This window comes from Quercus lobata, chromosome 7, assembly GCF_001633185.2.
Source record: "Quercus lobata isolate SW786 chromosome 7, ValleyOak3.0 Primary Assembly, whole genome shotgun sequence".
Lineage (NCBI taxonomy): Eukaryota > Viridiplantae > Streptophyta > Magnoliopsida > Fagales > Fagaceae > Quercus > Quercus lobata.
Window position 1 is genome coordinate 43,302,876 of NC_044910.1, and position 72,089 is coordinate 43,374,964.

The 72,089-nt window shown below is 35.3% G+C and overlaps 4 protein-coding genes across 5 annotated transcripts in view; all 4 read left to right on the top strand.

Moving 5' to 3' along the window:
- The first annotated feature begins 25,485 nt into the window (after window positions 1–25,485).
- LOC115951282 lies at window positions 25,486–28,585 on the top strand. Of its 2 annotated transcripts, none has more exons than XM_031068467.1 (2): window positions 25,486–25,889; window positions 28,119–28,585. In XM_031068467.1, exons 1-2 carry the CDS (start codon window positions 25,542–25,544, stop codon window positions 28,383–28,385), a joined length of 615 nt encoding a protein of 204 aa, XP_030924327.1. In that variant the 5' UTR covers window positions 25,486–25,541; the 3' UTR covers window positions 28,386–28,585. The 2 variants fall into 2 exon arrangements, with proteins under 2 accessions (XP_030924327.1, XP_030924326.1); XM_031068466.1 differs by lacking the exon at window positions 25,486–25,889 and adding an exon at window positions 26,887–27,368 and having other exon boundaries at window positions 28,119–28,451.
- Window positions 28,586–29,889: 1,304 nt separating this feature from the next.
- Window positions 29,890–30,345, top strand: LOC115952087. The gene has a single exon (XM_031069170.1). The coding sequence runs from the start codon at window positions 29,890–29,892 to the stop codon at window positions 30,343–30,345; it is 456 nt and encodes a 151-aa protein (XP_030925030.1).
- A 23,200-nt stretch (window positions 30,346–53,545) lies between these two features.
- On the top strand, window positions 53,546–57,039 carry LOC115952088 (putative disease resistance protein RGA4). The gene is made up of 2 exons (XM_031069171.1): window positions 53,546–56,811; window positions 56,907–57,039. The coding sequence occupies exons 1-2, from the start codon at window positions 53,546–53,548 to the stop codon at window positions 57,037–57,039; spliced, it is 3,399 nt and encodes a 1,132-aa protein (XP_030925031.1).
- A 58-nt stretch (window positions 57,040–57,097) lies between these two features.
- LOC115954115 (putative disease resistance protein RGA4) overlaps window positions 57,098–72,089 on the top strand; it is a 33,928-nt gene continuing 18,936 nt past the window's right edge. Inside the window, exons 1-3 of the transcript XR_004083828.1 lie at window positions 57,098–57,187; window positions 57,315–57,393; window positions 57,518–57,562. The gene's annotated coding sequence lies outside the window, so the exon portion shown is untranslated. The remainder of the gene's footprint in view (window positions 57,188–57,314; window positions 57,394–57,517; window positions 57,563–72,089) is intronic.

Below are 72,089 nucleotides of genomic sequence, written 5' to 3' on the forward strand. Positions count from 1 at the left end.
ACTGTTTGGTTAACTTTTTAATGGTATAATTAGATACAAACAAGTTAGCGAGCAGGTGGAAAGCATAATGCCAAAAACTAGCTATGTCATGAAAGAGGCCTTCCAAGTTTAAGAAACATTACTTAAAGTTGAAAAAGCAATTTCTTGTACCTTTTCCCTGTTTAGCAGCAACTTTAAAGAAATCAAGAAAGAAGCCATGTATTTTGTATTTGATTGTAACCCATGAATTGAATGAAAGAAGTTTTACGTTAACGATGATCATAGATTTAGCTTATGACTGTAGCTACATTCTTTACAACTCCGATATTTCACAACAATTATATTTTTGAGATCAGAACAACATCCTTATCACGTATAGATGCATTGATGATATTATTTTATTATGTACCAATCTCAGTGAGATATATCAAAAGTTATGTCTCTGTAATTATTGAATCCTTTTTATCCTTACACAATCATCCCGAATGTCACTATTATATACACTCAAAATGAGATATATCAAAAGTTATGTTTTTATAATTATTGAACTCTCTTTATCCTTACACAATCATCCAGAATGTCACTGTTATGCACACTCAAACTGCTCTTTAGCAATCCTTTTGCTAAAGTTTAAAAGATCAAATCTAGGCAAAGTAAAAAGCAAAAGTTTAAATCTTTTTTTGCTGGAGAGAAAAACAAAAATTGAGAAGATTCTAGGAAGGATGGTAACTTGGCAAATTAGTGCCAAAAATTGATGCTACAGTCAAAGATTATAAAGATTCAGTCATAAAAGAACACAACTCTTGTGACATCAGAAGACAAATAGTTTCTTTCTGGGGGAGCAACTATGCCTATGATCTTTTGGATTGGGAAAATAGAAACAACAATTTGATGACACCAAATCCACACTATATATAATCCTTTTCTACTTGGGTAGTGAAGATCTAGAAAATTCTTGGAAACTGACTGCCCATAACTTAGCTCACTGGATTAATTGCAGGTTTCAATGTATGTGGTCATATATTTCCCTTGGCTTGTTGCTTTCCTTTGTCTTTATTGACAGCTGATATATGGGGGGAGGTCTTTTCAGTTCCCTAACTTTTTGTTTTTTGAGAGATTCATCAGTTCCCTAACTTTGCAGCCTGTTTGTTTTTATATATTTGGCAATTGCTTCACAGAAAGGGAACTATAAACTTTGCAAAAAAGAATAAAGAATGTATATGTATACGATTCTCTTTGTAAACAGTAATTTGTTTAGTACGTAAAAGTGAAGGTTTATGGATATAGTAGTTGTACACAATACAAATTGAAAAAGACTCTAAAAGATCATCATTAGTGCTATATTTTTATCAAGGAAAAAAAAAAAAAATCTTTTGTCTTATATTAGCGATTGAGTTTCTTTTAATGGTTTATTTTGCATAAAAAAACATTCTCAAAAAAAATTTGCATAAAAAAATAATAAAAATATATATAATGAAGTTCTAAAAAATCGTACATAAATCAATTAAGTCAAACAATTTCATACTAATTTTGGAGTTATGGTTTAATTTCTTTATTTGTAAATAATAAAAAATCACACAAATATGTTGTTTATTAGTGTCCCAAAATTTATTTTACTTATATATATATATATATATTTGAGTCCTACAAGTTTAGAAAAATATTAGGGTTTGTTTGGATACTGTTTATTACTGAAAACTGAAAACACTGTAACAAAATAATTTTTAATTGTATGAATAGTATCGTGAGACTCAATTTTAATGAAAATTTTGCTAAAAAAACACTTGCGAGTCTTGTGAATAGTATACAGGACCCACCATCCAAAAACACACCGTTGAAAAATGCGCTTCCCAAATGGGCACTTAAGTTCTTTAATTATTTCGGAAGAAAGAATAGAAGGGTGCATCCAATCATTTTTTTTAGGATAAAAACCACAAAAATGTCAGCAGATTGCTTGCATCATCTTATGCTTGGTTAATAGCGACTTATAATTGATCGATTAAAGTCTATGATTATGACGGGTGATAAGGAAATTATAATGACCCCCTCTCTTTCAAACCCCCTACCAGTAAAAATTATGTCAAATATATTAACGCAAATGCATAGAGACGTGCAAGAGTGCAAATGTGCAATGCTTAAAAATTCACCTGAATAAAATCTTGAAACCCAGGTACATGTATGTTATAATGAAGCTATAATCAACCTCTTGACTCTTAAAAGATCTTTCTTTTCTTTTCTTTTCCTCTTTCTTTCTTTCATTCTAACCCTTAAGAAGAAAATTCATTATAAAGAATTTTGAGAAATTCTATCCCGCGTCACGTTGAGATAGAGAGACAGGCAGAGGCGGCGCCAAGTACTAATGAGGGTAGTCACAGGACTACCCTGAAGTTTTTATTTATTTATTTTTTAATATGCCTTAAAAAATTTTGAGTTTAAAATAATTTTGGGTCTTTTGACCACCCTAGGAAAAAAAAATTTTGACCACCATTAAAAAAAAAAAAAAAAAAAAAAAACTTGAACACCCTTAATAACAATTGATCCTATTAAAAATAAAATTCAACCTCTCCAAAATTATGGTCCATTGAAAGTTGAACAAAAAAATTGCAAATGCAATATTCACAATATTTTCGTAACAAATCCTAAATAACAAGTTGTTACTGGTGTGGTGGGCTTTTTTGATTAAAGTGGGTTGGGCTGCCTCCTGCAGTATGGGGCCCGAGTGTTCTAGGTATGAAAGTTAAGACCGGTCCAACTGCAACTCAACTTGGTCCGACTTGTGCACAAACTATACCTCATCTGCTAGGAACACACTTACAGTGGGCAGAATTGCTTCAAGTGAGTTACGGCAGGCAGACATGATAATAATAATAAAATCAAATACTTTGAGATCTTTATTAAGGTGAATAGATAAACCTTACTTAAGAAAAAAGATAATCACAATTTTAACAACAATCATTTTATAAGAAAAGTGAAAGGGAACAAGTGGGTAGTATGTGAGCTGATTGAGAGAGTAAACATATTAGATCAAGTTTGATCCGCAAGATCGAAACTAGAGAGGGAAGAACATACCTTCTCAAAGTGAATAATCTCTCAGGGAGATCCTGCCGTAGAAATTAATCACTTTGAGGGAAGTGGACCTGAATGGTTGGTACCTAAGAACACCTTTCGTTTCCGGCAGAGAGCAGGATTTTGAGACGGAGAGAGGGAATCAACTTATTGGTGCATGCTTGCCGTTCTTACTCTCTATCTTTTTTCTCTCCTTCTTTTCTAATATTCCCCTTTTTCTTATCTTTTTTCTTTTCTTAATCCTTGTTTCTATTTTCTGATTTTCAAGTTTTCAATACCATAATGCTTACTGTTTTTTTTTTTTTTGGTACACAGCAAGGGCCTCTTTATAGTGCCTATCATGATCGGATTTTACTCTTTTAGTCTTTAACCACCTTTGTCTAGTCTGGATGTACCTGCCAACCACCATTGGTCCGACTATGAGCCACTCCCGATCGCCAGACAAAAGAAAGTTATTTTGTTTGTTTGTCTGTCGTGGCACCATTGCCTACTACAGTATGGGTGTCTTCTCTCTCTCTATCCCTCATGGCATACACCTAGTGGTTCCAGGTCAGTTTTGCCCGTTTGGGTGGTATGTCATCTCAGCAGAACACTTCCCCCAAAAGAGCCCTAGCAGGAACCTCAAAATAGATTTTCCCCTTTCCCCACCACCAAACCATGCCCTCTTACCTTTAACCCATGACCTCACCGTGTCCTATATTGGCTGGGTACAGGCTGGTGAGGTCTGGGCCTTGCACGTGCCTCTCTTCCATGTATGTCCAAAATCTGCTTGTTGCTCATGCGTCTGCCGTGGTTGGTCTGCACAGTCTGTCGTCCGTTCCTGACCATTTTCTGGTTTCCCTTTCCTTTATGGCTTGCCTTATTCGGGGCTAGGCCTTGCTTGTTGATGGGATTTGCTTTTTCCTCAACCTACCCTTCTTCCTGCTACTATCTCTTACCATATCACTCTATCATTCTTGCTGCAAAGTTGTTTTGTTTCAATCTGGCTAGGCCCCTTTGGGCCTGCCGTTTATTATTCCCCTAATGGCCTAGCAAGACCATTGGTTCTTGTGTTACATTACTAGCGGGCTCCTGTGTTCCATTTGTTTTCCCTTAGGTGTCTTGGGCCCATTTGCTTTCCTTGGGTTTCCTCGGCCATTTTCCTAACTTTGCATTACCATGGATTTTTACTGAATTCTTTGGGTTTTCCCGACCCAATTACGCTATTTCTCATCCTTGGGGTTCATGGGCTTGCCATCAACCCTTTACTTTCTTTGCTTTCATTACTTTGGGCCTGCCGCGGCCCATTCTCACTTTTCCACATCATATACTGCCCATGGTTTGCTTTTTCTCTCTTTTCGGACTTCTTTAAGCTCATTTACCTCTTCAAGACCCATTTGTTTATCTCATGAGCCTGTGATCCATTATTCCTGCCGCTTGGGCTTAATGAGTTTTCTATCCGTTTGCCAACTCCTTTCTGTCCGTGTTGCTGGGCTTCTCCCTTCCACTTGGGTTTCCAAAATGGCCATCACCAACTGGTAAAGAAAAAAATAATTCCAATGGTAAGTTCAAATTAGAATCAGTAAAAACTTAGCACTTAGGCTTTCTTGTGAAAGTATTGCAAAAATGTTGTAAATATAACACTTCTCAAAAATTGTCCAAATAAAAAAATTAGCCTAAAATCTCAAATCAAACGTTTAGTTGTGAATTTTTAAATTATGTTTTCAAATGGCATATTTTAAAATCGCTATTTTTTTATATAAAAAAATGCACACTTTTTAAATCGCTAGTCTGTTAGTGGTTACTTTAGTTTTTAGCCCAATTTGTTGGATTTATGTGATATATTTTTTCAAAAAGATAATGTATTTTGTTTATATTAGTACTTATTTAGGCAATATGTTAGTAATTGAATGAAAGATCAGTAGCTTAATAATTACTTGATTTTATACATTGAAAAAGATGTAGCTAATAATATTGGTAGTGAAACTATCATATCACACAATGATTTCAAAATATGAAAACTTGTGAAAGGAAATTTTAAAACTTTATATATTTGCATATGTTTTTATTTGGTGATGTTAATATATTCAAGTTTTATTATTATTAAATTTTTTTAATTTAATTGTTTTTAATGACCACCCTGAAAAGAATTTCTAGAGCTGCCACTAGAGACTGGATATTTCATGTATATAGAAACTATTACATTATGTATATTGTCTATTTAGGGTGCGTCTCGTATAAGCTTTTGTGAAATGTAGTTTTGGTTTTAAAGTGAGTATTTGTAAAAAAAAATTATGAGGAGTTCTTGTTGCAAAATGACGTTTTGGATTTTAAAAACACGTTTTTAAACTCCTAAATAGCCTAATCAAATGGACTCTTAGATGGATATGTACAAATTAAAGGAAAAAAAAAAGGGAGCAAATCATACTTAACAGCCATTAGACTTGCCATAAAAAATTAGGAAAGCTACTTATGGATATTTGAATTGTGCTGGTGCTGGTTGTCTGCCTCCTAGAATTAAGGTGGTTTAGAAGTATTTTCTTCCTGATTACTCTCCTTAATTTCAGCACTTGAACATTAAACAGAGCCAAGAGAAAAACAAAGATCCAACTCCAAAACCCAGTGCAGCTTTGTGGGAAAGGAAGCAAGCACACCAGTGTGCGATTGACAACATTGCTCACTTAATTAACAATGACTGTCGTATTATTTGCCTCCCACATGACTACAAAAAAATTACAAACTTCAAAATCTTTCATAGCATTTTAATAAAATCAGAAACGGTTAAGCATGCCTAGCTAGAATCTTTAGGGAGACAATCAACACAAATTTTAGAATCACCTTCAATTTTAATTCATGATCTGAGAGGTCCAAACCAAATGTAGACCTATATATTTGTCAAATAAAGAAACTAACCTTGAGTTATAGTCTTTAGTTAATTCTATTGTTAAGTGAACTAACCCTGAGTCTACTGCAACTCAATAAGTAAACTATTCATTTTGTTGATTTTGAGGGTATTTTAATTGTTTTGGAGGTTCAAGGAATATTTTGGTTAGTTTAAAATTTTTTGGTGTTTTGACTGTTTATAATTACAAATGTGAGTGTAATCACTAATATTGGATAAATGGGCAGGTGGGGTTCCACCCAAGATTTTTGAAGCTCCAGCAGCAAATCAATGGATTCAATTCCCCATATTGATTAAAACATTACTATCTTGTTTAGCAAGAAAAATATTTCACATTCTGGATAATAAGCTCAATAGGGTGGAGAATCATAGAAAAATTCTTCCGGCCATATCAAGCATTTTCTAAAAACAAAATGATTATTTCATGTGAATTAGCTTATGGTGGTGAAACAAATTATGAGGCACAAAACCTAATTAATCTATCTTATAAAGCCAAAGAAATAAAGGAATCGACTTTCAATAAATTTATTGTATCTAGCGGTAAAAGGCTATTTGTTATTCAAATAGCAATCAAATACATGCAAAATGTAGAGTAAATTAATAAATATTAAAAAAAACTAAGGATTTGCTAGAAGACTTGACCACAAGAAAAATAATGATATGTTGTACGACTTATCTCTACTAGGAGATAATATATAAATCCTACATCTAATTGATGATAGTTGGAGTCCAATCTCTTCTTTATCACTAGACGACGAAAAATATCACAACTTTATCAACAAGATAGAAAAATGACAATAGTATGCGAGAAGCTTGATGGACATTTGCAAATAATTAAAGACAACTTATTAGGCCAACTCATGTTTTTGTAGAAAATCGCTTTAAAAAAGTTTGTACAATTTTGCTATTAGTGGATTTATCATCTTGTAACACTAAGAGATGGTCTCCTTTTTTATTTCTTATCTTCTTTTTTTAATATGTCATTTTTTACTTTTCTTTTGCTATGTAAGGAGTGTAATTGTTGTGTCAGAAAACAACTAATGCATTAGCTTTCATATAGTTTATAAATAGTGAGTTTCTTGTGGGCTTTATTTATTTTAAGGGAGTTTCTTGTTGGTTGTTTTTCTTTTTTGTAACTAGTGTGAGAGTCTACTACCTATCTAAATAATACAAATTTCTTTGCTTTAATTATTTGTAAATAAGTGTGAAACATTTTATCTACTATTCTTAAGGGTTTGTTAGGTAATTTTGTATCATATTTTAAGTGAGTTTGTCTATATAAATCTTTCTTAAGACTTTCCAAATACAAATACCAAAGAAATTTTTTTTCTCAAGTCCTACTAATATTGAATGCAGATCAGGATTAAACTTCTATGTAAAATATTTGGCTTTGGGATTACAAATAGGATTATCTTCATAAAACCCGTACTTTCATAGTTATGATGGTTACTCAAATGGGTGATAGGTAAAGAAAAAAGGGGAAGAAAAAAACCCTATAACATGTAAAATACATTGTACTATTGTTAGCATTAATTTTATTTTTTTAATACGTAAATAGGGGGAAGGGGAAGGTGGAATTTAAACTATAAATACGAGACACCATGAAAAATAATACTACTACTAAACTATCCTTGAACTCCAAATGTATTATTATTATTTTTTTTCTTTTTGTTTTTTGATAGGAAGATGGAATTTTATTCATTACGAAAAGTAGAAAGTACATCATGAAGAAGAGTTTGTTTAATAAAAGGGTAAATTACAAATTTGGTCATTATTTTTTACACCATATTTAGTCCCTTACCTTTCAATTATGTCAATTTCGTCCCTAACATTTATAGTGCCGTGTCAATTTAGTTATTACCGTTATTGCTTAGATGAAAAAAGCTGATTTGTCAAACGATGATATTTAAATATTAACATTTATGCCAACTAGGATGCCATATATATTGCCAGATTAATTAAAAATATAAGGAAAAAGAAAAACTCAAAAAATAAAGAAATTTAAGATGTTTTGTTCCCATCCAAATTCTAGGTTTTGATGGGTATAGGGAAAGCAAATGCTACCTAGGGACGCTGATTTGAGTGAGTATAGGCCAAGTTTATCAGCAATCTCAAAAGCACTGGCATTGCGTAGTTCAAACTGCAAAATAACAAACACATCCTCTTCACCATTACTTGTTGTCCAACTCCTTAGAAAAACGTGAGTTCACAAGAAAACTTTTCTTCCTCACGGTGTTGAGAGATGGATGGTAGCAAAATTCTTCCTCACAACGACGGCGGCGTTGAATTTTCAAAATCGTTGGCAATGGGTCAAAGATCTAATTTTGTTGGTGGAAGATTGGAAACCTTTCCTTTCTCTCTCTTCTTTGGTTGTCGTTGTTTCGTTGGTTACATTGAAATTTAGATTTAAAATTTCAGTGGCTATCTCAAAAACAAAACAAAAAAAGTGGTTGAGTTTATGGGTCCAAAACCCAGATTAAATTTATTTACTTTTTAATTGATATTTAGGGTCTGTTTGGATTGAACTTATTTTTGTTGAAACTGAAAACACTGTAGCAAAATAATTTTTAAATATGTGAATAGTACCGTGGGACCCATTTTTTATTTTTTTTAATAAAGTGGTTGTGAGTCCCATGAACAGTGCGTAAACAGTATCGAAACAGTGCGTGAACAGTGACATTTGTCTCATGAATAGTAAATTTTGTCTCCTCCCTGAAACGCGTGAACAAAAAAAAAAAAAAAAAAAAAAAACGCAACGCAAGATTTAGCAGAAACGTTGAATCCAAACGGCATCTTAGTTGTAAAAAAAATCTTGGAATTGGACATGGAAAATCCCTGTGATCTCATTGGTGTAGATGTAGTACACCATACTAACCATCTACCTTTCCTTAAAATAGGATAATGGCTGTTGAGGGCCATTTGTGAGAAAGAAAGCCCAATAATAAGGGCAACAAAGAATTGACAAAGTAGACAGCAAAACCATTAGGCCCAAGCGGCAGGAATAATGGATTACAGGCCCAAGAAATAAACAAATGGGTCTTGAAGAGGCAAGTGAGCTCAAAGAAGCCCGAAAAAAAAAGAAGTAGCATCCCATGGGCAGTGTATGAGGTAGAAAAGCGAGAAAGGGCCGCCGCAGACCCAAGGTAATGCAAACTAAGAAAGTAAGGGGTTTATGGCAGGCCCATAAAGTCCAAGGATGAGAATAAAGTTATTGGGTTAGGGAAGCCTAATGAAGTTAGTAAAAAACCTATGGGAGTGTGGAATTGGCAAAAGGGCCGAGAAAGCCCAAAGAAAGCAAACTGGCCAAGGATGCCCAAAGGAAAGCCCAAAGGGACATAGGAGCCCATAAGTAAAAGCAAAACAATGACCATGCCAAGCCACTGAGAGAAGGAATAAACGGTTGGCCCAAAAGAGGCCCAACATGATTAAGTTATTACAGCAGGAATAACAGTACGACATTGTAAGAAATAAAAGAAACCAATGAATGGACCAAAGAAATGTAAGGCCCATCATCAGACAAAGCCCAGCTCTTGAATGGAGCGGGAAAAACAAAGAACAACCCACATAAGAGGTCAAAAAATACGGACGGCGAGCCTCCAAACCACGACAGACGAATGGGCAATAGGCAAGTTTTGGACACATATGGAATGAAGGCACGAGTAAGGTCCAGGCACCACCAGCCTGTACCCAGCCAATACAGAGCATGGTGAGGTCGGGGAGTCAGAGGATCAGAGGGCATGGTTTGGTGGTGGGGAGAGGGGAAAAATCTATTTTTATGGTTTCGGCTTAAGCTCTTTCGAGGAAGTGTCCTGCTAGGATGGCTTACTACCCAAAAGAGGCAAGCTGAGTTGGAACCATTAGGTGCATGCCATGAGGGATAGGGAGAGAGAAATAACCCAGACCGTGGCAGGAAGGGTGCCACGGCAGACTAGCAAACAAAATACTCTTCCTTGTCTGGCGATGGGAGGGTGACACACAGACGGAACAGTGATGGTCGGCCAGTACACCCAGACCAGACAAAGGGAATTAAGGGTTAAAACAGTAAAATTGGGTCACGGCAGGCACTATAAAAGGAGGATCTTGCCGTGAACAGAAAGGAAGGGAGAGGAACAACGGAACTTAGAGAAGGAAATAGAAAACTTAAAAGAAATAGCAAAGAACACAAAGTGAGAAGAAAGAAAAAGAAACAGTGAGAATTAGAAAGGTGGGCATGCACCGGTAGATTAATCCCTTCTTTCCCTCATGAAATCCGGCCCTCTGTAACAGAAAAAACTCAAAAACACCTACGCAAAAAACCACTCAGGCCCGTTTCCCTCAGAGTTTTTAACCTCTACGGCAGAACTCTTTCCTGAGAGATTGACGGCTTTGAGGAGGGACGTTCTCCCCTTTGTGGCTCTGCTCCCGCAGATTGAATTTCCGGTCGATTACTCTAGTATTCTGATCAACCCATGATTATAAACATTTGATGTTTCTCTGTTATTCTTTCTTTCTCTTCCGCAAAAAAAAAAAAAAAAAGTATTGTTATTATAATTGATGTTAAGGGCTATTTGGTCAATTCCCCATCTAAGTGGCTAGATATTTTATGTTTATTCTATTATTATTATGTCTGCCTGCCACAATTTGTTTGAAACAGTTCCACCTGCTGTGAACACGTTTCTTGCAGACTTAGCCTAGTTTGCGCACAAGCCGGACCACCTTAAGTTGAAGCTGGACCGGTCCCGACTCTCTTATCCAGAAAACTTGGGCTTAGTGCAGCAGGAGGCAGTCCAATACCACTAGCACAACCCACCCCCTTACAATGGCTTTATTTCGCCCAACCAAACAGCATAATCTGTGAGAAATTGAGGAGCAAACAAGATCGACTTCGAACAAGTAGGCAAAGTAACTTTCCTGTCTGCAACTTTAGGGATTTTAGGGATGGAGATTAAGAAGAAGAGATGGAGTACTAATTTTAGAGATTTTAGAGCGTATTAGTTTCCCCAAACTTATCTCACATGTACATATTTTAATTTAGGCTGTGTTTGTATTCTTTGAATTGATGTGGTTGTATAGTTAGCAGATGATGTGGTATGAAAAATAATTTTTTGTTATTCCGTTTTACACGTTAGTTTTTTCCATCCAAGAAATAACGACAGAGACTAAATTGACATGTCACTAAAAGGTTAGGGACTAAACTGATACAATTGAAAGAATATTGACCAAATTGAAATATGATGTAAAAGATAAGGACCAATTTTGTAATTTACCCTCAATAAAATAAGGACTCTCTTCAATCCAAGTTGAGTAATCATCAATGCCTGGGACACGTTTAGTTAAAAAATGAGCAAATTTATTACCTTGCCTACAAACATGAGATATATATGACGATAAACTTGCACGGAGGACGTACAACACGCGATGGATAATAAAGAAATACTGCGTTCACAACATTTTCACAGTAAATTTTAAGTGGCAGGTTGTTATTGGTAGGAAAAAAAGTAATTTCAGTAATAGGTTCAAATTAGAATAAAAAACAACTTACCATTTTTAATTTATTATAAAATAAAAATATTACAAAAATATTGTGAATATAACACTTATCCGAGATAATAGGGTCAACAGAGGAGGAAGAATGAGATTCACGATTTATCTGCTAGCTAGTGCGTGATGAGATGAGACATGATCAATGTGTCATTTCTTATTAGTGGAGTAGTTCTTTTTCCTTTCCACTAATTTATTTTCCTCGTGACTTTACAACACCGTTTTACACATGTAGTCGTGAAAAATATGATGATAAGAAAATTCCTGAAAGCCGCAAAATTCTCTAATGCTCATCATTCACATAACGATGAGACCTAACATATATATAAATATTGCTGCGGGATTCCACGTCACCGCCTACGTGATGCATGGACCATATGTGAATTAAAAAAAAAAAAAAAAGATAGTCTTTTTTTTTTTTTTTTTTGGTTGAGAAAACGGCATGTTTATAATCGGATTAGTATATATAATGAGGTCATAGATGTACCCAACAAAGCATGGGCGGCGCCACCTTAAGGCCAGGTGGTCCTAGGACCACCCTGACCTAATTTTTTTTTTTTTAATATATATATAATAATTTAGAAGTTTTTATTTGTCTACCTTTCAAAAAAAATTTAGGAATACTCTCAGTTTTTTTTTATGCCAATAAAATTAAAATTTGCTCCATAATTTGTTCTACATCAGTGGATGAATGATTACTTGGTTGTGTACATTGAAAGAGACGTAACTTGTAGCATTGATAATGAGACTATCATGCACTAATTTCAAAATATGAAAACTCGTAGACAGCAATTGTAAACTTTATGTATTTGCGTGTTTTTTTATTATTGTTATTGTCAATATATGAATTTCTTTTTTTATTAAATTGTATAATTTATGGTTTTTAAAGAACAACCTAAAAAAAATTTATGGAGCCACCACTGCAACAAAGCCCACTTCACTAAATTAATATTAAAATAATAATAATAATAAACAAAATGACATCCTCAAAACACTGTTAGCCACAAAAACACTTGAGAATGACTCCATGAGAATTTGTTTTCTTTTGCCGAAGGCACATATGCAATTGAGAAAGTATTTAAAATAGTGGCCGTGTGCACTATCTGACCTAACTAGTTTGGTTGAAGAAGATAGGATAAGACTTCTAGAGAGCAAACAAACTACATCATAATTTTAATTATTAAAACAAAATAATGAAAAACTTGATTGCATGAATTTGTATAACTTAGTTGTAAGCAAATAAAGATGTCAACCTCGCCGTAGAACACTCTGGGTTCGATTGATGCGTGACTTATTTATACTGGGGCTACATGCCAATGAGAGAATCTCGTAATATATTCTACCCGATAAGACATAATGCTATCCACTGTGAGATGAAAACCAAATGTTACCCAACAAACACTATTGAGGCATAGTTTTTTTTTGGTCATTATTCCATGGTGACCTATGAGTGTGGCTTATCTTAATTGTGAAAAACCTTTTCGTTGACTAATACATCCCCTGCACGTTTGGTGTACTAAAATTGTTTCGTTCAAGTATTCACAGCTTTTACAAATCAAGGGCAATCCTGAATTCACATTTTTGAAAATTTTGATCTTCAAAAGTTTCGAGAAGTATCAAGCAATGCTTGAATAGTCTTTGGGAAACACTCAAAATGGGTGTGTGAATCACATTTAAAAGTAAACAAATAAACCAGCAAATTCGAAAACACTACGTGCTCCAAGACATGCATGGTATCGATAAGAATTAATAAACTAAACAGTACATTAAAAAAAAAAAAAAAAAAAGTCACTCTTTCATGGAATAGTACTGAAAAACTTTTTATTGTACTGTGTTTTGCTCTCACTATTAAAGGCAATGAATAAATTTAACAAGTTGTGATTGTGAATGTTGTGATTAAGAATGTTTAAATATTGCTTTCTTATGGTCTGTTTCAGCCTGCAAATTGCAACTTGCAAGCACGATTCTTCCACAATCTCATGCCACATATTGTGATTGGGCAACTTTGTGAATGGACTGAAATATATTTTACTGCTATATTGTTTTTTTAGTGATTGAGCAACTTTGTTATTATCTTGGCTTATTAATAATCTTAATTTTTCAATTTTTAATGGATCAATTGCAAATTTTAAAATTTGTGGGATGAAATTGACAATGACACCATTGGAGGGGAAAAAATATATATATTTTAGCTATTATCTTGTATTATCCTTCTTCCTTTATCCTGTTTGTTTTGTTTCATTTGATTTTGTTTGCTTAATCTTTTTCTCCTTTTATCTTTCAATAATGTGTTTTTGTTTTGGTATTGTGGTCACTATGTATGAACCTGATTGATACTGCCATTTCTTCATATTTGTCTGTATGGAATATATGATGCAATTGAGTGTCAGACAGACCATCAATGGAGTAAGAAGTCAAAGAGTTATTTAACCCAAGTTTTTAATTGGTTTGAACTTTGAATTTGTTTATGCAAATAAGGTAGGACATAATTAATTAGACCTTGTAATATGCGAAGAGAAGGGACCTGCGTTGTCTTATTATTTAGTAAACTACAACAATAACCTACATGGAATTACAGTGACATCGATCCCTTTGCTAAGTCTTAAACAATACATCATATTAAAAAAAAACAATACTAGTAACGTTGAGATTGATGAATTGATATCTTATTGGTGAATTCCCCAATGGCAATTACTTTTGTTCCATTCACGTCATTGCAAGTATATAAGCTCCATCAATGGTGACTCGGTGAATTAAAAGCAAAGAGAAAACCCATTTTAGTGAGAATGAAGCCCCGTCAGCATTGAATTTAGAAAGAGAAAATCAGAACAATCGAGGGAGAAAAGTGAGTCATGTTTAATGAAGGTCTCAATTTCTGACTCAGCCATGACTATGACCCAAAAAAGTGTCGGCTTTTTTTTAATTATTTGTTATTTAAATGCAAAAATTTTAAGACCACATAAAATGTTACAATTTATACTACAATTGTTCACTTGTAAACTATAAACAATGAATGAAAAAAAAAAAAAAACAAATAAACAAACAAATAAACGGTGGATTTATATAAGAGTGACAAACAGTCAATCACAGTCTGACATGCAAGATAGTCGTGATAAAAGTTATGGCATTTTATGATGAACTAAAACTATTCATTTGAATGTGGCACTTTGCATGGTAGAGATTGATGGGCATGGATGAGCATGGGTATAATAACATACATGATGGGTATTGGGTTTGGCAATTTGCAACAATGTGAGAGTAAATGGTGGTGAGTTTGAAAGAGGTTTGGGTTTTAGGGAAGGTGTTGGTGTTGGTGGGTCACAGAATAATGTAGAACCACGGACGGTTGATGAAGTTAGCCACCAGACATGGATGGGAACTTCGGGGGCCCAATCCACGTCATTCACACTTGGCTCTACGTTGGAGTTTGAATTTGCACGCCATTAACATGAGTAGGCTTTCCACTCTTTCATGTTTTAAAATACCATTGGAAACTCCCTCAAACTCAACTAATGTTCAACAAAGAAGAAAGAAGAAAAAAAAAAAACCCCCTTTAATATTAAGTTGTACAAATATACTAGCTCATTAGTATAAGGTCAAGCCCAATATTACGTATAAGTTAAGCCTTATTCTTCTACTATAAACTTATTAACCATAACTAACGTATAGTTAGTTTATGGTTTAACTTATTATATACATTTATGTTGGGTTTATTGTAATACAAGAATTTGTACCAAACTTATATATCAAAGATTTAATTTTTAAGGGTTTTTTCTGTAGACGTTAGCCGTCAGAGTAACCTTCATGTTTTTATGTCTATTTTATACTTTCAATTTCGCACATATTTTAGCATATTTAGCCGCCAAGAAATAAATAAAGAGTTGAAACTTTTTTATTTAATTGTATATTAAAGGCGGTGCAGTTTATAGTTTGAAGTCCACAAATTTGAAAGGGAATGCAAAAGAAAAAGACAAAGGTGGTGGACCGGTGGTTGCCGGATAAGGATATGAAAAATTAAGAGCTACATTTGGAGGATATTCAATTATAGTTGTCTAATTAATCATGAATAGAGTTATTTACTACTCTCAACAAATTAACTTTCAGTTTTAAAGTAAATAGTATATTCTAATGATTATATTGATTTTCATTTTTCTCAGAATGATGATTTTATTCTTAGATTAGTCTTAATACATGATTTTAAATGCGTTACCATTAATTCAATATGGAAGGCATCTATTAAGTATTTATATTTTATAGACATTTTTGTTCATAGAGAAAGAAGAGAATTAATGCTAAGCAATGATCTAACTCTCTTGAAAGTTGAAACTCCATTTTTTTCCAATTGTTTTAAGTTTTGATATAAAATGTTGAAAATCCATTCTTATTTCTTTTCTAACGTGAGTTATGACTCATACTGACATAACACTTATTTTTTATTCTATTGATTTTAATTAATTTTTTTTATAACAAATTATACACGCGCGTCTTTATTTTTTTAATCCAAAATTTGTTAATAATAAGAGAAGAAAATGTAGACGTAAAGCACATGAATGTCATGTAGCATGCAAAACAGTACCTAATTTATGTCATTTATTTCTTCTCTTTTCCGCTAAAAGATTTGTATTATATGTTAACATACCCCACAAGGTTGATTCTCTAATCATGCCACTAATTCTCAAATCCTCAGAAGTTGAGGAAATAATACACAAAATTGACTTCAAAAACCATTGCCCAATGCCATTGTGGTTTTTACTTTATATTCCACGCAGCCATTGAGTCCCTCTTTCACAGCCCATAGTCTTTTGTTTGAATTGATCTTATCTCTCTCCTATAAAATGTTTAATTTGACAAAGTACAAAAGCAAAACTCGGAATATAAGGATTTTACATATTATAAAACATAAAAAGTCTAAAAGTGGAACCTTGAAAAAAAAAAAAAAGGGCAAGACTGTTCTTATTCATAGTCCACGTGCGTCCATGTTCTTCCTCTTCCATTTGTCATCATTAACATTCAACCCTACGCTTTCAAAGACATACTAATTAAATTTGGTTAACACTTTGAATATTTCGGAAAGTTTGTTTGAAATTTTTGAGTAAATTTGACCTTATAGGCATTCCAACATTAGGAAGCAAAGACCATGTCTTGTTTCATTCTGATTTTGACTTTTGGGATCACATTGTGGATAAGCTTTTGAAGGTTGCTTGCACAACTTGCTTTCTCTTGGTCCCTTTTAAATAAATGCCTCACAAAATGTGTATCCACTTGGTCTCCAATTTGGATTATAGGACCATAGATTCACTGCTTGGGGTCTAGCCTAACAATTTTAGGCCTGGAGGTGCGGCCCAATAGCAGCCCACGAATTTGGCATATGAATTATGAACAATTAGAAATGTTTATTTGTGCTTCATAATATTCATGACATCTTGGGTTGAAATTTGTTGTCAACATCTCAGAACTACCTTCAAGGGATTCTTCCATATAATAACTTTGTGTGTGTAGGATGAAAACTTTACATACCCGAGAAAATAGTCAAAAATTCAAAGAAGTTTAGATACTATTATTTGTATTAAAAAAGAAAAAAATGTTTATTTTAAATAGTTATATGAACCATAATTTTTTTTTCCATGACATAGGTTTTAGCAAAAAAACTGGATGAATACAAGTCCGTATTAAAGAAAAAGGAAAAAGCAAAATAAAACTTATTGTAACAAAATAGTGGAAGAAGCAAATCGGGCCACGTGAGAGGGAGGGACACTAACACTATCCCAGTATTGTCACTATTTGAATTTCACATATGAATTATGAACAATTAGAAAGGTTTATTTGGACTCATGATATTTACGAGATTTTAAGTTTCGAAATTTTTTGTCAATATTTTAGTGTTACTATCAAGGAATTCTTCTGTATAATAACATGGTGTGTGTGGGACGAAAAACAGTACAAATCTAAGACAATAGTCAAATACTCAAAAATGTTTGAATACTCTCGTTTGTAAATTTATATAAAAAAAATATTTGAAATATCTATATGAACCACATATATATATATATATATATATATTTTACGGCATATATATAACGTAGGTTAATTACCAAATCAACCTAAAATGGTTCACAACACAGTGAAAAATAAAATGATACAAAAATCAACCGTCCAATCCAATACAAAATATAACCATCCAAAATAATTAAAGATACCATTAGCTACATAATCATAACCCTCATTATGCAGTTTGGGCAGAAAAATGTATTAGAAAATTTTGTATAGCTTTTTAGATCGGTGAGTTTCAATGAGCTCAGTTGGTAAAACCCTTTATAATCATCATGAAACAGATTTTATAGGTTGAATTATCAATCAAACAAAAAAATCAAAAAAAAGTTATTTAGAATGTCAAAATCATATAAATCACGTTTTCTTAGTCCTTCGATCCAATAAGAATAAAGACTCATTCATAGAAATAACAATGACATTTGAGTTGTTTTCAAATTTCTAGTAATATTATTTGTTGTTGTTGGATTGAGTAAATTGAGAAGTAACAATGACATTGAGTTGTTTTCAGATTTCTAATAATCTTATTCGTTGTTGGATTGAAAAAATTGATACAATTAGCGTCTTTATTCTTGAAAATAATAATGACATTGAGTTGTTTTCAAATTTCATATAATATTTTTTTGTTGTTGGATTGAATAAGTCGATACAATTAGTATTCTTCATCTCTGTCATCTCCCTCTCTCTCTATTTCACTGTAATTGGAAACTTACTGGGATTGTATGAACATTGTTGAGGTTGAGGCCTGAGGGGCATTGGAATAGGGCTCGTCTCTGGTCTTTAAATTGAGGTTAAAAGCCTGTTTATTTTTTTTGGTTGGGCCTTGATTTCTAGGTCCAAGGTCTATTATGATTTTCTTTAGGAGAAAATCGGTTGGGGCTTCAGAGTCTCCACATATGCTAGTTTTGTAGGCCAGAATATTTGTAGAGAACAGCTATTCAACTGTGGCTAGCCTAAGCATATGACTAATTGGCATTGCAATCCATCTCATCTCTCAACTAAGTTTTTCTGAAGCCCTGAGTTGATCTCCTACGTATCTCTGTTTTGTCTTCAATGAATTGATTTACATTTAACCAAAAAAAAACCTGTAACCTTTGCCCTAGCCTTTCCAAATGTAGCTCCAAAAGGATCAATATTTAAGAAGGAGACTAAAAATATACCCACATACTCATATAAAAGAGCTAGAAGGCCTAGAACTTTCTCTTTTTTTCAATGTGTAAATAGGATAGAATTTAAAGTGATGTCAATGATGAACCATGTAAAAATCAATAACAATTTGTCATCTCAATAGATTGTAAAAAGGCAATGTCCTCCCCTTATCCCTTTGGATCATCCCTAGGCATTTTTAGGTATTTTTTGGCATATCAAACGTAGCTTTATATTGTTATACATGAATGAACTGTAAATCAAGGACAAGTAATTATACATGAATGAACTGTAAATCAAGGACAAGTAGCTCAATAGAAATTAGTCATTAGATTAAATTTGGATTAACTTTTTGTTAAGAGTTGGTGGAAGTATAATTGTACATTAAAAAAAAGGTTAAGGTTTTAAAAAGCTTGATAAAGTATCAAACATCACATGATCAACTCAGGATAAGGATGGTTCAACAAAATACCAATGATGATGATAATAATATTACTCAAGGGGGCACCGATGTGATGCTTACTTAAGTTTCTCTAATGTTTAAGTCAACGTTCACAGTATTTTTGACGGTAGGAATTTTATGACTGTGAATTTCTCATACCTTGGCTAGATGAGGAAGGGTTGCTTTTATAAGGTTCTTAGGCGCCTTGATTATAGCCATTACCAACGTTATGAGTTTCATGCCTATAATGGCGAAAATTATATGTTGTACCCAAAATATATGCTGGGTCTCTCACACATAGGCGGGCCCCATAGTGTGTGGGACTTGCCAGTGTGTGAGTGACCCGGCATATATGCCGAGTACACCATATACCAGCTCCTATAATGGAGTTTATAAGTGTCGTATGAGGAGATCACAATTGCTAAGGACACAATTTTTGGTGCTTATCTTGTAATTGTTTGATACCCAAAAAGTATGGGGCGAATCAAACTTATTCTGTATGATGAATAAATGATGGCTGAATGTATATATTTTTTAAAATATTTTTTGGTTTATTGAAATAACAAAACACTTAAATATTAAAATGATAAATAAGTTCACAAACAAAGCAGACCCAAAGGAATACATATATCACCTCCCAAAGAAATTTAGCTAAGAATACATAATTGAATTGACTCAGCACAGTGGGATACAGAATATCACCACCCAAAGAGATACAAAAACTGAACTTGTCACCCGAGGATAAGAGTTAATTAGAAGAAAGCACAAAGGCTAATTTTTTTAAAACACTATCTTTTTATCTTATTCATTTCAGCCAAATGGGTTATATAATGCATAGAACGACCCTCTAAGCCTAAGAAAACAAAATTACAATTTAATTCATCCGCTTGAAGAAGTCACATTAGCAACAATGGCGACAGAGTGAAGTGGAAGATTACGTGGCAGCCATGTAGGCAACATGTGTCATCTATGTTATGTATCCAAACATCCTTATATTCAATCAAGAGTAATGTTACAGTTACAAACTATTTTACAATATTTTTACAAACTATTGATGTGGCAAATTCTTATTAGTTTTAATATGAGTTCACTACTAATATCACATTTATGTTTACCAATAATTATTTGAAAATTACTAAAACCACATTAGTAGTTTGTAAAAATGTTATAAATTAGTTTGTGTTTATAGCATTACTCATTCATTCAAAGCTATCTATGGAGTCTTATTGGCAGTTGTTTCAACTATTATAGTCCAGCAGCCAAAGAAGAGACAGTCTTTTATTTTGTTTTTACCGGGTCATAGTCAATGATTGATGTGTAATTCAAGATTTGATAAATGTAGACCATTTCACGTAATCGTCCAAGCAATTTTGGCAAGCCACGATCTTTTACCCTATCAAAATTGTATATAAACAAATAAACTAAAAAAAATTTAAAAAATGTATTTAAAAAAAAAAAATTTATTCGACAACAAGAGATTTGACTAGTTGAACAAATTGAAACCAAAAAAAAAAAAAAAAAAACCATGGCACTTACATTTTGATTTTGAGAGTTTATAAGGAATTAAATGAAATAAACAAGTAAATTATAATGGAATGAAATGGAATAGAAATGAAACATAAAATTGGACACCACACTTTCTATTAATTTATGCTACTTTGCGACCTTGGGGTGGGTGTCTATTGATCAAGCATTTCATCTGCCCCGCTTTAGCGCTTAGGTTTGAGTAGTGCAGGATGTATTAGTACTTGGGTTAGAGAGGTCATCTAACACCATGGTTTAACTCGTTACGGTGAAAAGTGATTGCTTCCAAGATTCCACATTTTTTATATATATTAAAATCCATGCTTCCTCGCTAAAAAAGAAACTGCTTCGGCAGCAATAGTCTTCACTTTCCAGCAACCTCAAGAAAAATGAACACTGATATTATCAGAAGTAAAAGTCTGCCCAATTAAATGGCGTCAACAATTCCACAACCACTAATAAGGCCACTGTTTAGTCATCACAGAACAACAACAACCAGATTCCTCATATCTCGGAACCAAGCACATAAATGGATCACCACAAACAACAACGTAATCATAATCTTCGTCATGTGATTTGGCAGACAACTGTTTTAGAAAATTTTGATTAGTTAGAAAATTTTGATTAGTTTTTAGATTAATGAGTTCGAGTGAGCTCAATTGGTAAAACCTCTTACAATCATGGTGAATGTCATAGGTTGAAATATCTACCAAACAAAAAAACAAAAAAAAGTTATTTAGAATGTCAGAATCATATAAATCATGTTTTGTTAATCCTTCGGTCCAATAAGAATAAAGACTTATTCGTAGAAATAACAATGACATTAAGTTGTTTTCAAAATTCTAATAATATTATTTGTTCTTGGATTGAATAAATTGAGAAGTAATAATGACATTAAGCTGTTTTCAGATTTCTAATAATATTATTCGTTGTTGGATTGAATAAATTGATAAAATTAACATTCTTGATCTCTGTCATCTCTCTCTCACACTGTAATTGGATACGAACTGGGATGGTATGAACATTTTTGAATTTGAGGTTGAGGCCTGATGGGCATTGGATCAGGGCTCGTCTCTGGTCTTTGATTTGAGGGTAAAAGCCTTTTTTTTTGTTGGGCCTTGGTTTCTAGGTCCAAGGTCTGTTATGATTTTCTTTTGTGGGCTAAGCGGCCTAATCAGAAAATCGGTTGGGGCTTCAGAGTTTCCACACATGCTAGTTTTGTAGGCCAGAATATTATTAGAGAACAACAGCAACTCATCTGGGCCTAGCCTAAGCCCATGACTAATTGGCATTGAAATTCATATGAGTCTCAACTAAGTGCAAGCAAATGTATTTTGAGAGGTGCTTGTTCAACTGGATTCTAAGGGAAGTAAATGTAAGCAGGTCATGAAATTGTTACAAAAATATTGCAGTTCATTTCTTGTCTTTCCAAATGTAGCTCTAAAAGGATCAGTATTTAAGAAAGGGACTAAAAATGTACCCTCATACTCATATAAAAGAGCCAGAACAGTAATTTTTTTAAAGTGTAAATATGATAGACTTTAAAGTGATGTTAGTGATGAATCATATAAAAATAAGTAACAATCTATCGCCTCAATGGATCGTAAAAAAGTTGTGACTTTCCCTTATCCCTCCCTGGGTAATTTGTGGCATATCAAACATAGCCTTATACATTAATGAACTACAAATCTAGGACCAAGCAGCTCAATAAATATTAATCATTAGTGTGAATTTGGATTAACTTTTTGTTGAAAACTTATTTGTTGAAAGTTGGTTAAAGTATGATTATGCATTAAAAAATAGGTTTTAGAAAGCTTGATAAAGTATCGATGATCACATGATCAACTCAGGATAAGGACAATTTAACAAAATACTTACAATGATGAGAATCATATTACTTACGGAGCACCAGTGTGATGCCTACCTAAGCTTCTAAGTTAGTGCTCATGGTATTCTTGACTGCAGGAATATTATGACAGTGAATTTCTCATACCTTGGCTAGATGAGGAGGGGTTGCTTTTATGAGTCTCTTAGGCGCCTTGATTCTAACCATCACCGATGATATGAGTTTCAGGGCTATAATGAGGTTTGTAGGTGTCATATGTGGATATCACATTTGTTAAGGACATGATTTTAGGCGCTCATCCTATAAATGTTTGATATCGAAAAAGTATGGGGTAATCAAACTTATCCAATATAATGTAAAGGAATGGCTAGATGTGTATATATGTATATATTTTTGGTTTATTGGAATAAGAAAACACTCAAGTATTAAAATGATAGATAAGCTCACCATCAAAGCAAACTCAAAAGGATACAAATATCATTGCCCAAAAAAATTTAAACAAGGATACAAAACTGAATTGGCTCACCACTCAATAAGATACAAAATATCACCATAAAAAAGATACAGAAACCGAACTTGCCACCCAAAAATAAGAGTTAATTAGAAGAAAGCACAAAGGTTAATTTTTTGAAAACACTATCTTTTCATCTTATTCATTTCAGTCAAATGGCTTATATAATGCATAGAACAACCTCTAAGCATAGGAAAACAAATTCACAATTTTAATTCATTAGATTTTCAAGACTAGAGTCATAGTCCAATTTGACTCATAGAAAGTTAGAAACTAGAAACAAAATAAAAGACGTGTCTTCTTTGGCTATTGGACTAAAATGGCTGAAACAACTACCAATAAGACTTTGTAAATAGCTTTGATTGAATATAAAGACATTTGGACGTATAAAATAGATGATACATGACACCTACATAGCTGCCATGTAATCTACCACTTTTCTCCGACATCATTGTTACCAATGCGAATTCTTCAAACCATCCATCAGGTTGTAAGTCGATGATTGACGTGTAATTCAAGATTTGATATACGTAGACCATTTTACATGATCATCCAAGCAATCTTGGCAAGTCATAATCTTTTATCTTATTAAAATTGTATATAAATAAATAAACTAAAAAAAAATTGGTAATTTTTATTTTATTTATTCAACAATAACAGTTTTACTGGTTGAACAAATTGAAATCCAAAAAAGAGGAAGAAAAATCTGGCAGTTACATTTTGATTTTGTGAGTTCATAAAAGAATTGAATGGAATGGGTAAGTTAATCATAAAGGAAATAAGATAGAATGGAAATGAAACATAAAAGGGAAATGTTAACGAAAACACTATGAACATTTGTTTATGAACTATTTTTAAAAACATTTTATGAAAAAATGATAAAGTAACTAGTAATATCTTTGACAATTTTTTATATCTATATCTACAAATATAGATATATATATATATATATATATATATAGGTAAAGCGTGGCGTTTAATGTTGTTGCGCTCCTATTGAGCTACATTGACACCACATCATCAACTTATTTTTATTATTTTCTCTCTCATTTTTAATTATTTTTCTCCTTATTAATTTTTCACTTTACAATTACACTTTCTCCAACATTTGCTTATTTTTACCTTTTTATCTCCCCACTACTCTATACTTTAACCTTACAATTTTTCCATCCCTTCATCTTCCTTTTATTTTGACTCTTCTTCTCTCCATTTTTTTAACTATAAAAATTTGTTATTTTCTCTTCCATTCAATCTATATTTTTCTCACACAAAAGGTGAATACTCTCTCTCTCTCTCTCTCTCTCTCTCTCTCTCTCTCTCTCTCTCTATATATATATATATATTCTTTCTCTTGATGGATTTTTAATTCTTTTAGACTGATGATTTTTTATGATTAACTCTACTTTAGGTTAATATGATTTGGTTATATTTTAATTTTTTTATCTTTTTTATTTTATTTTTGTTGTTTGTTACATGCTATCCGATAAAATTATAGAATGATTCAATGTTATTCTAATACATAACATGACTTGGATAATTTGGTGTTTATAACTATACATTTTCTTTTGAATATTCTTTTACTCATCTTCTTTTATATAATTTTGTTATTGTCTCACATTCTCTTCAAAACAAAGGGTGATTTTTTTTTTCACTCTCTCTCTCTTATTAATTATTTCTTGCAACTCTACTTTGAATTGATGATTTTTTGTTTTTTTTTTTGTCTCTACTTTTGGATGATACACTTTGGTGGTGTGTTTTTTGAGTTATTTATCACATGTACACTCTATCCCTCTTATAGTTTTGATTTGAGTTAATTTTTAGATATTTTAGAAGTAGGAATTTGAGTTTATATCAAAACACAATTTACATGATTATATATTTGAATGTATCTATAAATTATTTGAGTAATATTAATTGTAAATTTGTGATGAGGTTTGGTAATCATGATAATCTTCTTAAGAGAATGAAAAATTCAAATGATTAGTTGTGGAACTTAAATTGTAAAAAAATAAAAATAAAAAAACCATAACAAACTATAAAAAAGTTTGAATAATATAGATCACTTGAAAAAAAGAATAGCATTTCTATCTTTTATCAAAAAAAAAAAAAAAATAATATCAATCAAATTAATGCACCTAAGTTTTTCCCCAAAAAAAAAAAAAAATTTAATTTTAGAATCAATAGAATGATACATTTGTAAGGATAAATCCTACATTATACTAGGTTACAAAAGTTGTATATTCACAAACATCACGTGATTTTGTAACTATTTTTCAATAAAATTGGTGTAAAATCGTAAAATCGGACACCTCACTACTAAAAAGAAGCTAGGTAGGCAGCAATAGTCTGCACTTTCCAGATTAAAATTGGTGTCAAATCGTAAAATCGGACACCTCACTACTAAAAAGAAACTAGGTAGGCAGCACTAATCTGCACTTTCCAGATTAAATTGGTGTCAAATCGTAAAATCGGACACCTCACTGCTAAAAAGAAACTATGTAGGCAGCAATAGTCTGCACTTTCCAGAAACCTCAAGAAAAAATGTTACAGCATCGGAAGTAAAAGTTGGCCCAATCGAATGGCGCCAACAATTCCACAAACACTAAGGCCACTGTTAAGCCAGCACAGAACAACCACAGCAACAGCCAAATTCCTCATATCTCGCAACCCAGCACATAAATGGACCAACACAAACAACAACAACAACAATGCTCTCAGTTCTCCTAGACTCACCTATTTCCATCGTCCTCATCCTCACCTTATTCCTGATCATCTTCCTCTTTCGCTTTGCCATCGTTTTCTTCTTCTTCGTCATCCTCTTCGTCTTCTCCGTCGGCTTTGTTCACCTCCTTTTAGAATTTCTCTGACCCTTATGACCACTTCTCAGGCCACCGCGTCAGACTCCACACAGCCCTCAAACAAAACGGTATCCCATTTCTCTATCTATATAGCTTTATAATATTCATCTGTGAGTAATGGTTCTCTCAAGCTTTGCATAAATTTTTGTGATAATTGGCTATCTCTCTAGAATGTCAACCAAATATGAGGTTTGTTAATCATGATAATTTTATTGAAAGAATGAAAAATTTAAATAATTAATTATAGAACAAATTCATCATATATATATTTATATGAAATTCTAACTGTTAAATTAAATTATATGTTCTTATCACATATTTACAAAATTTCAAGAAAATTAAAGATTAATTATTATGTCATCAAATAAATGTTATAATTTTAAATTTTTGTAATCTAAAGTTATATAAAAAAATTAAGTTAATTAATTAAATAGTAATAATATCTGATTTGAATAAATGTTATAATTTAAAATTTTTGTAATCTAAAGTTTTATAAAAAAATTAAGTTAATTGATCAAATAGTAAATAATATCTTATTTGAATGAAATTTGATGTGTATATTAAAAACATAAAAAAATATGAAATTTAACGGTTAGATTTTCAAAATTCACAAATATATATATATATATATAAATTTTAGAGAAAAATTTTATTCTTAATTGTGGAACTTAAAAATTTTAGTTGTCTTATCCAAAAAAAAAAATTAGTTGTAAAAAAAAAAAACATAACAAACTATAAAAAAGTTTGAATAATATAGATCACTTGAAAAAAAAGAATAGCATTTCTATCTTTTATCACAAAAAATGGAATAATATCAATCAAATTAATGCACCTAAGTTTTTCAAAAAAAAAAAACTCAAAATAATAGAATGTTACATTTGTAGAGATAGAGAGATAAAAAAAATAATATTTGCAGTAATTTTTGAAGAATAAATCTTACTGTATACCAAGTTACAAAATAGCTGTATATTTACCAATATTGCGTGATTTTTTTAACTAGTTTTCAATAAAATTGTTGTCAAAATTTTTCTAATACAATATATTAACAATTGAGCCAGAGCACCGTGCATCGTAAAATTGGACACCAAACTTGCTAAAAAGGACCTAAGTGGGCAGCAATAGTCTTCACTTTCCAGAAACCACAAGAAAAATGAACACTATGATGTTACAGCATCAGAGATAAAAGTCAGCCCAATCGAATGGCGTTAACAATTCCACAACCACTAAGGCCACTGTTTAGCCAGTACAGAACAACAACAACAACAGCCAAATTCCTCATATCTCGCAACCCAGCACATAAATGGACCAACACAAACAACAACAATAACAACAACAATGCTTATAGTTCTCCTAGACTCACCTATTTCCATCATCCTCACCTTAATCCTGCTCATCTTCCTCTTTCGCTTTGCCATCGTTTTCTTCTTCCTCGTCATCCTCTTCATCTTCTGCGCCGACTTTGTTCACCTCCTTTTCGACATTCTCTGACCCTTATGACCACTTCTCAGGCCACCGCGTCGGACTCCACACAGCCCTCAAACAAAACGGTATCCCGTTTCTCTATCTATATAGCTTTATAATTCATCTGTGAGTAATGGATCTCTCAAGCTTTGCATAAATTTTTTTTGATAATTGGCTATCTCTTTAGATTGTCAACCAAATATGAGTGATGGGTGATTGTATGTTCATTCAGTAAATTGTTATACTGGGGTTTTCCTGGGCTGTTTTAGGTTTGTCAGTCCTATCTGAGTAATGGGTCACTGTGAAAACCTGAATTTGTTTATCATTTATGCTAATTTTAGCTGTTTCTCTTGGTCTATCTGTGATGTCACTGAGGTGTGTAATGGGTCTCTCTAAATGGACTAATAATGTATGGTTATTGGCTGTCCTCTGGGTTTTTTAGTCATATGGGACTATGGGAGTGATGGGTTGCTCTATATTTTATTGATGATAGCCAAAACTTAGGTGCAGTTCCATAGGTTCTCAAATTGAATTCAACTATGGTATATGATTGTATTGACCAATGCAGGAAATAGTCTTCACAAGGACAATTATATTCAATCAGGTGGTTCATTGATATATGGAACCACGTGGTTTAATTTAATTGGAACTTAAGGTACAACACCTAAGGAATTGTATTTGTATGAATGATAGATCTTGATTCAGTCATGCATGCATTGTAGTTCTCTCTTTATTTATCAGCTGCAGCCTGGTGATAAGTTTTATCTGTGCAAATAAGGGTCTTGACTCTTGAGTCTCTTGACTTGAGTAATGGGTTTTGGGTTTTGAATATGCAGGTGAGGGTTGTGATAAAGGGGCGGGTACAGGGGGTGTTTTATAGAAACTGGACAGTGGAGAATGCGACCCAATTGGGGCTGAAAGGTTGGGTGCGGAACAGGAGGGATGGCTCTGTGGAAGCTCTATTCTCTGGGAACCCTGATGTGGTCCAGGAGATGGAGCAAAGGTGTCGCCGAGGTCCACCGGATGCAATGGTTACTGGGCTTGAGGTATTTCCTAGCAGTGATGATCCTGGTTCTGGATTCAAGCGCAAACCAACTGCCTGATCAACCCATTTAAAAACATAGTACCATTTGCTGTGCTAGTATGTATACTCTTTTCCTCTACATAAATTATACAGCAAAACTATAAAGGAAACATATTTTATTAGTTGTGAATCGGTGGTTATCTTGTTCAATGACATGCTTCTGAATTATTATATTTATATTTATTATACGTCAGCTTGTGAATATTTGGTTTCTGTTCAGATGTGTTTGGTTGATGAGTACTTTGTTTGAACTAAAGATGTGCTTGTATAAGACTGCTGCCCTTACAATACATCTATCATTTAAATCCATTGACATTGAACTCAGATTCACAGAACATGGCTGCTTATTAAACATACTTGAATAGCTTGTATCCTTCTCGGTAGTTGCTTCATTCTTGATGAAGCATATGTTAATAGATAACACTCTAGGAACTTGTGGGGCCTGAATAATATGATGAAAATAAATGGGGGATTTTTCCTTTGCCTTTTTCCTACAGTGGCTTAGTGCAAAATCACCATGCTGAGATCCCAGTTGTGATGAGTTGCCTTCTGATCCTGCTATAGGAAACCACAAGTCTTAATCATAAAATATACTTTCTAAGTCAACTGCCAATCTGAAATGTCTTGTTATGTGATGTCTTAAAATCTTGGTGCAAATGTATAATATAATCCCAGATTATTCATACTGTCAGGTTTGGCTGGATATTGTGATTCATCGGTGCGATAATTACATAGTTGTACAGGGTCCTCTCAGTGCTTATAAAGCATGTAAAAAAGAGGTCTACTTTATTCGATTCTCTCAGTTTGTATATATAAGTTTATGTAACACATATTTTAGTAATTGTTTTAATTCTATATGATATTTTTTTGGGTGACATTGCCATCGGTGGATTGGGCGGATCATTTTAGAAATGTGTCTCAAAGGGTACTTCCCTGAGTAGTTTCGGATCACTGTCCACTCTTGGTGGAAGCTGGTGGAGTCAGTGAAGGTTGCAGTGCCTTTAAGTTTGAGAATATGTGGTTGAAAGAAGAGGGTTTTGTGGAGAGAGTTCGGTAATGGTGGAATGGGTATTGTTTTTTGGGTTCTCCTAGCTTTATTCTAGCTTGAAAATTAAAAGCTCTTAAGGATGATTTGAAGAAGTTTAATGAGGAGGAATTTGGTGATTTGGCGTTTAGTAAGAAAAGCCTTTTGACTGAGCTTTTGGGTTTGAATGCTAGAGAGGATTTGTTGGGTCTTTTGCATGAGGAACAAACTTGTCGTACTCAAATTAAAGGTGATATTGCTCATTTAGCTTCTTTAGAGGAGATTTCTTGGAGACAAAAGTCTAGGGTTTTGTTTGTGAAGGAGGTTGACAATAATACTCGTTCCTTTCACTGGGTAGCGAACTCCCATAGAAGAACTAATCACATTAGAGGTATAGAGGTGGATGGTGTCCTTTATAAGGATGAGGGCAGATGTATGTTCTCAAGTGGTTCAATTTTATTGAGGTTTGTACACGGAGTCTGATACATGGCACCCTACTATGGATGGTTTGGAGTTTGCTAGCATTGAAGAAGATGAGCGACTTTCTCTTGAGAGGGATTTTTCTAAGGAGGAGGTGACACAGGTCCTCCAAGAGATGGAGGGTGATAAAGCTCCTGGTCTTGACAGCTTCACTATGGCTTTTTTTCATAAATGCTGGAGTGTTGTGGAAAATGATGTTATGGCCTTTTCTGATCACTTTCATTGGAGTTCAGAGTTTGAACAGTCTTTGAATGCTTCTTTCCTATCTTTAATTCCTAAGAAAAATAATGCACTAATTATTAAAGATTTTCGCCTTATTAGTTTAGTGGGTAGTGTTTATAAGCTATTATCTAAGGTGTTGGCTAACAGATTAAGGAGGGTGTTGGACAAACTCATCTCTGAATCGCAAAATTCTTTTGTTGGTGGAAGACAGATTTTGGATTCAGTGCTAACGAATGCCTTGATAACAGATTGAAGTATCGTACTCCAGGAGTGGTTTGAAGTTAAACATTGAAAAAGCTTATGATCATATGAATGGGACGCTTTATTCTATTTGTTGGAGAGGATGGGTTTTGGGGTTCGATGGAGGAGATGATTAAAGGCTTGTGTCTCTATTGTTCGTTTTTCAGTTTTGGTTAATGGATCTCCTGCTAGTTTCTTTGGAAGTTCTTGAGGTTTAAGACAAGGTGATCCATTGTTTCCTCTTCTTTTTCTTTTGGTCATGGAGGTTCTTAGTAGGATTTTGAAGAAAACTGAGGAAGGTGGTCTTCTTCGGGGTTTTCATGTGGGACCTATTAATACTACTGGTATTCGTATTTCACACCTGCTTTTTGCTGATGATACCATTCTCTTTTGTGATGCTTCTAGGGAGCAGTTGCTTTCAATTAAGCTGGCTTTGACTTGTTTTCAAGCCTTTACTAGTTTGAAGGTGAATGTGGGGAAAAGTGAGATTGTCCATATTGGGGAGGTGAGTAACATTCAAACTTTTCTAACATTCTTCAATGTAGGGTGGGCAGTTTACCTATGACATATTTGGAAATGCCCTTGGGTACTTCGTATAAGACAGCCTTTATCTAGAACCCTATTCTAGGATGGAGAAGAAGCTTTCAGGCTGGAAGCGTCTTTATTTATCAAAGGGTGGTAGGCTCACTTTGTTGAAAAGTACCATTTCAAACCTTCCAACTTATTATCTTTCTCTATTTACTGTTCCTAAAGCCATGGCTATTAGACTAGAATGTATTCAAAGGAATTTTTGTGGGGTTCCTCAGAGAAGTGTTTCAAATACCCCTTAGTGGCTTGGGAGAAGTTCTGTTTCCCGCTTAAGCAGGGTGGTTTGGGAATTTGGAAATTGGTGCCTTTTAATTAGGCTTTGTTAGGGAAATGGCTTTGGAGATATGGCCATGAAACTACTCATCTTTGGCGGAGAGTTATTGCCATGAAATATGGGGAGGGGAAAGGGGGGTGGAACACTAGAGTTTGTAGGAGGGCTCATGGGTGTGAATTATGGCGAAGTATTAGTGAAGGGTGGGAGAGCTTCTCTAAGCATTTCATTTTTGTGGTGAGAGATGGTTCTTGTATTCTTTTTTGGCATGATAAGTGGATTGGGGATAACTCTTTAAAAACTCTTTATCCTCAGTTATTTTTGTGTTCAACCAATAAGGAAGCTTCTATTTCTGACGTTTTAGTGTGGAACTTAAGATTTTATAGGAAATTCAATGCTGGGAGTTAGCAGCTTCTTTCTCCTTTCTTCACTTGATCCAATCTCAAGTTCCTAGGGGTGGTTGAAGTGACAGTCTTTGTTGGAGCCTCAATGGAAGTGAGAAGTTTGACACTCGGTCTTTTGATCATAAGATTCAAGATGTTACTCCTTCTAATTTCCCTTGGAAGGGCATTTGGAAAGTAAAGGTTCCTAAAAGGGTGACATTTTTTATGTAGACAACAGCCTATGACCAGATTTTCACTTTGGATAATCTTATGCTCCGTGGTTGTCCCTAGGCAAATCGTTGTTGTATGTGTTGTTGTAATGAGAAATCTGTGGATCACCCTTTTTTTTTTCTTCTGTTAGCTCACTCTATGTGGATGCATATGCTTCGGCTGTTTGGGATTGATTGGGTCATGCTAGGTTCCGTTGGCACCATTGGCTTGGGAACTATAATTCCGATATTTGGAATTTGGTACCAAGCTGTTTGATGTGGACTAGTTGGATTGAACATAATCGGCGTTCTTTTGAGGATATCAAGAAATCAATGGCCCAGTTGTTAGATTTGTGCTAGTTGACTCTTTTCAATTTGTCTCGGTGTTGGGGTCTTTTGGATTGTTCTACTATTATCGATTTTCTTTCATCTCTTAGAATAGGATTTTGATTCCTTTATTTCTATTTGTTTCTATGTTGTTCTTTGTTCACTATCATGAACTCTGTGTATCTTTTATTCTTTTCTATTAATAATATTACTTTCTTACCTATCAAAAAAAAGATATTTATTTGACATTAAGAAGTATTGTCATTGTCCAGTTATTTTAGGGCTCCCCAAATCATAGTTTGATTAATGCTCAAGAACGTCCTGCCTGTTATCAAAATTAACACCCCCTCCCCCAAAAAAAAAGTTTTGTGATTTGACAGCTACATTTTAAGATGATTTATCGCCAATGCAGTTATTGTCTTTTTTTTGTCTACTGGCTTTTTTGTTAAAGGTATTGTCCATGCAAGTAGACCCATGACTAGATTGCCACCAAGTTTTGGGCCACAAATGAGAGACTAAGTAGTCATTCTTTTTCTCTGCTCTCTTCAACAAAGTAAGTAAACCCTATTTTCTGGGATAAACATAAACATAATCACGTACTAGTATAGTAGGGAAACCTGGATCCCCCCACCTTCCTTCTCTCCTTTCCAGTAGCGTGTTCAACAAGCTTAAGTGGACAAAGGCATGCATCCTTTAAAAAATATTGATTTTTTCCCCAGTTTTCCAAGTTATTATAAATTATTTTTTATAGGGTAGGAATTCTATTGTTAAATGGTTGGTTGCTTGGAGAAATTTTCTGTGATGAGGGGTCAGTCACATCTCCTACAGAGTATCGATTAAGAGAGTATATGATCTTACCTTGCATGGTTTTCTTTGCAAGGCCTAGGTCTTCTAATTTTCAACCTTAAAAATTGCTTTGAGGTGTACCTGTTCTCTTCATTTTCTTACGTGCAACTGTGGCAAGATATAATATGGACACTGAAAAAAGGGGGAATAGGGAGAGAACAACTGAGGGAGAGAGGATTTAGATCATATCTTCAAGCTGAATTGGTCAATCACCAAAGATATTGCCAAAATTAAAGTTGGTTTATCGTTGGAATGTGCAGATTGTGTTTGTAGATAAGTAACTGGAAAACAAGTTTATTTAATTTATTGAATTTGCTTAAAGTTAGTAATGACTAATGAAGAGTGGTTTTTGAATTTTTGGTGGAGGATTTCATACTTGGGTGAGTGTGGTGAGAACTAAACTTAGAACCCTGTGATAAAATGTGAAAGAGTTGAGATGCTGGAAATGTGGTTCACTTATTGTTACTTTAATATATCTTTAAATGTTTAGAATATAATCAAAGTTGGAGGCTCCCTTTCATCAGCTTACCTGGTTTTGCTGTCCTTGTAGTGTGCAATATTGGCATTCCATAGCACAGCGTGGGAACATCCTCTTCATTGCTCTGATAAAACAGATATTTGCTACTCCTTTGTAGTTGCTTTACCGGTATACCATGGGCCATGTATAGGAAGGGGTAGCTGTTGTGTAAGCCTCGCTGATTGCAACTTATGTGGTAACCACCATACCAGAATAGGAAAACTGTACTGAAAGTGAAAGATGGGAGCTTACAATGAATTCAAGGTGTTGCACAAGACATGATTTATTCCTTTCAGAATGGCCATGTCTTTTCTTTGCTTAGGCCTATACTATTGATACATAAATCTTATCACCTAGGGCAATCTATGCAAGCAAAACTTTCTAGGCTCTCCATAGGCTCATGTAAGTTCTACTTGGTAGACCTGGCTAGAATGAGAGGTGATCTTGAGTCTTATATGGAAGATGCTAATGAGAATCTGAACAGTACCAAGAAGATACATCAGTGCTTCAATGGCTGCAGCTCCTGATGATGATAGATATGATTTAGACATACTAAAACATATAGAGAGGAACTGTCAGAGGATGTGAAGCAGGGAGATTTTGTGGTTCACACCATCGATGATGGTAAACTTGAGAGTTTCATCATCAAATTGGATTATTTAGCTCACCCAGGGTTTATTATGTTGGTAGACAAAGTTGAGTAGGAGTTTGGATTTGAACAGATGGAAGTCCTTGCCCTTTTGCTCCTAATGAACTTTAAAGGATTCTTGAAAACCAGAAAGTGGGAGGTGGAGTTGATAGATGTCCTTGGTTCCATACTGTATGGTAGTTTTTGGAGGTAAAGTATTTGAACATTCTTTAGAGTTTCCTCTTCTTTTCTAGTTTCTTGTTTCTCAAGTGTTATGGGTGAATGTAGTTTGTGAAGCACACGGATCAGGATATGGAGATGGTCAATTTCATGGTTTAGATTTAGTTTTCAAAATTTAGGAGTATGCAGGTGCCATGTTATTTAAAATTTCATTCCACCAAATAATGAATGATAACCAATTTTAAATACTGGGGCACTGTATTCACCTTTAGATTTGTTGACTGCCAAATATTGCCATAAAATAGAGTCTCTCTCCATGTTCTTTTCTGCACTGCACCCTTCCACCCCTTCCTTCCACTCAATGTAAGTTTAATCAAATTTCAAAACTGAAGTTTATAGGGTGGTATGTAGGTTTGATAATTTAGTCGTTAATATGGTTTAGCCCTGGTACTTGCATCGTACTTTCATTGTTTCTGTTCTTACCTACACATCTCAAATATGTTGTTAAAGAGCACATAATTTTTGAGAAGCAGGTTCTTGCCAATTATTAACTTTTGCTATAAACCGCATAAAGTAATTGTAAAGTGCATTTTCTCTCTTTTTGGATAAAATTTCAGAGTGCATCATATATTATGTAAGTGAATCCTGAAGGCTTCAATGAGAGGATGATGTGTCCCCATCGACGGGTCCCTTTCCAACTCATGATCTCTAGTCCTATGTACTTGAGATGGGACTTTCTGCACGAATGTAAGAGTTGGGATTTTTATGTGACTGACTTGTTTCTTCTAACGCCCTCCATGCCGCTGTGTTTTTGCTAATCATCTTTTTGTTTTTGTTAATAAATCTTTCAAGTTTCAAGTTTCAATGGCAGAGAACTGACTGAGTTTCTTTTGTTAAACCTAAATGAAGGTTAACTTATCTATTATTCAAGTAATTATATTGTGCAACCCATGTTATTACATAGCTGAAACTCAATTTTTTCTGGTGGGGGATAAGAAATGGGTGGAGAAAGGGGCGTAGCCTTTTGTGTCATATGTACTTTTGTCCTCTCATCAGTCACAAGTGTTTCCTCCCGACCCTATTATTGCAGGTAATGAAAATTGTCATATCCAAGATAACAGCTAATTTAGTCCCAAAAAAGGTGGTAGAATGAAATTGACACATTGATGAAGTACCACATGCAATGGCCCTACATTTAATCTCTTTTCTTCCGAATTTTGATCTCATCTGCCCTTCATGCTAGATACCAGATGCATTATATAATAACCATAATGCATGGGGAAGAACTCGAACCAACTTCTTGTTTTGAAGTCCACCTAAACATGGCTAAAACTGGAGATTATAGGAGAGTAAGAAAAGGCAGCAATGGAATACTTTGTGCCATTGGGGGAAAGCTGCAAAAAAGCCTCTCACTGTTTAAAGGGTTGAAGCAAGGCTATTTTGTGGTAGTTGCAACACAAGGCTGGAAACCAGAGAGGTTTGTTGTCAAACTGGGTTATCTCAATAATCCAGAGTTTTTGAAATTGTTAAAACAGGCGGAGGTAGAATTTGGGTTTTCCCATGAGGGAGCCCTTGCAATTCCTTGTCAACTGGATGACCTGGAGAGAGTCATTGGAATGAGAAGATCTGAAAGAGAGTAAAAATGGAAGGATCATTTGTTGTATGCTTATGCTTTCTTTGGTTCATTATGCATTCATTAGATTTTTTCGTGCGTCTCCTTTTAGCTATCCCATAGTTTATTATTGTATTGGCAGGGTTGTCCTTGGCGGATAGGTTCGGATTTTTTATTTATCGGTAAGTAACATAAGTTGCACACGAACTCAATGAGTGTTGAATCTATGGCTTCACTCCATCACATTATTATGGGGGGAGTGCTGGTTGAACTATAAATCATTGGCAATGGCAGTTAGGTTCAGATAGTTTAGATGCCAAAATCTTCTTCATGGTGTAACATTGTGAGTGATGCAACAACAATATGACATATCCAACGCCAATCTTTGTAATTCACATAAATCAACATGATTTGATCAGTATAACTCAAATTTGTCTCTTGCTATTTATTATCTTCACTTCCAATAGTAGAATTAGACCATACGTTGTATGAACTCATGTACATTCCCTGTGCACATTATATTTTCCGACTTTTGCAAAATAGCACATTAGTGTGAAATACCGTGGAAGAGTTGGCTAAGTAAAACCCTTGATGCCAACTTAATTAATTCTCTGTTTCTAAGGTTGTTGAATTCCAATCCCTTGTCTGTGAGATAATGAGAGCACGTGCACCAGTCGGTGTAAAATAAAAAAAAGTGCACAATTTAACACATTATTGCTCGAAATCTACCCACATTAGTCATCTATAAAATTGTGCATATCTATTATTGCTACAGTAATCATGTAAATGTACATGGTTACTGTAACTTTCTATTTGATTTTTTTTTTCCTCTCTTCTTTGTCACTTGATTCTCTCTCCATTCTCATCCGATTTTCTCTCTTCCCCTACTCTTTCCCTCCCCTATCTTCTCTTGAATCCAACAACATGCTTTGCCAATCGATACAAATCATTAGACTCATATAAATAATCAAACCCAAATTGCAAAAGAAGAACATATGGAGAGAGTTTGTTCAAGTGGGGTAGCTGTGAATTAAAAAAAAAAAAAAAAAAAAAAAAAAACAACAACAACAACAACAACGAGAAAAATGACTGTAGGGCGTAATAAGTTGTCCCGTCAAGCCAAAAGCCCAATGAAAAATAAAGAAGGCCCAATAAAGAAAGGAGGCCCACTCAAGCCCAACCTGTCAAGCCGCAAATCATACCAAAGAACTTCATTTGACCCAACTACACTTGTCGAGGAGTATTTCACTTGAGTTGGCTTGTTGAGGATAATTTCACCCAAGTTGGCTTGCTGAGGAGAACTTGCCCGAAATACGTGGTTCAGGAACTGTAGTACCTAGGAATGCGCCCTATTCGAACGCATTCCTCAAGGTATAACACTAATTACAAGGAGTAACTGCATTGGTGGCACCAGAAGAGGATAAGAGGTGCCCACACATTAATTGTTGAAGTGACCAATCTAAATAATGAGCTAGACACATATTCCCCCTATGATTCTAAAAAGGGGATATGATGCTGACAGAGTACGGCTCCTATCATTACAAAGCCCACTATTTGCATTAATATAAATAGGGAAAGACCCCATAGGAGATGGGCTTCAAAAAAATTAGAGAGAGACAGAAAAAATCATTGAGAAGAACCCACTTCCCTATTGTTGCATGTGTAAGCCAGAGGAACAAAATCACCTTTGAGAATCCAATTTCTTAGTTTGCATGTGTGTTTTAGGCATTATTCCTACTTTACCATCCCATTTTGAGGTCCTTTCTCTTTGGATCTCCCATTGTGAGCTATCCTTTCCCATTCCCACATATATAAATAGATTGTGACTTGCTTCAAGCCCAATCCCATTTGGCCTGACCCCCACAATGAATATTTAAATAAAAGATAATGTATAATAGATAATCTGATGTGGGTGTTTTTGCAAAGTGTTTATGTAAAATAGAAATAATAGGTTGTTATGCTAAAATAGAGGGAAATTTTAGATAGACTTATACGAATGCTCTAAAACCGTAAAACTAATACCTAATTTCAAATCTAGACTCTAGAGAAGCAAACTGGGATCATTGATCTAGAAGTTGAATTTGGTGCATAAATTGTTGGTGACATTGCTTAAAAAAAAAAAAAAAAAAAAAAAAAAAAAAAACACACACACAAACTAATAATAGAATTTTACAAGATGTGGTTGATGACTGCAGATCCTTCATTAATCGTTTTGAGAGGAAACAAATTCTCTAGAATGTCTGTAGAGAAGCGAACTGATCTACCATTGCCCTTGCCAAACGTTGTTGCAATCAGTTACGACGCCTTTGTATTCATTAGTCCCTATAAAGGGTTTATCAACTATATTGTGTACTTTTTATTTTCTTGTCACTTTGGTTAATACTAATGTCCATATCTTGGCAAGCCTTACACCATGTAAACATTGAATTGAATGGCTTTGGACGATGAAATATCAGAGATAAGGACTGCTTGTAACGTTTTTTCTCAGACCTACCATGATACCATCCTTTTTCTTCAAAGATTTGAGCGAGATCAGAGGCAAAAATTTCCAGGCAACCCAGAGATAAATGCACAAAATTGTTGAGAATTCACAAAGAATGAGTCAGAAAGAACAAACAGAATGAATAATAGTATGAAGAAGAAGATGATTCACTGATTCGCCACTCTTTTTACACATATAGCACCAATCTACAACACCCTTATACTATAAGTTCTCAAGAGTCAAAATCTTACCTAATGCGTAAGTCCATGAGAAGAAAGCAATCCTTGGAGGGATTTTTGAACGCCATACAGGTTCCCAAGGAAATAGAGTATCAGGAGTAGAAGAAAGGGAGAGAGAGTATTTACTCACTTTAAAACTCTTATTCCCAACTGGTTTCTAACAAAGTTTCCTGTCCTTCACCATTAAGAGGCATAATTCTGTCACTTATTTTTTTCTCTATCATTATTAATTACAACACTCATAACATTGAGAGAGAGATATTTCATTGCCATGGATGCACAGAAGAGACATCTTCCTAATGAACTTAATATCAAAGCATAATTGAAGGTAAAAGTTTTACCTTCTATGACCAACTTACCAACAAGGCCAAGCACTGTGAAACAGAAAATCTCTTATTGACACTAACATCATTCACATGAAGTTACAAAAAAGAGAAATAAACAATAGAGTACTCAATCAAATAGAAGTAAGGCAGTATGATTATTGGAGTATTTCCAACAAATCATTCAAATCCCTTTTTTCATATATATTTTTTTAATAATCTGATGGTTCAAATCTACATCCAATTTTTTGTTAAAAGGCCACTCTTTTTTTTTTCCCCTTAGGTAACTAGTAACTGCTCTTACAGAGAAAATTTCCTACGAACTCTCCTTCCTCTACCCAGCCCCAACGACACCAACTCCATTTCTTTGGTTCTTCCACAAGTCCTCCACCCTCCCCCTCAACTTTTTGAGAGCTGTAATCAATAAGAGAAAGAGAAAAAAAAAAAAAAAAAAAAAAACTATAGCATTAAATAGATTAGTTGATTTAGCAAGCTTTAAATATTCAATGCTGACATTGTCAATAGTGTTATTTTGAGTATTAGATCTATTAGAAATCTATGGTCTTAAAAATGTGTAACTTGAAATACAAACAAATTCTATTCACTACAGATCAAATTTTGATTGTTCAAAATTATTATAATCTTTGATAATTTTATTTTATCTCTAAAGATCAGATTTGGTTTCATTTCTTTTTTTTCATTATAAAAATAATATATAAGAGCCTAAGATCATTTAAGCTGGATTTGGATACAAATTATTTTTCTATGTGTTTGCATTTAGCGTTTCCAAATGGTGGGACCTATGCTACAATAGCAACACGTTAAACCTTTGTCTGCGTTTCACCCTTTTTTTTTTTTTTTTTTGAGAAGCGTTTCTGTGGTTGTAGTTGTTTTCTAGTGGGTCCCGTGCACTATTTACGAAATCCACAAACCTCTTTTTTCACCAAAACTTTCATTAAAAATGAGTCCCACGGCATTATTTACACATTTAAAAATTATTTTGCTACAGTGTTTTCAATTTTCAGCAAAATAAGCTGTATTCAAACGGACCCTAAGAATTTTTGTGATATTGAATTTTAACTTACACACCAGTTGTTTTGACCTAAAATATTTTACATATAAAAAATTTTAAGTAAAATATTTTCAGGTGTTTAATATGACAAGTAAAATTTTTCAAGTAAATCATCAAAACTGGTGGCTCAACCACTAAAACTGCTAGTGTCAGAAGTTCGATGATCAAATTGTCAGGGACCACAGTTGAAGTGGTGTCATCAATGATCGGACTGCCAGCAGTGATACAAAAATAGCTTATGCTGTCACTAGTTGCACTTGCATGATGCATCAAAAGGCATGCAACAAGAATTAGATACCGCTACTATCATTAGCGCTTCTTCCAAATCTTCTTAGCTTTTCTTGAAAAAAACTGTGTCAGAGTTAGAGAAGTTAATGGAAGTTCTTCATCAATAGTCTCTCTTTGATCAGACCAGCTGTGGAACCACTTTCTTCTTTTGAGTTGCCCTCATTAGATTCTGCAGGTGAGTTGGGGTCTTTAGGTTTGTATATCTCGATACAAGTGTTTTAATATGAAAAGAGCGATATCATGAGGGATGAAGCCAGATTTTGAGTTAGGGGGTAGAGCATAACAACAAAAAAAAAGCATGAAATTCCCAATAAACATCTATTAACTATTAACAAACTATTAATATAGACAAAGACACAAAATCATTGTTTCGTAATACATTAAAATGCAATCATTTACTAACAAAGACAATAGACACAAAACACCATTGTTTCTTACTACATGAGAGCATTCACATCAACTCATATAAAAATTCCTTTCTATTTTAGTTTAAGAATCTACTTTTTATATTTTACATACTTTTTAAAACACCCAACCTCAAATAATTTATTTTACACTGCATTTCATTAAAACACCATTTCCTTATCATTTTTTTTGTTCTTATCCCAAATCATATCTCTCCCTTCCTTGCCTAAAAACCAGCGCCTTCAATCTAAAGAATTATTAAAATTCATTCACATAGCTAGCTACAGTAGCTATGTAAATTTACGCAATTACTAAGGAGTCCAGAAATGTCACTAAGACATCCACCTTAATGGACGACCTTGCGTCATTAGTAGGTCATCAAAGAAAAAGATGTAACTGTTTAAACACATTCAACACATTACATGACAACTGTAGGGACACAATTCTCCTACGGCCCAATAGCTTTGTTGGGCTCGCACATGAAAGATCCATCACAATATGATTTGTAGAGAGTGGGCTTGAAAAGCTTGGCCTCGGTCACGGGGCGATGTTCCAGTCAGGATTTGAGGAGGATTCCTGTAGGGGAAGGAGTTGGGCCTGGATATTTAAGTCCTGCGGCGCCGCGTCCTACGGGATTGGGCTCCTCGGACCTGATCCGAGGACCCTTGCGGTCTTGTCCCGGTTACCCAACGGTGAGCCTTATCTTTTTTCGTGCCTGGATTGTTCCGGCGTTCTCCTTTATGGAGAGTATCTCTTTTTTCCGTCGCCCCCCCCCCTTTTGGATTCACTTGCTCCTCCTTTTATACTAGTCTGCGTTCGATGTCCTTCGTCCACGTGTAGGGTCAACCTTTACAAGACTGACATTTGTCCCATCAGTCCAATCCCGGAATTGTTGGAGATGTTTGATAAAACTGAAGAGTACGGCTCTGTCGGGGGCAGGGCATTGAATGGCGAGGAGAGCAGCTTTCCCAGATATTCTTAGATTTTCTTTTAGGTTTGGCCTTATACCGGATTTACCCTTCTTCCTTTGGTGAGGTTTTGGATCTGCCGAGGACGGAGTTGTCCTCGGCTGTACCGCAAAATTGTCTGGTGCTCTGCATTGTAGAGCTTGGGCCGTAATTTCTCCTCGGCTCGGGCCTTTGGACTCTAAGGGCAAATGGGCTTGGTCCGTGAATTATTGGGCCCCACAATAGCCCCTCAAAACCCTGCTATCCGGCTTCTTGGTTGGAAAGGAGGGTTTTGGTAAACCCGGGCCTTCAGTATGGCTTTTTTGATTCGGCCCTGTATTAATGTGGGCGGTTTTTCCACCTGTCCAGGAAGTTAGCCGGTTTTCAAGGGATTCCGTTTAATCCGCTCGTGATCTGCTCCTGCCGCTTAGCTGTCCCAGACGCGCTCTTAATGAATCCCCTTCACGAGGCTCATTTATGTCTGGCGGCTCATTTGATACGGTGGAGAAGTGGAACGGACGCCTCTTTTTTCTTCAGATCCTTTGGGAAACCTGAATACATTTAATTCCCTCCACTTTGCCCTTCCTATAAGAAGGCAAGCAGGAGGCCATCATTTTCATACAAACTCCCTTCCATTCTTCTGAGATCATAACGAATGATGAAGGAATCATGCCTCTCCTCAAGACACCATGTTCTGATAAAGCTTGAAATGGCTCGATCAGGGCAAGGGTGGCGCAGACTTAAGATCTGTCCCATCTCTCTTTCAGCCAAAATCCGAAGCAGGGACTCGTCACGTCGAATTCTTGGCGTGACTGAGTCGAGAATATCCAGTATCAGCACCACCCGGTTCCTCACGAGCGTACCTAACATGGCACCAGTGTGTTAGGAGTCAAGGCTGAGGCAGGGGCGAAGTGCTTCTGCTTCTCCCGATCTTTGCTCACTGGTGCCCTCCTCCACCTTCCTCTTATAGTCTTCCCAGCACCAGTTCCGTTCTGGTGCTTTCTCTTCTCCCTCTTTTGCTTCTTTTCTTTCTTTTCATCTCTTCTCTCTTCTTCTCCTCCTTCTTTACTCATGTCCTCCATCTTCCTCATTCATCTCCTCCATCTTCTTCATTGATTTCTTCCTTACTATTTCCTTCTCCTTCCATTCTTCTTCCTTGTTCTTCATCTTTTTCCGAAGAAGGTTCTTACCATGATATGAGCAATATTGAGGCAGAGACTGAAGAGACCTTGAAGACGAGTTTAAAAGGCGCCTGACCGCTTGCTTATCTGTACTGTAGATATCATTGTTGCTTGGGCAGTTCACATTTTGTATAGGCTCGCTTGAGCCCCTCTTTGTACATTGTAATAATCTCTTATATTAATAAAAGTTGTTATTATATCATTTTGCATATTCTGTCTCTATGTTTTATAGATTTGCAAGCGCCGCTCGGCACCATAATATAGCATCTAGATCAATGCCAACTAGGGCCAAAATACTTGATAACAAAAACATGTCGCCATAACTCTAATAGAAGTGCTTGGCTCAATAAGGCCGACCAGTGGGAAGTAATAATTACCCGTGCTGGCCGAGGAGAGGACTGAAGGCTTGATGCCGTGTGAGAAATAACCCTTTGAAGACATATCACCCACCAGATGAACAGCCCTCTTAGGCCGATGAATACTGAGGCGTTCTAACACCTTCCTTACACCTTCGTTGGGCCTAACCCTTTAGGGTGTCTAAGCCGTGGATGAAGTGACCAGGCCTTTTATCAAGTAGTCCATCTTTGCGAAATTCGAACCTTTTCTTATCCGAGCAGTCGGTTTCACCATTGGCTTGGGTCCGAGAACCATACAGGGCCTTGATTCTATCCAAAACTCGTAATAATAATATATTTTTTATACTTGGTTTCCCCATAGGCTTGAGTCCGAGGACCATACAAGACCTTGGTTCAGTTTATTCCCTCTCCTCAGGTATCTCATAAGCTGCCGAGCAGTAGGTTGTCCTCGGCAACGGTTATTCCCCAGCGTGGGCCGTAGTCCGTGGGCCATCATGTAGAACGGGCCTGGGCCGCGAATTTACTAGGCCCACAAATTAGGAGATATTTCCGTAATCTTTGGTCACGCGGTGCTTTTTGGCGTCCTAGTGTTCGAGGTGCACCTTCACGAGGCTCCTTTAATCTTGTGGTTGCAGATGACGTTGGAAATCGAGCCAGAGACGTTTTGTCTGTAGCGTTCCTTGGGACGCTGCGTGAATTGAAAGCCATCACCTCATCTTTTCAAATAAATAGGAGAGCAGACTGCCTTTCCTACGCACAACTCCTTCAGCTTCCTCCCTTAGTAAGTCATGTTCGAGGCGAGGGTTGGGGAAGAAGAACTCTCTCCGCCGCAGAGGCGCCACGTTCCCCTGAGACTCAAAAGGGTGGTGTACGGGCAAAGAAGGCATAAGTTCAAAGGAATATTCCCTTTTGATAGAGGGGAGGAGATGCTTCGCCTTCTTTTAGTCAAAATCCGAAGCAGGTTCTGGTCATACCAGATTTTTGGTATGTCCGAAGAAGGAATTTCCGCCATCAGCGCCGTCTGCCTTGTAGCAGGCAAATTTCCGAGGGGGCTACCTAACCTCCGGCTCCCTGCACCTTTTCTGTAGATGGTGTTAGCCTGAGGTCAGGTTCTTTGGCTGCCTGAGTTATGGGCATGCGAAAGCATGGAGGAAGGGACAAGGCCTCGAAGCAGTAGCCAACCTCTCGTCTGTACTACCTCCTCGGCCTTCTCTTGCTCCCTTGTACCTTTCCTTTCTATTATGTAGCAAGTTTTATCACAAGTTGATTTCAGCTTTTCGTTGTATGCTGTACTGTTTCTTTGTTTTAATAAAAAGGAAAATTTATTTACTTGTTTTGAATACTACTCTTTTTGCAACATTATTCTGTGAAAGGGTGCGTTCCCTGTGTGTGTTTCTTCAATGACACTTAGAGCAGGAAGTTTTGAAACATAATCCAATTAATTCTAATGTACCAACACTACCAAGCATTACGACGATAATCCATAGCAAGTTAAGCTTAGGAAACTAGCAAAGATAACAATTGAATATTCTGTGATAAATATGAGAGTACCGTCCGAGGAGTTGACAGGGTGGTAAAGAGCTCAAATCGTTTTTCAGGTGACGTATTGCCCTATATCGCATCGATTCCTTTGGTGCTGCAGATCCAAAAGCAGACTTGAGAATCCCCGCGATTTGGGAACCGACCCAATGGTTAGTGGGGAGTTTTCCTCAGATGAATCCAAATTCTATGCAATGTAGTTTCTCCTTACAAGTAGTTGGTTTCCCCACAGGCTTGAGTCCGTGGACCATACAAGACCTTGGTTCTGTCCAAAACTTATGATATTTATCTCTTGTACTTGGTTTCCCTATAGGTTTGAGTCCGAGGACCATACAAGACCTTGGTTCTGTCCAAAACTTATGACTTTTCTCTTGTACTTGGTTTTCCCATAGGCTTGAGTTCGAGGACTATACAAGACCTTGGTTCTGTCCAAGACTTGTGAGATTTGTCTTTTGTACTTGGTTTCCCCACAGGCTTGAGTCCGTGGACCATGTAAGACCTTGGTTCTGTCCAAAACTTATGACTTTTCTCTTGTACTTGGTTTCCCCATAGGCTTGAGTCCGAGGACCATACAAGACCTTGGTTCTGTCCAAAACTTGTGAGATTTGTCTTTTGTACTTGGTTTCCCCACAGGCTTGAGTCCGTGGACCATGCAAGACCTTGGTTCTGTCCAAAACTTAGACTTGTACTTGGTTTCCCCATAGGTCCAAAACTTATGACTTTTCTCTTGTACTTGGTTTCCCCATAGGCTTGAGTCCGAGGACTATACAAGACCTTGGTTCTGTCCAAGACTTGTGAGATTTGTCTCTTGTACTTGGTTTCCCCACAGGCTTGAGTCCGTGGACCATGCAAGACCTTGGTTTTGTCCAAAACTTATGACTTTTCTCTTGTACTTGGTTTCCCCATAGGCTTGAGTCCGAGAACTATACAAGACCTTGGTTCTGTCCAAGACTTGTGAGATTTGTCTTTTGTACTTGGTTTCCCCACAGGCTTGAGTCCGTGGACCATGCAAGACCTTGGTTCTGTCCAAAACTTATGACTTTTCTCTTGTACTTGGTTTCCCCATAGGCTTGAGTCCGAGGACCATACAAGACCTTGGTTCTGTCCAAAACTTGTGAGATTTGTCTTTTGTACTTGGTTTCCCCACAGGCTTGAGTCCGTGGACCATGCAAGACCTTGGTTCTGTCCAAAACTTATGACTTTTCTCTTGTACTTGGTTTCCCCATAGGCTTGAGTCCGAGCACCATACAAGACCTTGGTTCTGTCCAAGACTTGTGAGATTTGTCTTTTGTACTTGGTTTCCCCACAGGTTTGAGTCCGTGGACCATGCAAGACCTTGGTTCTGTCCAAAACTTATGACTTTTCTCTTGTACTTGGTTTCCCCATAGGCTTGAGTCCGAGGACCACACAAGACCTTGGTTCTGTCCAAGACTTGTGAGATTTGTCTTTTGTACTTGGTTTCCCCACAGGCTTGAGTCCGTGGACCATGCAAGACCTTGGTTCTGTCCAAAACTTATGACTTTTCTCTTGTACTTGGTTCCCCATAGGCTTGAGTCGAGGACCATACAAGACCTTGGTTTGGTCCACTTGTGAGATTTGTTCTTGTACTTCTTTCCCCTAGAAGGCTTGGATCTATACAAGACCTTTGGTTCTGTCCAAGACTTGTTTGTCTTTTGTACTTGGTTTCCCCACAGGCTTGAGTCCGTGGACCATGCAAGACCTGGTTCTGTCAAAACTTATGGCTCTGTACTTGGTTTCCCATAGGCTTGAGTCGAGGACCATACAAGACTTGGTTCTGTCCAAAACTTGTGAGATTTGTCTTTTTACTTGGTTTCCCCACAGGCTTGAGTCCGTGGACCATGCAAGACCTTGGTTTTGTCCAAAACTTATGACTTTTCTCTTGTACTTGGTTTCCCCATAGGCTTGAGTCCGAGACCATACAAGACCTTGGTTCTGTCCAAGACTTGTGAGATTTGTCTTTTGTACTTGGTTTCCCCACAGGCTTGAGTCCGTGGACCATGCAAGACCTTGGTTCTGTCCAAAACTTATGACTTTTCTCTTGTACTTGGTTTCCCCATAGGCTTGAGTCCGAGGACCATACAAGACCTTGGTTCTGTCCAAGACTTGTGAGATTTGTCTTTTGTACTTGGTTTCCCCACAGGCTTGAGTCCGTGGACCATGCAAGACCTTGGTTCTGTCCAAAACTTATGACTTTTCTCTTGTACTTGGTTTCCCCATAGGCTTGAGTCCGAGGACCATACAAGACCTTGGTTCTGTCCAAAACTTGTGAGATTTGTCTTTTGTACTTGGTTTCCCCACAGGCTTGAGTCCGTGGACCATGCAAGACCTTGGTTCTGTCCAAAACTTATGACTTTTCTCTTGTACTTGGTTTCCCCATAGGCTTGAGTCCGAGGACTATACAAGACCTTGGTTCTGTCCAAGACTTGTGAGATTTGTCTTTTGTACTTGGTTTCCCCACAGGCTTGAGTCCGTGGACCATGCAAGACCTTGGTTCTGTCCAAAACTTATGACTTTTCTCTTGTACTTGGTTTCCCCATAGGCTTGAGTCCGTGGACCATGCAAGACCTTGGTTCTATCCAAAACTTATGAGATTTGTCTTTTTGTACTCATTTATTTTTCGAACGTAAGCCCCTAGATCAGGGCGGGGAGAGCTGGCTTGAGGCCGGAAGCCCCTAGGGTTGCCTGCATCATTGGCACCGCAAGGCGTAGCCCCTAGCAGAAGTTTATGTCGGAACAACTGTATGTCGCCGGAGACGAAGGAAGCTCCGTGAATCTTTGTTTACTAGAGAGTTGACTCCATCGCCACCTGCGCCAACGCGCATGCTTCCCACAGACGGCGCCAATTGTAGGGACACGATTCTCCTACGGCCCAATAGCTTTGTTGGGCTCGCACATGAAAGATTCCTCACAATATGATTTGTAGAGAGTGGGCTTGAAAAGCTTGGCCTCGGTCACGGGGCGATGTTCCAGTCAGGATTTGAGGAGGATTCCTGTAGGGGAAGGAGTTGGGCCTGGATATTTAAGTCCTGCGGCACCGCGTCCTACGGGATTGGGCTCCTCGGACCTGATCCGAGGACCCTTGCGGTCTTGTCCCGGTTACCCAACGGTGAGCCTTATCTTTTTTCGTGCCTGGATTGTTCCGGCGTTCTCCTTTATGGAGAGTATCCCTTTTTTCCGTCGCCCCCCCCCCCTTTTGGATTCACTTGCTCATCCTTTTATACTAGTTTGCGTTCGATGTCCTTCGTCCACGTGTAGGGTCAACCTTTACAAGACTGACATTTGTCCCATCAGTCCAATCCCAGAATTGTTGGAGATGTTTGATAAAGCTGAAGAGTACGGCTCTGTCGGGGGCAGGGCATTGAATGGCGAGGAGAGCAGCTTTCCCAGATATTCTTAGATTTTCTTTTAGGTTTGGCCTTATACCGGATTTACCCTTCTTCCTTTGGTGAGGTTTTGGATCTGCCGAGGACGGAGTTGTCCTCGGCTGTACCGCAAAATTGTCTGGTGCTCTGCATTGTAGAGCTTGGGCCGTAATTTCTCCTCGGCTCGGGCCTTTGGACTCTAAGGGCAAATGGGCTTGGTCCGTGAATTATTGGGCCCCACAACAACCATTACTCATCGGCCTTAAACTCCCATCAAGACAATGACCATTACACTCAGGGTAATAACTACCCGCAATTATGTAAAAAGAAAACATTTATGAGTACAATGGCTACCTAAGCTACCTATAAAAGGGAGAATCCGCCTCATTTGCTAAGGTTTGGGAAAAGTATTACAAAATATTATCTACATACAAATACAGTATTCATAGAGGGATTCTAACTTAAGTATCGAAGGCTTACCCACTAGATCACAACCCAGTGGTTTCTTCAATCAACTCTCTTTGTCTTGAAGATACTAGAAAATCGTCCAAAGCTCTAGATTTGGATGAGTAACCTAATTGATGATCTTTGGCATCATTAGCTACTATAGCCCAAATGTATTTTTGCACAATAATGCACAGACTGATATGGGTGTACTTTCAATTTTGGGGTTGATTGAGCAAATTTGAAGTCTTATAGTATTTTACAACAATCAATACAAATGATTTTACAATAAAAGCAATGTAAAATTGTAGGACAGGAGAGCCAATTTTTTTGAAAAAGGGGTTCAAATATAAAATTATAAAAAATATGCCTACTTTTTTTTTTTCCTTAAGGTCAAGGGGCTCAGGTCCCTTTGGGCCTCCACCTAGCTTCGTCTCTAAGACTCATGATCCCTCCAATAGTTTCTGTATACCAAGACTAACAAATTAAAACAAGATCAATGTACAAAAGCAACACAACATGCAAGCCCAAGTTACTTGTCTATTATTATTGGGGATAAATGAGAAGAAAACTATTATGTGGCGTTTGATACGGGGTAATATTTTAGGATTCTCAGGAATATTTAAAGATTCTCATATTTGGTTGCAAATCATGCCAGGAGAATCTGGATTCCCCCTTTAAACTTCTCTCAGTAGAAATGTAGATTCTCTTTAAAACAGATGGTATCTAGATTCCCAAACTTAAAGAAAATTGTATTTTTTATAAATTGACAATTTTAACCATTTTTTTCCTTATCATTTAAGCAATTAAGGTACAATATAAAACAAATCATCAATATCTTTTTTCGCCAAAATAACATTAACAAGATAGACAACTCTGTTGATATATTCTTTAACAAAATTTTATTTAGGTTTCACATGGGGAAAAAAAAGTTTGAAGGGGACCCTCCATTATTGCTAGGTATTCACTTTTACTGTTGTGTGTGTGTTCCTTAACAAATTATTAATAGTTTATATTTTGTTTTTCATTATTTATTTAGAGGAAGATTTTTTTTTAAAAGACTTGGTAGTTCACATTCAAATCTAAGGATAGAATGAAAAAAAAAAAATTCATTTAAGATTCTTGGGAATAAACCAAATATTATCATCTCACATCCTTAGGAATCTTAAGAGATTTCCAATGAAACCAAACATAGGAATAGCTACATTTCTAGGCATTCAGATTACAAGAAATTACATTCCTATGAATCTAGATGCCAGGAATAATGTGAATTTCCTGTACCGAACGTCACATTAAATCATTAAACAACCCCCCCCTCCCGCCCGTAAAATCAAACTCAAAAAGAGAACTTTAAACTTTAAAGTGATACGATTTTAAAAGTTCAGGTTTAAATTTGAAACTAACAAAAGTATGTGGTTTAATTTGTAACTATCCAAAACTTCCTGGGTTAGTTTGCAACTATTAAATTGTAGAGCTTAATTTAAAACCACAATTATAGAATTTGGTTTGAAACCGCCCTAAAAATATATGGTTTAAGGTGTAATTTTCTGTAATCTTATTCTCCACTTTTGCAACTTTTAATCTCATTCTTCGTGACTATAATTATTGATTTTCGACAATCATTGCCATTTTCTATCAATTTTGCAGTTGTAGGAATGTCTTTTTTGGTGAAAGACGATTCATTAAAACAAACTAAAAGGGAACAACAGGTTCAGGACAAAGCCTGCTAACATACACCCCATTGAGATCATCCTCAAAAACATCCAACAAGTCCACAGGCGGACTATGAAAAGAAGAAAAAACACTATCTAGACTAAAACTCATTCTAGCAAGGCTATCCGCACATCTATTCGCCTGACGGAAACAATGCTTCACACGAATCTGAGAAAACCGGCCAATCAACAGCCTACAATCATCCAAAATAGGAGAAATAATGCTGTTTTCAAGATCTGGCTTGTTCAAAATATCCACAATAGCTTTGGCATCAATCTCAATCTCAAGAGAAGAAATATTCAGGTTGCAACACAAGATAAGACCCTCCCTAAGCCCCCATAATTCAGCAGCAAAACTACTAGTGATGCCGATACACTTGCTAAAACCAACAATCCATTGCCCTTCATCATTTCTTATCACACCTCCACATCCTGCCAACCTGGAAGTCCCATTGACCGACCCATCAGTGTTTAGCTTCACCCATCCTTGAGGCGGCCTCTCCCAACGAATTTCCTTCAGCACTTTGCGAGTTTGCAGCCTTGGGGAAGCAACACAGTGAAAATACTCTAAAGCTTGCTTCACAATATCCAAAGCAAGACTCGGGTTTCTGTTCTTATTGTTGAAAACCAAATTGTTCCTGCTCTTCCAAATATTCCACAAGGCTATCGGAAAAACAATTTTCCAAGGGGGTTGAGAAGCACAAAGATTGCTCATCATCCTACCATTCCAAGACAGCCAACTCTGAAGATCACTCCTCCAAAATTCGTGATTCAAAGAGGATATTCCAAGCTGATTCCACACACACTTCAGCTGGTTACAGTCCCTTAAAGCATGCAGAATGGTTTCAGATCCTCCCTGACAAATTGGACAACAATATCTTGAGTTATACCTCTTCTCTCCAAGCAAACTTTGACTCCAATACTATTATGAGCACATCTCCAAAGGAAGGTTTTAATTTTTGGGAGAGTTTCCGCTTTCCAAATCCAACTTGCCGGGAAAGTAGTAGTTGTATCAAAACCCATTGCAAACCTATAAGCACTTCTTAAATCAAAGGTGCCTTTAGGAGTCCCAGCCCAAACCAACTTATCAGTTCCCCTATTTAGGATTGTCACCGGAGTAGCTTGAATCATCATTTTAATTTCAAGAGGAATCTCAAAAGGGATTTTCCCCCAATCCCAACCCGTGTCTAGCATAAAATCCTTAATTTCAAGGAGGCTAGTTTCTTGGGTAATGGGTCCATGAAGTTGTAGGAATGTCGTTCTGTATAACTAGAACGAAAATGAGAGACTTTCTAGATAATTGCCCCCTCAAGTCCTCTTTGTAGCCACAGGCAGGGGCGGAGCCGAGGGGGCATCTCCCCCCCCCTCCCCAAAAAAAAAAATCCCTTAGGTACTTCTGTTCCTACCTAACATGGTTATAAATAATAAATAAATAAAAAAACTCCCTTTAGAGAAATAGACCCTGACACCAACCTGACAAAGGAAAAACAATCTCCCTCACGTATCAAAGGATTCAAAGCATGTGGCTTTTTCACCTACTTCACTATTCTTTTAAAGTAGCTTGTATCTTGTGACAAGATTCTTGTCTCATGTGTTTCTCAAAAAAAAAAAAAAAAAAAGATTCTTGTCTCATGTTTTCACCCATATCACTGTTGTATTATTTTGTTTTATTTTTTAATTTTTTTTAATTCACTATTCATATAACTTTTCTTGTTAAGTGATTCTAGAAATATTACAAATTTTACTACATTAATCTTATAAAATGGCGTATTACTATCACAAAAAATCAATTATATTTATTTATTATTTTGTCTAGTGGTACTAATCACGTTCTTACTACATCAATTTGTTAGCTTTTTGTAATAAAATTTGTAGCAATTTTAGTATTTTTTTTTTAAAAACTTCCATTCTATATCTTGATTTTTTCAATGTTTTGAACTCTGTTTTTATTATAAACCCAAATTTGTTCACAGTTGTTTAATTATTTTTTATTATTATCAATTAATATTTTTAAATTAATTTTGATTTTAATATCAACTTTGAATGTTGGACCCTAGATTGAAATCCTAACTTTATCACCGGCCACTGGCCCACAGCTATAGACTGGGCAGCACCATTAATGGTACTACACACGAAGTTCGTTCAATTTCCCTTAACCCTAAATCACGAATTCCCACTTCCATTCCAACCTTAATAAATAAATCAAGCAAGTGGGTTGTATCTTTTTCCTTATATTAATGAGTAATGTTATTTGTATTTTTTTAAAATATATGTCAATAAAAAAATATATAAAAATACATATAATATTATTTAAAAATTAAAAATATATTACTAAAATACTCTACTAAACGAACCCTTAAACTATGAAGCAATAATTCAAATGAAACCAAAATGCAGAGAAGATGCCATTAGCCATGGCCCATGTGACTTTGTAAGAGGAAAAAGCCAAAGTGTGAACTGGCGACATCTTTTTCAACATGTATGACCATTGAAGACCATCTCAAAAGACTCAAATGGTGGAAGAAGCACATGGGCTATCATCTCAACTATCATCTCAAAGACTCAAATGGTGAATGAAGCACATGGGCTGTCATCTTTTTCCTAATAAATAAATGTAAAAATGCGAAGCAATAATCTAAAAAAAGCTGTGTGAGTACTGTGACAATAATAATTTAAAAAACAGACAAAAAGTGAAAGTCATAAAAGCAGAAAAGCAATTTACGCATTTTAAAATCATAAAAGTGAAAAAAGTGAGAATCATTCTACCGTCGTCCGTCCAGAGGAAAGCGCGAGGAAAAAGCCAAAGTGTAAACAAAAGAAAAAGAACGTGGCCCACAAGGACTACTTTTTCAAGTCCGTAAAAGTTTACTAAGTTCTGTAATTACTTATTTTGTTTTTTTTAGAAATTTTTTTGTTAAAAATGTATTAAAATATATAGGTATTTTGAAAATGTGAAAAAAAAATTAAAAATTGTATATAGAAATTAAAAAAAGGTAAAAATTTAGCTTATAACTTATCACATAAAAAAATTAAAAAAAAAAGAAAAAAAAAAACTGCACTTTTGGAAATACCATTATGGTTCTTTTCACATATGATAAGCTCCCAAATACGTAAAAGACATGAATTGGACTTTATCTCATGTGTGCAAGTTGATATTTGGGTTCCCTCCTACTTCTCCACATGTATCATTGTTGCTGTTTTAGTCTTCGCACATCAGAGTCCTTTTATTGTTTCCAAATACTTCCAGCTTATTTCTGGCTTATCAGAGCATCAAACCAAAGATGGCTGAGACTATCCTTATTGTTGGTGCTGAGGAAATAATAGGCAAGCTGATTTCAGTTGCTACTGAGCAGATCAGCCTTGCTTGGGGTTTCGAGGGGGAGTTGACAAAACTTCGTGACTCATTAACCACGATTCAAGCTGTGCTGGCTGATGCGGAGAGAAGGCAAGGGAGCGAAGAGTTCGTGAAGCTTTGGCTGCGGAGGCTTAAAGATGTTGCTTATGATGCTGATTACGTGCTGGGCGAGTTAGATTACGAGATTCTCCGGCGAAAGGTAGAGATCCGAAACCAAATGAAGAGAAAGGTATGCTTCTTCTTTTCATTCTCAAACCCCATTGTTTTCCGTCTCAAGATGGCCAACAAGATTAAGACTATTCATGAATCGCTAAAAGAGATTAATGATAAAGCAAATTCATATGGACTTGCTAGAGCGAGTCCAGTAATTGCAAACCCAGAGATTATCCCAAACCGAGAGACAGACTCCTCTCTTGATCCTTCAGAAGTTGTAGGAAGGGGAGATTATGTCTCAGAAATAGTTGACTTGCTAACTGGGGCAACCAAAGAACAACTCTCTGTCGTTTCTATAGTAGGAATGGCAGGTATGGGAAAGACAACTTTAGCAAAACAAGTGTACAACGATGAGCGAGTAAAGAGACATTTTGATAGGACAATATGGGTATGTGTCTCCGATCATTTTGATGATAAAAGGATTTTGAGAGAGATTCTTGAGCTCGTTACCCATACCCCAAATAAATTAGAAAATAAGACTGCGATTCTTGAATGCCTTCAAAAAGAGTTGCGAGGAAAAAAATATCTTCTCGTACTTGATGATGTATGGAGCGAAGATCTAATAAAATGGGATACTTTGAGGAGTTGTCTGTTAGGAGTTAATTCAAATATGGGAAACATTATTATTGTAACAACTCGTAAAAGCAATGTGGCTGAAATTATGGAGACACTTCCTCGATGTAATTTAAAAAGACTATCAGATGATGAATGTTGGTCTATAATCATGAAAAAAGTATCTTGTAATGAAATTACTCTAGATTTGGAAGTTATCGGAAGAGAGATTGCTAAAAAATGTGGTGGGGTTCCATTAGTTGCGAGAATTTTAGGAGGGACAATTTCTTGTAAGAAGGGGAAAAGTGAATGGTTAGCAATTCAAAATAGTAAAGTTTGGAATTCTCCACTTGACAACTATGGAATCTTACCAATACTAAAATTAAGCTTTGATCATCTTTATCCACCATCTCTAAAAAGTTGTTTCACATATTGTGCAATTTTTCCTAAAGATTATGAAATGGAAAAGGAAGAATTAATTCAACATTGGATGGCTGAAGGGTTCCTTCAATTGTCTCCAGGAAGATCAGTAATGGAGGATATTGGTAATGAGTATTTTAATATTTTGTTGGCAAATTCCTTATTCCAAGATATAAAAAGGGATGGTTATGGTGATATTGTTAGCTGCAAGATGCATGATTGTGTACACGATCTTGCTCTCTCAATTTCAAAAGGGGAAACCTTGCATTTAGATGGCAATTTGGGGGATGTGTCTTATATTCGACGTTTATCTCTTATATCTGATGGCCAAACAACACCAACAATCTCACTATCTAGAGAAGGCATGGGTAGGTTGCGCACATTTTTTTCGTTGCATGCTAATCTTGGTGACAAGTTACTAAACTTAAAATGTGTACGTAGTCTAACTTTATTTGGGAGATGTATAGTAGAGTTGCCCAAGTCAATCGATAGGCTAAGACAATTGAGGCTTCTTCGCATTATAGAGACCAAGGTCAAAGAATTACCCAAATCTCTCACAAAACTCTATAACTTGCAAACTCTAATAATCAAGAATTGCTATTATCTCCAAGAGCTTCCAAAAGACCTACAAAATTTGATTAGTTTGAGACATATTGATATTGATCATCGATTCATAAAACAATTGCCGATCAATATGAGGCAATTGACTTGCCTTCAAACATTGCCTTTTTTTGTCGTTGGTCAACACACTGGTGGTCGAATTGAAGAAATGGGATACTTAAGCCAACTTAGAGGAAAGTTAAGTATCTACAATCTAGAGCACGTGAGAGACAAAGAAGAAGCCAAAAGTGCAAAATTATCGGAAAAGAAAGGAGTAAACAAGTTGGGATTCCATTGGAATAGTGGAAGAGAAGGCACCATTAACAATGAAGATGTACTAGAAGGCCTTCAGCCTCACCCATGTTTGAAAAGCTTAAAGATAGAAAACTTCCAGGGTGAGAAGTTCCCATCATGGATATTGGCGCGCAATAACAGTAGTGGTGGTATGTCACTCTTGGACCATTTGTTGGAAATCTTCTTAGAAAATTGTAACGAGTGTGAAAAAATTCCTACACTTGGGCATTTATCTCATCTCAAGGTTCTTAAAATAAAGGGAATGAATAATGTGACATGTATAGGAACAGAGTTTTACGGCAATTATAGTGGTGAGGGATCGGGTAACAGTAGAAAAGCAATGTTCCCGGCTTTGGAAAAACTTTTTTTGGGGGATATGCTCAATCTAGTGGAATGGAAGGATGCGATGGAGCCAACAACAACAAGAACAACAGGAATGGTGTTTCCTTCCCTCAAAGAATTGGAAATTGAAACATGTGGCCGGCTCATAAGTGCTCCATGTCATTTTCCAGCTCTCGAGCAACTAATGATTGGCGACACCAAAAGCATTGCATTCGAAAACATTTGTAGTAATCTTACTACACTCACGAACCTTTCCATAGGGAGAGTATATGAACTTTCTTGTTTGCCAGAGCAGCTATTGCAAAATAATGCGAGTCTCATGGATCTTAGTATATCGAGTTGTGCTGATTTGGAGTCCATCTCGCCACATGAGGATGTGTGGGCCTTCTGCACCTCTCTCCGATCAATTCGATTAGATGGCTGTAAGAAATTGAGTTATTTAGCGGACACGCTGCACACCCTTCAATCTCTCGAGACGCTAGAAGTAGCCGGGTGTCCTAATTTGAGGTCTTTTCCAAGTATACAAGGTTTGGCGTCCCTTCAATCATTGGAGATATCGTGGTGTGGTGTTGAAGATCTATCGACTGGGCTGCAATCATGTACATCTCTATCAAACTTGGACATCTTTTCATGTCCTAATTTGATATCAATTCCAGATCTAGGAGAATGCTTAAAGACTTTGAAGATTGGTTGGTTTTGTGAGGAGCTGGATGCTTTCCCCAGTCTCAATCCTATCCAACACTCGCGCGCCTCCCTTGAAATTCTAAGATTGTATGGGTGGGACAAACTCAACTCTCTTCCGGACGAAATCAAATACTTAACTGCTCTTAAATATCTGTGGATATCTGGATTTGGTGGAATGGAAGCTTTGCCCGAGTGGTTGGGCAACCTTTCTTCACTTCAAACTCTGCATCTATATCACAACAAGAACTTGATGGATATGCCGACAGTGCAAGCCATGCGACGCCTCACCAATTTAAAAAAACTGGACATTTATAATTGCCCCGAATTAGAAGAAAGATGTGCAAAGGAGAGTGGCACAGAGTGGTCCAAAATTGCACATATTCCACGTATCGAAATCGGCGGTAGAGTTATCAAAGAGGAAGCTTTTTGAAGATGTTATAAAATTTATTGAAAGAGATGTGCGGTAAGTTTGCTCATACCTCAAATCCTCTTCTCTTATTTTCTCTCGATCATATTCTCTATTCTCAATTTCCCCCAATTTCTTGCTTTCTTTCTTTAGTTTTCTCAAAATACGTTTGCTGGATATGCAGGCACTACGAATGGCATAATTTCTGGTAACTTTATGGAATTTCAATCCACTCCCAAGCTAACGTACGGTCATAAACGCAGGTAATTGTATGGAATTTCTATCTTAGGATTATATTCTATTTCGTAACTAACCCTAATTTCTTACTTTCTCTCTTTATTTCCTTATTTTAATTTGGCTGTTTCTTATTAGATATATTGTGTTCAGCTGGAGGAAAAATCAATTAAAGCTAGCGGAAGTCCATAATTGCTGGTAAGTTTTCTATAACCTATCTTCCCTCTCACTTTTCTATAACCTAAAACAAAACAAATTGCAAAAATTGTTAATCCATAATTTTTTTTAGAATAAATATATTTTGGCATGATTAATGTTGGTATTGGGCTATTACTCAATTTGAGTAAACCTTTATGAAATTTAACATTTGAGATATCAAACTTTCAGGGAGTGTTTGGTAAAGGAGTTTGAGTAATATTGTTTAAGTGTTTTTGATATACGTGTGGATGAAAAAGTGTTGGAAAAGTGTGTAATATTGTTTAAAATGCTCAAAAGTGTGCTCAAAATGCTCAAAGTCATAACCAACCTCTTTTTTTTTTCATCTGTTTTTGATATATAACATTGATAACATGTTTTTTTTTTGATAAGTAAAGGAAAATATATATTAAAGAAGAACACAGCCCCGTACATAGGAAATGTACTAGAAAGGCAAACACATCAAGAAACCAAATTACAATGATCAAACAAAACAGGAAGAGAAAAACAATAAAAAGATGGTATAACTAAACACCAACTGATAACATGTTTCCACTACTCTTTTTGTAATTCTATTATGGGGAATATTTAGCTTTTCCATATTGAAAATTTCAAATCCAACTAATTAAACAAAGAATTATAGATTTTAAGATCATATAAAGTGTATGATTTTATCAAGTCAAAAGAATAACTAACTACGATGTTTTTTTGCTTGATTTGAGAGTGATACTTGCATTTGGATTTTTCTTTATATAAAATTTTCCCAATTTTCATTTTCTGAAGGCTTGAGTGGATGGTTCTTGACTTGGTTCCAAATGTTGAAAAAAACATGTTATCAATGTTATATATCAAACTCAAGAAAACAAACTCCCCAAATTTTCTAAATATTGATACCTGGTAACATATGATTTATAACGGAGAACTCATGAATCTTTTGTGTCTGCCTGGTTCTCTGCTGCTGCCCTGTTTCTCATATTGGATAGTTATTAAGAATGATCATTGCATAGCATGATTCTATGTTCATAGCAAAACATCTTGTAGCAGTGTGGAATTAAAACTATGTTATTGATGGCCCTAATATTCTGCTCTAATAGGAAACAAAGGTTCTATTCAAGAGCTGAAAATTGTAATTATGATTACAAAAAGCTAATACATCTGCACAAACACAATGTTTCACCATATTGCGGAAACTGCAAAGTTTTTATCGACCTAAGGAAGGATGTGCCTAGGGAAATGACTAGTTGGTCCAAGATTGTCCATATTTAATACAAATTGAAAGGCAAAGCCCCTAGTAAGTCATCAAGAACAGGCTTTCTTGGCTTTTTCTTCTTTGGTTTGTTTTCTTTCAGTATCAAATACCCAACTTATTCGTAAATGATCTGCTTGTGTTCAGCTTCACGAATAATTAATTGTGTTCAGCTGGATGTGTAGGCACTAGGAATGGCATATCTATTGTTTTCACATGAAGGAAGACTTAATTAATCTTATGGAATTTCAGTCCACTCCCAAGCTAACAGAAATTCATCAGTGCTGGTATTTTTTCTCAAATCTTCTCTTCACTTCTAACATATAAAGTTCCAAATCAATCAAATAAATTTATTGTTCTTGCCAAAATGGGTGTTTTTGATATCTGCAGCATGACATTCGAAAACAATTGCAGTAATCATACCACACTCTGTCAGAATTTGATTCTTGCCAAAGTGGTTTTTGCAAAATAATGCAAGTCTCATGCCTATGAAGATAGTGTTTTGTGAGGATTTGGTGTCCCTCTCGGCACATCAGGATGTATGGGCCTTCTAAACCTCTATCCAATCACTCTCTATATTTAACTGTAAGAAATTGAATTATTATTGATGGCCAATATTCTGCTCTAACTGAAAAAGGAAGGTTCTATTATCCTCTCTTCCCCTCTCTTTTTCCCCCCACAATATTTACTCAATTGTTACATAGCAAAGGAAAAGAAAAATTTGTTAATACAAATTTTTTTTTTTTAATGAAATTATTTTGGCATAATTTATGTTGATCTGAGTTGTCACTCAAGTGGGGCAACCCTCCATGATCTCATTGTGACGGTATTCCAATTATGCAAAATTACCATTTAGGCATAGAGGTATCTAACTTGCCAAGCCATGATCAACCTTTTCTTCTTTTTTATTGTGCTATTTAATATTGATAACATGTTTCCACTACACATATTTGATTATTGGCAATTAATGGGATTTTTTAGGGTAAATTTTGTTGGTGCTGTGTTTGAAGAAATTCAGAAAATTGGTGTTGGTGTAGTGGTATGGGATGAGCATAGGCTGTTCATTGGAGCTTTAAGCTCACTGGAAGATATGGGTACAGATGCTGAGGAGGCTGAAGTTATGGCTGTCATGTGAGCGACTGAATTTGCTGCTACAGTATGCCCTTTTGGAGTAATTGTAGAAGGTGGCTCGTTACAGAGATTTTAAGCTCTCAATTCTGCATAACCAAATCTCTCAAAAATTGAACATCTCTTGGACTTGGTTAAACAGAATGGACTTTTTTCAGGGAGATCTCTTTCTCTCATGTCAGTAGGACTGGTAATGGGTTGCACATGTATTAGCTTGAAATGCTAGATCCTTATGCATGGCTAGATCTGATTGTAAATATACTTTCAGCTAGAAGAGGCTCCTGTGTTTTTGCAAAAAAGCCTCTCTAAAGATGTTTTTCTTTTAGCTAGTTGATGAAATGTTTTTCAGCTTTCCATTAATAAAAAAAAATGATGAGAGAATTTGATATTTTAAGAGCTTATACAGTGAGTATTGGACTTTGTCAAGAAAAACGAAAAAAAAACTATTAGTCTTTCGCTTGATTCTACTATGATAGTTGCATTTGGAAATTTCTTTGCCTAAAATTTTCCCCTTTTCCTTTTTTTGATGGCTTGAGTGGATCATTCTTCACTTTGGGTTTGAATTTTGAAAAACTTTTATGGCTTTATGCTCTTTTATACAGAGGAAATATGATTGGAGATTTACCTCAAGAAATTGAATTTGCCATACCTTTTGGATATTAATACCTGCCCACATACAATTTATAATTCATGAACAATGAATCTTTTGTGTTTGCCTGGTTCTGTTCTGTTGATTTTTTTTCATTTTAGATAATAATTCAAAATCATCATTGCATAGCATGATGCTTTGTACATTGTTGAAATGTCTCTTAAAAAGTTAATTTGTTGTAATGTTCTCCAATTCTTTCACTATCCAATTACCACTTCTAAACACAGCATCAATCTGTTGATTTTCAAATTTTCAGGATGCTTGAGTGATTTAAAAAATGCAGTAGTGAACAGCTAGCTGAAAACATTGGGGAGCATGAGAAGTCCACTAATGATTGCAAAAAGCCCAGGCATTTGTAGTTCTGCACCCATACTTATCATTGGAAAGATCAAGAGTGGTTCGGTGCTAGAAGATTGGCTCTGGTCCAAGAATCACCATTGAGGGAATTTAAAGTTGATTCCAATGCAATTGTTTCATTAAAATTTGTGAGTTCTCAATTTCATATTTAATTTCTCTCTTCAACAAAACCTATTAAGTTTCCTTCCTTTTTATTTTCAACTTTCAATTTTCTATACTATTTACTTAACTAGTTCATAAAATATTTACAGATGCTAGTTATCGTTGATTTTCCAATTGGAGGTTTACCTCAGCTCAGGATGGTCCAAGATTGCCCCTGTTCCAAATATGTTGATAAACTTCTGGTTACTATTCTAAGCTCAAAATAGTCTAAAATTGGTATTCTCTCAAATATCCTTTTGTCTAACGTTTTGCTTTAAAATAGACCAATTGTTCTTTATTTCCTCACTTACCAAATTTTTTATCTTCTTATCTTTCCTGATTCCTATAAATTTTTGTTTCAAAACTGTCCATGATGAAGACCATCTTTGAGATTCTAATCAAATTGAATAAGACCCTGATTGCAATTTTTCTTTTTCTTTTTTCTCTTTTTTTTTTGGGGTTGGGGTGTTGTGGGGGGGGGGGGGGGGGGAATCAAATTCTAATACTGGATAAGCCATGTTACCATTAATTAAGATTACTTCAAGAATGCATTGAAATTTGAAATTAGGTTGATTAATTTTATTATCTTTGAGTTTTCTTTATTTTTAAGTTTTTTTTCTTAGAAATTTCTGTATTTTTGGTCAACCAAAGCCATGTTATATATGTATTTGCAAGTGTTGTTTTTTCTCTTTTTTTTTGGGGTTGGGGTGTTGTGGGGGGGGGGGGGGGAATCAAATTCTAATACTGGATAAGCCATGTTACCATTAATTAAGATTACTTCAAGAATGCATTGAAATTTGAAATTAGGTTGATTAATTTTATTATCTTTGAGTTTTCTTTATTTTTAAGTTTTTTTTCTTAGAAATTTCTGTATTTTTGGTCAACCAAAGCCATGTTATATATGTATTTGCAAGTGTTGATCAGTGTACTATACTTGGAAACACTACCGGTAAGTTAGGTGAGGCAGAGGTTAACCAGTGCTTTCACAATCATTGCTTCCATCTTTTGTCTAGAATACAAATTCCTGACAATTCTTCCACCTTCCATATCAAAAGTGGATTTGTTATGTTTTCCTAACTTGAAGCCTCTGTGCCTGTGACTTCAACACTTTGCTGGATTATGGGGTAGACATCTATAGTTGTCCGTTTTACTTGTTAATTTTATCCAAAATCACTTGTAGTCTTGTACATAATTCTGTAAGAACGTATTAAAATAGTATCTCAAATTAAGGTTTTCCATCCATAATGGTGTTCTCTTCTTGTAAGCTTTGTATTATTGACTTCCCCAACAGGTGACCTCTATACTCAATGGTCTAGATTGTGCAAATGTTCAGCAGATACTTCCTAATCGCTTGCATATAAGGTAATGGGTATATCTCTATAAACTAAAACCAATTAGTTAGTATTTGATAATGTAAGTAAAATTTTACTTTAGAATTTGGTTTAAATAAGATTTTGATGGCTGCTTCCATGATTTAAAAAAAAAGGAAAGATGCAGCACATTCTCCAAGCATGTGATAGATGACAACTTTCTTGTTTCTTTTGACACAGCAGGTAGAGAACTTACCCAAGTAGTTGGATAAATGCATACTATTACATATACAAAACACACAAACATACATACATATGTATATGCAATAGCACACATATATAAAACAAATGGATAAGTTTTGATTCTCGTCAATGAGTTTGATGCCTTCTTTTTCTTTTTCTTCAAAAAAAAATTATGAGTTTGATGTCATTGGTTATTGAGGATGCTAACAGAAAACAACTGACCTCTATTTAGGATGGATGTTCAAGAAACTGACCTCTATTTAGGTCTTCCCAAGATTGTTTGAGGACACCTTTGAGTCAATCAATCACACTTATTCTTCACTCCTAATTTCTTTGTTCCAATATTCAGTTTTCTAGAGTCTTTTCCTTTTTCAAATTTTTTCTTATTCTATCATAAAAATTAATATTCTAATCTGTTATAGGCAGCCAACCCCAAAATTTTTGGGACCAAGGCATGATTGTTGTTGTTGTTGTATATGTTGTAGGCACTTGACACAATATATCTATTGTTTCTGGCTGGAGGAGTAATTGATTATAATCAGAAGCTGACAGAATCTGTTTAAAGTCGGTCAGTTCTCTAAAATATTCTCCTCTTTTCCTCTCTTTATTCTCTTTCTTATACTCAACCAGTATATTGTTTATGCAGGTATTCTCTGGTCAACTACTATCAACTTTTCCTGTAAGTTCACTTTTCTTATGCAGTTGTCATCCTTCATATTTCTTGAAATGATTTTGCATGATTAAGGTTTAGAGAATATTTATCTATTAGTTAGCTGGAGTAAGAACTTACGAAATCTAATATTGCTTATAGTTATATTCCAGCATTTTAGATCATAAATTATAAGCTACCAAATTTAAGTTCCTCTGTTTTTTCTCTCTAAAAATCAATAAACTTTTTTTTTTTTTAATTTTTAATAAGTAGCAAAAAAATCAATAAACTTTTACCAATTGAACATTTAAAATATAGCTTATAAAATCCATAATTTGAGATTTTAAAATATTTCTTCATGTAAATAGAGCTTCAAATTTTGGCAACCAATGTGCACTGATTTGATTGTTAATTTTTAGTTGTTCTTTCTCATTTTCATTTTGATATGCATGCATAAATGTTTTGGTGACTTCCAATAAATTTTCCAAAAAAATTGCTTATTAATCATGGCCACACCCCTTAGTTGCCATAAGCTCTCCTAAATTTTTCATAATGTCGTGGATGATGTGTTTTGTATTTTTCCTTGAATTTAAAAACATTCAGAGCCATTGCTGTTGTAGAATAAGGCCTTGGTACGTTTAAGGTGTGCTAAACATCTTTTTAGCTGTTTTGAAATTTAAATAAGTTTTATATTTTATAGGAGCCCTCATATTTTCCCAACAAAAGAAAAAGGAAAATTCTCTTCAAGTGCTGCACACATGCTTATAATTTCAAGAAGCTGATCTGCGTCCTTACAATGACTTATCAAATTGCATATGCTGCTGATTGTTTTTTTCCCTCATATGTAAGGACAAGCCAATGGAAACAGTTCCCAGTGTTCCTGGATTGCTCATATTCAAAAGATAGGGATATCATATTATAGAAAGCAAGTGATAAGTCCCTCCAAACTTGAAGTCTAACTCTCTTCTGTTTTCTTTTTTCTTTAAAATCAAATACCAAATATATATACGTTTATTATAACTGATCTTGAATGTCTCTGCTAATATAATCATTGTCACTAAGTCATTAATGTAGGGCATAATGTCTCTGTAGGACTATTCTATTTTTACATTTCAACTGGGAGAAGAGCTGAAATTCATTGGTGTGGGCAACATGTTCAGGTAATTCTTGTTGCTAAGATTTTTTTCTCTTCAACTTGGCATAATGCATGAGACACTCAGTTTTTTTAATAATTCTTTACACTTATCTTTTCTTCATTATCCTAAAATAAATAATAAGAATACAAGGATATGACTGGAATTTTATAAATCTTATACAATTGAAAGGGATTCAACCAAACTAAGGTTTTTGTCCTTCTCAATAGTTTTCCTAGTAATTGCTTCTTTTTTTCTTTTCTTTTTTTATCATAGATCTACCTTTAGAATTGCTGTCCAAGGTCCTCGTATTACATTTATAGAAAGTAGCTCATTGCTAAAAATTGTACATATACAAATATAGAAATGGTATTGGTGATGATCCAACAACTATATTGTAATTGGAGCTCTGTTTTGTAAACCATGACGCATCATGAACCCTTACACAACACTTTAGTTTCTTACCAACAAAAAACAATTAGAATATCTCATATGGGAGAAAATATTTTGTGATATAAAAGGAAAAGTATAAGAATCAGTCTTCTTGCTAGTCAATGACATGTGATTGTGATAAATAGGCTATCATGTCAATGGGTTTAATCTTAAGTCTTTGCTTCATCTATATGGTAACTGGGGACCTTTTCATTTCTACATAAGTTATACATTTGCAAGAAGCTATAGAATCTAACTATGGTGGAAGTGGGACATTTGAAAAATGCTAATTACACTCTAGCACAATTTAGAACCCATAACCATTTTTATTGGCTTAATCACTTTTAGTCTAAAACTAACAATTAGTCAAATGTATGATTAACCAAATTATATAGCAAGCACAAAGCAATTGATAGCTAAAGCAAGTAAATAGCAATATAGAAATGCAGAAAATAAATGCAAACTGAAAGCTAAACACAAAGAAGTATTTAGAAAGATGAAAATCTAAGCCTTTTGGTGGAAAAACCTCTCCCTCGACCACACTGTCGGAAAATCTCCACTAGTTAAATCGTTGCAATACAATAAAAATTATGAACCCTCCAAGTCCATATCCCTAATGTACTTGAGCCCTCCAAGCTCTAGATAGCAACCGACTCCCTTGAGTTCTTTCTTCAAACTAGCTTGTTGGATATAGCAGTGGTAGAGCCACGTTGGGACCGAAGGGAGCCATGGCCCCCCAAAAGTTTTGGAAAAAAATTTGTAGATGTATATACATTTTGGAGTTATACTAACCAATTTGAAATTTTTTTAAGGAACTCTTATCATTTTGGCCCCCCATACCCAAATAATATATATATATGAAAGAAAGTCTAAAATTACATATAAATTTTATTTAAATAGGATACAATCCAATTAGTGATAAATATATATGTCAAAAAATTGACATTTTTTTAGCATTTTAAGATGAACACATAATTATTTTAACAAATATCTCACCAAATAAAAGGGAAAAAATTCTAATTTTCATCCTAACACTTCTAGGCTTACTTGCCCACAACAACAGAAAGATTGAAGATCAGAGGCTTTGATTCGCCACACCAACACATAGTTGCAAACATTTTGCTCATCATTTGACAGGACACAGGTGACTCTCTCTCGCTCTCTTTGTTTGAACTATCTCTCTCTGTGGCGTCTCAACTCTCATTCTCTCAAGTGCTCCATCCGCCTTCTTCTTTTTCTTTCTGTTCTGTTTTTCTTTCTTCTAGGCTCTAGTTTCCATCATTTACAATGTAACAAATCTTCTGTGTGAATAATAATTGCAGACAACAGACTATACAACCACGTGTCTCAGTGTAGGATTAAAATCTTCTGTAGAATGTCTACAAAAGCAAGTGGGTAGGTTGTAGCTGTGTTGGCCCTATGTAGCATTCCCACAATTCCACTTTCCCAGGTACTCTTTCTTTCATCTTCTTATAATTTGACTTTTCTTTATCATAAATTTATTGGCTATTAAAATAATCAATATATCATATAACATTATATGTACCAATTAAAATATAATACTATTTATCATTGATTATTAAGTAGTATGTGCATTACCATTTTTAATTTTATATGTAGTATGGATGTAATTAATTTGACAGTGCTTAATTTTTCTCTTTGTTTCTTGATTGTACTTCTTTTCCAGTTGAATGAAGTGAGTTTACCATTAAAAAATATTGATGTAATTAATATATACACAGAAAAAAAAAAATTTAGCTGTCTAAATTTATGTGTGACCCCCCAAAGATAAATTACTGGCTCTGCCATTGGGATATACCACCGTCAAACCACCAACAGAAAGTCAACAATGATATTGGATTTGAGGTGACAGCCTAAGTTTCCAAACCTTCACTCATAGCTCACAAAGTCAGATGTGTATCAATGAGATGAATGGAATAAAATTTCTCTCACTAGGATGATAATGGTAAGAGAGATGGAGAAGATATGTTGAGAATGTTTTAGACTTACTCTTTGTAGATAAACAGCTGACTGTTGCTTGGTGCACCCCACTATGAAAAACATGCATTTACAGGCGTTTATGATGCCTTTTAATCTTCATGTGTAGGTATTCTTGCATGTCTGGGTGGGTATATGAATATAGCAATGGAGCAAAAAAAAAGCCGTCAAAGGGCAGTTGAAAATTAACTATGAATATGCTTTCGTTTGAGAAACAATGGTAATTAAGCATTGTCTTGTTGTTTTACTATTATTATTCATCTCTCTTTTTTTGGTCCACCATATTTTTTTGGACAGACAATGATTGGGTTATCTATTCTGATGCAGTTCTCTACATTAGTAAACACAGAGTACACTGGCAGACTAGGGTTACTTTTGAACTTTTATCAAGTCATGTAGATCATCTGCTGTCATACATTTGATGTAAAATATTGTGGATTTTGGAAATGAGGACTAGAAGAGCTTCTCCAATGAGGATTAGCAGAGCTACTCCAACTTGGACAAATGGAACTTTTGTTATCTACTATGTGCAAATGCAATGGAATGAGCTATGAAATGTTTGCTTTAAAGAGTGGTGCCTTATGGTTACTGTGATGAATTCATGGCCATCATTGTCTTAACGGTATATTCAATGATGATGATGATGACTACTTATCAGATAAATTTATATATTGAAGCTTGTTGCATAACTTTTAGAGGCATCTTTTGTTTTGGTGTTGTTGTACCATAGTGAATTTGTTTTTAGATGGTTTTAATTTGCAAGAAACTAATTTAAATTGTACTTGAATTTTTACTCAAATTGTACCTGAACCAAGAGAAGCATTATAGCTTGTTGCAAAAAAAGTAGTGAGATGATTTAGGCCCTGTTTTTTATTTTCAAATTTATTGTTCTCTAGCTTATGAAAAAAAAAAAAAAAATTATTGTTCTCTATTTGGTTGAGGGGAAACGGTTTCAAAAATCACATTTGGTGTTACATTCAAGGCTTGGGAAGAATGGTTTGAGAATGTTTAATCATAGGTGACTAACTAGCTCTTGGCTACTCCCCCTCCACCTATCCTTTGACCTAAAGCCAGTTGATGGGTAACCTTTTAGTTGCTTTTACTAATTTCCAGTTATATTAGCTGCTAACTTTGATGGTTAAATCTCATAGTCAACAGTTAAAAATTTATCAGGTAGAATATTTTTGTTTATGCTGATTAGTTGAAACAAGTCATTTTCACATAAGGAGAAAAATAAAAGTATCTTGGACTTATATTCATCTTCTACCAGGAAGTTACTTTCTTTGAAACAAACGGAAGTCTTAAAGGATATGTTTTGATTCATATTAAATTGTTAGAGAAGTATAAAATTTATTTATTTTGGTGTTTGAATATTCTTTATCAAACCATGAGATTGTTACAAAGAATTTCTTAGTCTTACGAAGAATTAATCATTTTTTTAACTAAGGATGTTTTTATTATTTTAAAGATATGCTTTCCTGTTAGGCAATCCGTGGTTTTGTTGCTATAGGGGCCAAAGCTAACTTAAAGCCAAGATGTTTGTCATGATCCTTCTTCTTTTCTTTTTTTTTCTTTTTTTTATTATTTTTTTATAGAAGCAAGTTAAAATGTTTTAGGTGTTAAAGATTATTGTATACATGGACAATCTATGGATCATATGCTGTACTAATCAAAATTCTCTTTACTCTATGCTCATCTATTTTCACATACATTGACTGTAAATAAATCAATAAATCGCATACTTCTCTTACTCATTTATTAGTTAATGTGACAAGGGCCACCAGTTAAGGGCCTTGCAACCGTGTCATCAGATAGCTAATGTTGTTAGTAGGGCTGTCCAAATTGATCCGAATACCCGACCCACCCGAAGAACTAACCGGATCCGACCTGAAGTCGAGCAACCCGACTACTCTGGCAAGTCGGCAGCAGGTCTTCACCACTAGAAATCGATTCCAGCGGGTTGGTTTTGGTTTTCCTCCCCTAAAACCCAAACCAACTGAAATATTTTTAGATTTCGGCCAAAATTTTCAAATCCCAACCAAAATTTCTAGATTTTGATGTAAATTTTCCAAAATCCGATGAAGAAACCTAGATTCTGGCGATAGTTTTCCAGATTCTGGCGATATTTCCCTTAGATCCAATGAGATTTTTGTTGGATCTGGCGAAATCTCATAGAATTCAATGAGATTTTTGCTAGATTTGTGTTTTTTTCATCGTTTTCTTGCCATCTATTCAGATCTATGACTTCGACCGACTCGCCCGCCACCCGTTAATGGTCTGAACCACCCAACCCGATTACTCTAGTGGGTCGGCAGCGGGTGCATTTTTTTCCCACCCAATTCCAGCGGGTTAGTTCCAGGTTGGGCACAAACCTGACCTGAACTGACCCGTGGACAACCCTAGTTGTTAGGGTATTAGTCTGGTGGTTTTAAGTAATAAGTAAAGCATTTGAGTTTGTTTATCATGCAACTTGTAGCTTATTCATATTGGATTTAGGATTTATGGCTTATTTGGATTGAGGTGAGGAAGGAAGGGGAGCAAGGGAGAGTAGAGTAGAGTTAGCCAGAAATTAGGCTAATTTCCAGTCAACTCTACTCTACTTTGCCTCTTTCCTCCTCAATCTAAATGGACTATTTTTTTTCCCTTAATTTTTGGGTTGAAAAGTGCAAAATTATATTATATTAGGGCTAAACTCTTTAGTTTTGAGTTAAAAAATACAAATAAAATAGACATTAGAAATTAGAAATATAAGCCCTAAAAATGCAATAAAAATGATAAATATTTAAAAGTCTTATTTGGTCCACATTGGATCTATTAGGTCCATTTTGTCCTCTTCAATTCAATTTGGTTTTTTTGGGTCCATACAGTCCTATTCGGTCCATTCGGTCCTATTTAGTACATTCTGTTTACTGAAGTTTTATTCGGTCTTATTCAGGTCACTTCGGTCCCATTTTCTCGATTCGGTCCACATTAGTCCTATTCTGTCCAATTCAGTCTTATTCGGTCCACATTGGTTCTATTTAGTCAATTATATTCACTTTGGTCCTATTCGGTTGAATTTAGTCCTTTTCGCTCTATTTTATCCAATTTGGTTCTATTTGGTCCTATTTAGGCTATTTTGTACACTTTAGTCCATTTTAGTCCTATTTGGGCTATTTAGTCCACTCTGGTCCTATTCAGTTCATTTTGTCCACTTTGGTTCTATTCGGTCCATTCTGTCCACTTAGGTTCTATTCAGTCAACATTGGTCCTATTTAGTCCACTATGCCCACTTCGATCTTATTTAGTCCAATTTGATCTCGTTCGGCCCATTCTGTCCACTTTGGTCCTAATTTGTCCATTCGCTCCACTTTGTCCACCCTTAGTGTCACCACCCTCGCCCCTCTCTCATCTAACAAGCACTGCTGGCATCATCACCTCATTTTAGCAGGTCTCTTTCTCTCTAGTCACTCAAATCTAGGGCACGAATCAATCACTTGAACCATGAATGTCCTTTAGGTTCATTGTTCGCCATTGATATGACATTGAATTCAATCACAAGGGATCAAGTGGTTTTTTCAAGACAAAGTCATGCACATATCATACGATCATATTAATTAACCAGTTTCACATAAAAGGATCTACCCCAAAATAAAACATATTATAATTACAAATGTTATCAATCTAAACTTCAATAATCGAACAAATGTCCAAATTTCCAATGTCTCAAAAGAATTAAAATGTAGTTTAGATCAATAAGCATCAATTGTTGCTCTCAGTATATCAAAGTTTATGCAATCACAATAATTTTGATCATAATGACAGGGAATAGGCTGGGAGGCTAATTATTTATTGGCTCATTATAGTTATTTCTTAGAGATAACATCAATTTATCCAAAAATTTGACCATTACACAGTTTGACCATTACATAAAATGATTTCTTTACATCATTTTCATAACCAGAAAGGGAAAAAAAACAAACTAATATGGAAGACTTCAAATTGAGTCACATTTATAGGGAAGAACCCTCATAAATTCATGGGCCTTCAAAGCAACAATAGGAAGATGCGTGCCAGAGTACATATTAGTCTTGTTGCTTCCAATCCATTCACATTTTGCACTGAAATAATAAGCAAAATACAAAATCTGCTATGTAGAAATGAAAGGCATTATTATGTATCTGCAAAATTTTCTCAAAGCAATCTTTAAACACATGGAAAAAACATGTTATAGCTTGAAAATTGAAATACTAGGAAGTAGTCAGCACACGACCATATAGTTGAGTTACCCCTGGGAAGTCATTCAATTTGGGCAGATCATAGCAGATACAAGGTTTATAGTTTTTAATTCCAAAATTTTCCATCAGATTATGAGTTACCAAAGATGAGAGAGAGAGAGAGAGAGAGAGAGAGAGAGCCACTGTGACTATCAAATAGAGCAAATAGGGAAAGCTAGAGCAGGGAGTTGATCAGTGGTTTGTTTAAAAGTTCTCTTTTATTATGTTATAGGACTTTAGTGTATTTGCTGTAAATAGAAGTGGGGTCTTACTCTGTCACTGATATTTGAGTGTGTTTTTTTGTTAAGTAAGAAAGATATACATTCAAAAGGTTACTTTGTGCAGAAAAAGTACAAGGCCAACCAAAAATTACAAAGAAGAGATGGAAATACAGAGAAAGAAAACAAAGAAGAAGCAAAGTGAGTGTGTTTTCAGGGAGCTTTAAGCTATTCCTTTGGTTATAGTAGATATAGTCTCTGTAGAGTGCTGTACAAAAAGTGCAGTGTTATTAAAGATCTGTTTGGTGTTGTACTTTGTTTTTTGTTAATAACATACCTCTTACCCATAAAGGAAAAAAAAGAAAAAAAGAAGTAAAGAATACTAATCCACTAACAAACCATGTAAATCTGCTATAGCCTGAAACAGATGATAGAGTGAACTAAATCCATTTAGTTGAATTTAAAACTACTAGCTAACAAAGAACCCATATAGTTTACGATGCTGCTTTGTCACAAGTAAGAAAACATTAGCAATGTCAATGATATTAATCAACCAGGTTGTTTCTCTTGTTTCCTCTCCATTTTGGCACAATTACATTGTTCTTATCACTTCGCACACATAATTTATCAGGTATTGCAAATTGTGGATGGTTCCAATTTGTTTTCATTCCATTATTCTCACTTTGTCAGAGACTTTTGCATCCATATGCATTTTTATGAATACATCAATGGGGAAAAATCTAAAATAAAGTTGCTAATACCCATTAAAG

What these genes read in the sequence shown, in the direction of transcription:
- LOC115951282 (XM_031068467.1), top strand. Translation starts at nt 25,542, where the DNA reads ATGGCGCCAACAATTCCACAAACACTAAGGCCACTGTTAAGCCAGCAC. An exon ending in CACAGCCCTCAAACAAAACG is followed by an intron (nt 25,890 to 28,118) that starts GTATCCCATTTC and finishes TTGAATATGCAG; the next exon opens with GTGAGGGTTGTGATAAAGGG.
- LOC115952087 (XM_031069170.1), top strand. Translation starts at nt 29,890, where the DNA reads ATGGATGGTTTGGAGTTTGCTAGCATTGAAGAAGATGAGCGACTTTCT.
- LOC115952088 (XM_031069171.1), top strand. Translation starts at nt 53,546, where the DNA reads ATGGCTGAGACTATCCTTATTGTTGGTGCTGAGGAAATAATAGGCAAG. An exon ending in TCCCTTGAAATTCTAAGATT is followed by an intron (nt 56,812 to 56,906) that starts GTATGGGTGGGA and finishes GTGGAATGGAAG; the next exon opens with CTTTGCCCGAGTGGTTGGGC.